Below are 70,752 nucleotides of genomic sequence, written 5' to 3'. Positions count from 1 at the left end.
GGGGCAAGATTGAAAATTGGAGAGTATAAAGGGTATTTTAAAAAAATTAAGACGCGCAAAAATAGTAGTATAAGGATATTTTAAGAAAACTAAGGGGGCAGTTAACACACACATATACATCCGCCGATGCTTTGACCTTGGGCCTGATCGAAGAAGATGAGTTGTTGGGCAGCTTAGTGTTGGGCCAGGCGATTTTTGGTCACTACAGAATGAATCTAGAGAGAAAAAAATTACTAAAGATCTCAATCAATTGTTATATACCAACCCTAGATTGGATTTTTACCAAAATGAAATCTCTCCTCCCCATTTGAATCTACTCACCACCTCTTATAAATGAAAAGGTGAGTATCCAAGTACACAATCAGGCTACATGAAATCTTATTTACATTAATATAGAATCTTATTGAACATTCTGCTGGATAATTAGGCTAATCTTCAATCTAATTCATCCTATATGAATAAGTGTATTATATCTACATTAGCTTAGTTATATATCTTCAAATCTTCAATCTAAGCTCCATTAATGTAATTTCTGTTGGTTTATTTTGATGCCAATATCACTTACTCCAAGGTTGGATTTTTGATAAGGATTCACCTAACAAAAACGTCCAACGTTTAATTGAGTCCCCCCTTAGGTGATGTAGTGGTCTTAACTCTTAAGAGCAGTACCTTACAACAAGGACTTCCAAAAGAATGAATGAAGGTGGTGATTGGTAGACAGCATTGATAAAAATTTTAATGAGCAGCTAAAGGTAGATGTGCCATTACAACTCTTTTTTCATATCCCTAAAAAATATTACCATCCATCTACTTCAACAACCAAACTTGTCATTAGTAGTAGTATTTAAACCAAAGGAAATGAGGTACGAGTCATCGAGGAGTGTCTGAGTCGGTTGGGATGAATCCCTTCAATTGAGGACCCATCTTTACATTAACACCTTGAATCCGTTTGATAGAGCAGTTGGATTGATTTTCAATGTTAGTGGAAAAGTGGTGGAAAAAAAAAACTAAGCTTAAAGCTGGGAAATATGTTGTGAGATGTTTGGCGAATTAAAAGCTAGTGGATAAACTGTTGAATAAATGTATTATTTTAAAGTTTGTAATATTATATTTTATTATTTTTATAATAAAGTTTGTTATTAAATTTAATCTTAAATTTAATTTATATATAAAATTAATTATAAGTATAATTTATAAATTATAAATATTTTATTGATAAAATATCAATGATTTATTAATACTCCTACAATATTAATAATTTTGTATAAAATTATTTATTAATAAGACATTAATAATTTTTTATAAAATGAATTATTAATAAAATAATACAATATTAATAAAATGTGACCCACATGTTTAGTTTTTTTTGGTTAAATGTTCAAACTAATCTTTTTACAGTGGGCCCCACAATTGAAAAACCAAAACCGGTTCCGTTCTGAAATGCCTACGGAATCGTTGGCATCCACCATTTGTTTGGCGGGGCGGTGCCGCTTCCCGCCAAACAGGCGGCTTACAATTTGTCAAAATAATTGAATAGAATGAGACGATTCAATTACTCATATTTACATGGCCAAAGATCCATAGTGCTCTCATGATTAAAAAAATAAAAGAAGGGAAAGTGGTGTGGCCCGGGACCGCTAAACCCTATTCATAAAACCCTAACCAACCATGCATATGAATAGCTGACCCCAAGTCACCAAACCAAGTGAGGCCATCCAAGACTCCCATTGAATGCACTTGAGCTTCCCACGCCCATCTATTTAAACCTACACTATGCAGCTGAAGACCATATGATCCACTCAGTGATGGACTTCTTCTGCCGTTACATTCTCTTTGTTTTCTTCATCAAAGTAACATTAGCTTCACGTTATCTATTTGAGCCTCCCAAGAGTACTAGATCAGTGATGCCCAATTTCCTGGCTTTGCCTCCGTTGCCTAAGCCTAAATTGCCGCCTCTAACACCGTTCTTCTCTTCCCCATCGTCATCCGTCCCGGTGCCAACCACTCCAGTATCGTCAGAACCACCACCACTAGAGCCAATTATAGCGCCTTCTTCACCGCCCTTTGGGAGCCCCAAGTCGCCACATTTGCCTAAGTACACATCTCCCACATCGCCAAAACATGCGATGCCACCAATTTCTACCCCAACAGCATTACCAAAGTACAATCCAGCTCCGCCGCCGCGGTCTAGTGGAGGAGATTCGCCGCCATCGGCAAGGCATACTACATTGCCACCGTTAGGTAGCCCTCAGTCACCATCAGGCTGTGCCTAAGCTCAGCCTCCGCGTCTTGGCTCCCAAGGCACACAATAAGGCCATAAAATTATGATGGACTAGTCTCCGATTTCAGTCCTTTCTGCACTCCCATTGATGTAATTACAATGGTGTGGCATGCCATTTATTTATAATCTAATTGATGAACTTCTATTGGTCTCTTTGAATACTGTCATGGATGATTGATCTCCACTACTTGTATCTAATATCGTAATATGTTCTCATTTGTACCTTTGAGAATAATATGATGATGTTTTACTATATTTTTCATCACCAAAAATAATATTCTACAACACAAAGTGTTAATGCGGGGGATGATTGCTTGGCAGTAGGTCCTATGAGAAGGGAACTTAGTACGTAGCTTATACCCTCGCCCGTTTATCATGAAACTTACGTAGTTTTAAGAGTTTGGTTATATAACTATCCGGTGGAGATTCACTCTCTAATAGAGAGGGAATTCATCCGGGAATTGTAGCCTTTTTTAATGAATGAAAAATAACTTTTACTAAAAGAAAATTATATATGATGATTGCAATTTTGCTATGAGGATCACGAGATCGACCCCCAATTTACCAATTCCTACACGTTGTTGTTGGGGATAAGAAGTCTTGATTGGGTGACAATAATATGGCTTTCAAGGCTTGTTTGGGTTGATATTTTAGAGAGTTAAGTGAGCAAAGTTAAAGAAATGGAATAACTTCATCTTACTTGAATTGTAGAAGGGGGAATTAAGTGGAGTGAAAGAGGGGGAAGTTCCCCTCATTTAACTCTCCAACTCAACATTTTGTGACCCCCCAATAATTTGAGAAATTGTGAGGTGAGCAAAAATTTTGTTTATTATTTCTTAAATCATCCATGAAAGTTTTCCATTCATTTCAACTTTGATAAGGGTATTTTTGTCGTTCACATCCCTTAACTCTCGTTAACTTTACTTTCTATCCAATTAGGGGCGAGTAAATATAGTCCCCTCCTATAACTCCCCCTCCTTTAACTCTCTCTTCATTTTTCAATCCAAGTAAGAGTTTGAGTGGACGATTGAAAGGCAAAGGTAAGATTGTAGCAAAGGGGGCTGAGAAGGAGATTTATTGGGTAACAAAATTGAGTCTAATTAGGATGGAAGATGTGTTTGGTGAAAAGATTTGAGTAAGATTGAGAGCAGTATTCTTGAAATCGGATTGCGTCGGCTGGTCGGACTATAAAATCGATGAACCGGTCAACAAGTCAGCACAGTTCTGTCAAAAATATAAATTATGCAAATGACTCAAAAAAAAGTCGGTTAAACTGGATGGTTTTTCATTTAAATCATTGAACTGTGCTAGTAAAACTTAACGGTTTTTCAAAATATTTTTTGGATTATTTGTTATATATTGTTAATTTATGATGTGAAACTTCGAGTGTATTATTCTATATTATTTGCACTTGATTTTCTAATTCTTAGAATCCTTTTTAGATGACCATAAAAAATTATTTATGGTATTTATTTTTAGTATTTTTTAATATTAATATAATTTTTTATTAAACTTGTGGTTTGATTGATAACTCACTGGTTGAATCAGTGAACTAGTAATTGGTCCCTTGCTCAAGTCGATGTCCGACACAATTTTTATAACATTGATTGAGAGTGAATGCTGAGGAATTGAAGGAGAAATGGAAGCAATTGAGGGTAGAGGAAGTGGAACTGTTTATCCTACCAAATGAATTGCTCGAGAAAAATGTTGTTGCTGTGATTGATGCCATAAAGGTGGCCTTCCACTTTTTAGAAGTCTCTTTTTGTTGGTTGTTTTGTGGGGATTGTAGAGGGTAAAATCTACAATCAAAGATTTGTATCATTGGACCACCAACAACCTGTGATCTGGATAGAAGAATGAAGGTGAGATTTGAGCACCGGTGTGGTATCTGTCAAAGGCACTCCGATGCTCAAGTTAGTATGATAATCAAAGGCTTTTAATGACAAGTAATCGAACTTTAAAATAATATATGATAATTGATCCATAATTCAAGTGAATAAACAGGTTTGTTAGAGATGTGTATTTTGTATATTTTAGTATAGAAGGGTAGTATGGTTTTCTCTTCATTCTCTTGTCTATATACTCGTGTATTACTCTTTTTTTTTTTTGACAAGAAAAACTTCATTAACGAAGAAAAGGAGAACAATCCGAAGAAACAATACTCGAAATGAAACTTGGACAGTTCCCAAGCCATTCCATATCAGAATCGCAAACCATAGCATGCTTAGCTAAACTATCCGCTGCAGTATTAGCCCCTCTCTTTACATGGCAACAGGCCACCCTTTGGAAACTAGATAACAAGACCTTAGTACTGCTAATACACAGCCCCGCCTCAGAACAGTCAATGCCTTCACTAATCAAAGCAGCAGTCACAAGCATAGCATCACCCTCCAAAATAATATCTACCATTTGAAGTTTCATAGCAAAAGCAGCAGCCTCCCGAGCAGCTAAACATTCAGCAAAATAAGGGAGCTTCGGCCCCTTTTTGCAGACTACCTTTGAGGCAAGATGAGCACCACTTGCATCCCGAGCAATAATACCAATCCCAATCTTCCCATCTTTCAACGCTGCATCATAATTGATCTTGATAACTCGCGGTGGGGGAACTTGCCATTTTATTGGAGACAAGCTTCCTAAAGGTGCCCCATGAAAATTAGACTCCTGTGCAGCCTTAAATTCATGCAATAACTGGTCAACTTGCACTCCAACTGCTTCATGGGTACACATTATACCTCTGTGTAGGACATTGTTTCGCACATTCCACAGCTGCCAAAGGAAAACGAGCAAACGAGAGAAAGTAGCTGTGTTCATATTATGGACTAGGCCATCTACCCACAACATCACAGAAGATCCAGGATGGACGTTATGAGAATGAGGTAGGCCAGCTTTGAAATATGCTTGACGAACCCAAGGACACAAAATGAACAAATGAAAAGCTGACTCCCGATCCCTACCACACAATAAGCACCCATGTTGAACTGGAATTCCCCGTCTCTTTAAATTCTCAAAAGTTGGCACATAGTCATTACATAACCTCCACACAAAGGTTTTAATCTTTGGAGGAATCCTTGCCCCCCAAATAGCATTCCAGATTCCCATGGACGTACGAGAGCTTGATCTTGCATCATTTTTATTAAATTGGTTCCACTCCTCACGGACCCTGTAACCACTTTTAACTGTGTAGATCCCTTTAGGCTCAAAATACCAACGTCTGGAGTCCCTAGCTCTCACGTCACCAAGGGGGATTTCTAGGATCGCTTCGACATCAACAGGGAGGAGAATCTGACGCATAAAATGCTCATCCCAGCAGCCCTTCCTAAAGTTAATAAGGTGATGGACCCCCAAGTGACCTAGATGCGGATTGATCTGAGTAATAGGCCCAAAATTCCAAGGACGTGGAATCCATTTATCAAACCATATAGAGATATCTTGCCCATTTCCCACCCTCCAGGTTAACCCTTTCTCCAGAACCTCTCTCCCTTCACAAAGACTTCTCCACGACCATGAAGGGTTGCTCCCCACCGACGCCCTCATGAAGTCACAATTAGGAAAGTATTTGGCCTTAAGCAATTTGAAACACAGTGAATTCTCATTAGCCAAGAGTCTCCATCCCTGCTTAGCAAGAAGCGCTAAATTAAATGAAGCCATAGATCTAAATCCCAAACCTCCCTTGCTGTTCGGATGACACAGATGTTGCCATTTGGCCCAGCAAATGCCTTTTCCACCATTGCTTCTCCACCAAAATTTATTCAAAGCTACCATTAGTTCCTCAAAGAAAGAGTTGGGAAGCCGAAACACGCTCATAGCATAAGTGGGAATTGATTGGGCCACCGCTTTGATAAGAGTTTCCTTACCAGCCTGTGAGAGAAATTTTTCCTTCCATCCCCGAATGCGCGCCAACACTCTTTCCTTAAGATGATAGAAAGATCGTCGCTTCTCTCTCCCAACCATCACCGGGAGACCAAGATAACGATCAGGATTTGTCATTTGTCTAATACCCAGTCTTGCTGAAATGCTTCTTCTAATGGATTCACAGGTGTTGGCACTAAAAAAGGCCCCTGATTTGTCAAAATTAATTTTTTGTCCTGAGGCTCGCTCATAACCTTGTAACAGGGAATGGAGGACATCGCACTCTTGCATATTAGCCTTGCAAAACAGCAGGCTGTCATCTGCAAAAAACAAGTGAGTCACCCGAGGCCCATTCCGGCTAGCAAACACCCCATTCAACAACTTCCTCCTTTCTGCATCCACAAGGAGGGCCGACAGCCCTTCAGCAAAAAAGAGAAATAAAAAATGGGAGAGGGGATCCCCCTGTTTGAGACCTCTGCCAGGAGAAAAACTCCCATAGGAATTACCATTAATAAGAACGGAGAAGCTAACCGAAGAAACACATCTCATTATAAGGGAGACCCAATTAGGATGAAACCCAAGTTTGACCATCATCGCTTCAATAAACACCCATTCAACTCTGTCATAAGCCTTACTCATATATAGTTTTAAAGCACAAAACCCTTGGCTACCATGCCTTCTATTCTTTAAGGAATGTAGAAGCTCATAAGCCACCAAAATATTATCAGAGATGAGCTGACCAGGAACAAATGCACTCTGTGATTCAGAAATGATCAACGGAAGAATATTACGCAACCGGTTGGCAATAGTTTTGGCCACTATTTTATATATAACATTGCACAGGCTTATAGGCCGAAAGGCTGTCATAACAATGGGATTCGACACCTTCGGAATAAGAGCAATATTAGTAAAGTTAACCTCTTCCAGCGATCGACCTCCATTAAGAACATCTAAACAGAACTCTGTGACTTCACCTTTAACAATATCCCAATGACGATGATAAAACAAAGCGTTAAGACCGTCAAGGCCAGGAGCCTTAAGAGGATGCATTTGGAACAAGCTTTTTGCCACCTCTGCCTCTGAGAAAGGCCGCAACAAAGATTCATTCATTTCATCAGTCACACGTGACGTAACTGTTTCAATAATACTCCCCTGATCTGCACTGGCACTGGCTACAGAAGAGAATAATTCCTGAAAAATACCCAATCGCTACTTTACCAATCTCAGCCTCCTCCTTAACCAAGTCACCTTGACCATTTTTGATTTGCTTAATAAGATTCCGACGGTGACGCTCACTGGCTGTTTAATGAAAGTAAGAAGTGTTCCTATCCCCTAGATGGAGCCAGTCTAGCCGGGATCTTTGCCTCCACTTCATCTCCTCTTGCATCATGAGATTATTAATTTCTTGCTTAAGCTCCCACTCCTTTGAAACTAGATCTCCATTATTCACATCAACTTGAGTTCTAAGAAGCTCTTTATGAAGATGTGCTAGTTTATGGTCCCCAAGTTTAAAAGTAGTCCTACTCCAGTCATGCAGCTGAGAACACAAATCTTGGAGCTTCCTTGGTAAGTGTGGGTTACCCTGACTCCAGGCCTCCTTAATGAGTTCTTTACAATCTGGGTGGGTAGTCCAGTATTCTTCAAATTTAAACTTCCCCTTCCTCCTTCCAACCGGTACACTAGTTCTCTGAACCAGACTAATTACCAGCGGATTATGATCAGATTTGGCAAAGGTGGAAACTTGAACATTGCACTGTGGGAAAAGGAGCCTCCATTCTGGGTTAGCTACAGCCCTATCAAGCCTGACTCTGACATTGTTTGGATCACTTCTACCATTAGACCAAGTGAAAGGAGGACCCGAAGAGTCCATAGAAACCATATTACAAATTTCAAGTGCATCATGAAACTGTTGCATCAACGAAGTTTGCCTTGGAGGGCCCCCTTTTTTCTCAAAATCAAAGAGAATTTCATTGAAGTCACCCGCACACAACCAGGGTAAATTAATCACCGAGGACAGAGTTTGCATAATCTTCCAAAAGTTGAACCTAAGATCAGCCACTGATTCACCATACACCCCCGTAAACCTCCAGGGACAACCACCACCAAAATTCTCCACCACAGCATCAATATGGTACCTAGAAAAATTCTTTATAGTGACAGAAATATCCTGCTGCCATAGAAGAGCCAAACCACCCTTCCTACCTGCACTACTAACAGGAAAGGCAGAAGAAAAATTGCAACCAACTCGAACTCTATCAAACTCCGAACACAACATTTTTGTCTCACACAAGAACACTAAACTAGGCTTAACACGCACCAAGAGGTTTTTCAATGAGTGAATTGCCGAGGAACCTCCCAAACCTCGACAATTCAAACAGAGTATACTCATTGATTCCGGCGGGTCTGGTTACGACCAGCACCCGCCGATAAGATAGGTCCATCCCTCACCTCCTCAGTCTCCCCCCCTGCCTTGTGACTTTTAACTCTCCTCTCAGACTCAGACGAGATTAAACTATCCTGGATCCTCCTCTTCCCTTGGGTCGAGCCAGACCCCTCCATATCTACCTCAGTACCTTGAGAATGTTTCAGGAGAGAGCGCTTCCAGGTCCCTTTCTTCTTCCCCTTATCTTCCCCAGAAGAGTAGACGGATATATTAATATCACGGCCTACCACTTGGGAAGTAGTTTCCATCGGCTCTTGGAGCTGGTCTTCCAGAGTTTTCACCATCATAGCATCTACCATCTTCCCATCTTCTTTCCAGCCACTGGTTATCTCAGGAATAGGCCCCATCGACAGATTCCTACCTCCTCCCTCCTTTTCTAAAGCTACTTTTGCAGGCTTAGTTAAGGTGCTATCAATTTGATCATCACTGGCCTTTGAACAAGTAATTATTGGGCTCCCACAATGAGACAATGCCTTTTCCACACCAAGAACATGACCATCATCCACCTTGTCGCCAGGAGATGACGATGATTTACATTGATCCTCACCTCTCTGATTTTCCGATCCCTTAGCATCCCCAAAGTCAGCAGTCTTAGAATCGGACGACTCAGTTTCCCGTTGGGAAGATCGGGAAATGGACTGAGGGTCTGAGGATGGTGTTGGCCTACGGCCCCGAGGTGGAGAGGATCGTAGCCAATCACCATATGGTTTGGGTTCAGGAAACTCTGTCTCCCCCACCTCACAATCACGATCAACATGCCCCAATCTCCCACACATGTAACAGAAGTTTGGTAATCTCTCATACTGAACTCCTACCCTAATAGCAGCACCCCCTTCCTCCCCAGTAACCATGACAACCCTTTTTAACGGCTTAGTAATATCAATACGGATTCTGACCCGGAGGTACTTGCCCCATCCACAACCATTACGATCAAGATCCACCTTCTCTATTCTGCCTACTGCTGCACCCAACTGCAATCCGACCTTCTCATTCATCATTTTGAATGGTAGATTGTAAAATCTAACCCATAGCGGCATCTCTTCAAAAACCACATCACATGGGCGTAAATTCCCATTATACTCCTTTAATAGCAAAGGGTGTTTATCAAATGTCCAAGGAGAGCCATCCAGAACTTTATTATAATCCTCTTTGGAAAAGAAGCGAAGCAGATACAGGTTTTCTCCAACTGTCGAAAACTCCATCCCCCTTACTGGCTTCCAGATGTTCTTCATTGTAGCAAAGAAAGCCTCTTGGTTAAAGGATCTAGAAGACAAGAGCCTCCCAAAGAGACTAAATCTAGTATCTGATTCCTTAGTGGTTCCCGAATCCCTTGCCACCACCACTGCTTCACTTTCTTCCGTCGTTAGTGACAATCGTTGCCACCTCTGCTCCAAATCCGCATCCATACCTCCCACAGTACCCAAGATCCAGACTAGAACCACCCAGGGAAGGCACTAAGAAGTGGCTCCCTATCGAACCCTTAACGGCGCAGGGGCGATACTCTCACCAAACCCTAAGGTTGAGAGAGACACATAGGGCCATTTATATTTTTGTACGCCACTGTTAAGCTACCCGAACTCCTGCAATGTGTATTACTCATTTGTTATTCAATACAACATACAATTTTACCTTTGTTAACATGGTATCGAGCTAGGTTTACTTTCTATCAAATTTTTTTTCGTGCCGCCTCTTTCCTTCTGGCACTCTCTTTCTCCGGCGAGCTCTCTCTCTCTCCTGCTCACTGCTTCTTCGGCAAGCTCTCTCTCTCCTGCTCACTCTGCTCACTGCTTCTCCGGCGAGCTCTCTCTCTCTCCTGCTCACTCTACTCAACTGCTTCTCCGGTGATCTCTCTACTGCACACTGCCGTGTGCGTGTCTTCATTCATGCTGCTTCCCCCACTGTCACGCGCAACCCAGCCAGCAGATCTGTTTTTGATCTTCTGAAATTGTAGTTTGGCCCTCCAGGTTTCTGAAATTGCAGTTTGGTCCCTCCATATTTCTAAAATTTCCGTTTGGTCCCTCCATATTTCTAAAATTTCAGTTTGGTCCCTCCAAATTTCTGAAATTGCATTTTCGTCCCTCTAGATTTCTGAACTTACAGTTTAGTCCCTATAGATTTTTGAAATTGTAGTTTGTGTTGATGGCAACTCTTGGTGTTGATTTTCCACCTTTGATGGGGACTGGTTCCTCGGCCACTCGGTCTTTGTCGACCTCGGCTGTTACTACGGCACTCTCATCATCATCGATGACTGTTGGTTTGACCACCCTGACCTTCCTCGGGATTTTCTTCCCACTTCGACTGATTTTCGGCTCACTTCAGTCGGTGACTGGCCTACTTGGAGTGCCACGGTTCATAATGCCTTGTTTGGCCGAGGGCTCTTATCTTATCTCACAGATGGTCCACCTGCTGATGGTTCTGATGATGTTTTAGCTGCTTGGACTCTTCGAACTAACCGGGTCTCCAGTTATCTGATTGAGTCTCTCGACCCGGATTTCCGTCCTAATCTAGTTACTCGATCTGCTCATGTTGTTTGGAGATTTCTTACCGCTCGTTTTGTTGAGCGCAGTGGGGCTCGTCAGTATTCACTTCTCACTCAGGCTGCTACTGCTCGTCAGGATGATCGGTCTATTCAGCAGTTCTATCACCACATGCGTGGTTTTTAGCGTGAGTTGGAGGTTTTTCTCCCTGCTGGCAGTCATATTGCTGATGATGTGGTTTTTTGGGATATGCGTCACATGTACGAGTTTCTTATGGCTCTCCGCCCCGAGTTTGGTCCTCTGGTTGGTCAGCTTATACATCGCGATCCCCCTCCCAACCTCGAGACTGCAGTTGCTGAGTTAGTCTCCGAGGAGACTCGTCTTCGCCGACTAGGTGGGGTCCAGTCTCCTCCTGCACCCTCTAGTTTCTCCGGTGTTCTTGCTGCAGCCCCCTCTGGTGTTTCCACAGCTCCTTCACCTCCATCTGGTCGTCCTACTTGCACTCATTGCATGCGGCCAGGTCATACTATAGATGACTGTTGGAAGCTCCACCCCGAGCGTCGTGTTGGACCTCGTGGCCGTGGCCGTCGTGCCTCCACTTCCACTGTTGCGGCTGTTACTCATGCACTTCCTTCTCCTGCTCCTGCTCTTGCTTTGCCTCAGATTGATATTCAGCAATTTCAGCCGTTCCAGCAGTGTCTTGAGCAGATGACTACTTCTTCTAGCACTGGTAGCACTCCTGCACCCTCTGTTTTCTCAGCCACTGGTATGTCTAGTACTTGGATTTTTGACTCTGGGGCCTCTCATCATATGACCTCTGATGCCTCACTGTTGACTGATTGTAGTCCCGCACCTCCTATTCCCTCTATTTACACTGCTGATGGTTCTCCATTGAGAGTCTCTCAGGCTGGCTCTATTACTACTACCTCAGAGCCCTCAGGCCATCTCTCTCTACCCTCTGTTCTTCATGCTCCTCAATTGAGCATGAACCTTATTTCTGTTGGTGGTATATGTGATTTTGGTTATGATGTTTTATTCACACCCTCTTCTTGTCGTGTGCAGGATCCGTCTACCAGCCGGGTGATTGGCAGTGGTCGTAGAGTGGGTGGCCTCTATCATCTTCAATCCTTCCACATTCCCTCCTCGCGTCCCAGTTTTTGTGGTCTTGCCTCTCATACTCCTGATATCTGGCATAGACGATTAGGTCATATTTCTGAATCGCGACTGAAGAGTCTCTCCCTGTCTGGAGCTCTCGGTCGTGGTCCTTTTTCTGCTTTGAGTCCTTGTCTTGGTTGTAAGCTTGCTAAAGCTACATCACTTCCCTTTTCCCCCAGTGTATCCCAAACTTCTAGTGTTTTTGATCTATTACATTCAGATATTTGGGGCCCTGCACCTCTCCCTTCTATTTGTGGTTATCGTTATTATGTTTCCTTTATTGATGACTTTACTCGTTATACTTGGGTCTATCTTTTACAGCATCGCTCTGAGATTCTCTCTGTGTATGAGCACTTTACCACTATGATTTTCACTCAGTTCGGTCATCGCATCAAGACGATTCGCTCTGATTGTGCTCCTGAGTACTTATCTTCTAGTATGCGCTCATTGCTCTCCTCTCACGGTAACATTTTTCAGCACTCATGTCCTCACACACATGAGCAGAATGGTGTTGCTGAGAGGAAGCATCGACACATTCTAGAGACTACTCGGGCACTTCTACTTTCGGCTTCTGTGCCTCGTTCTTACTGGGTTGAGGCTGTTCTCACTTCAGTCAATCTCATCAACATTACTCCCTCTTCAGTTCTCCCTGGTCGTATCTCTCCTCATGAGCGGCTCTTCAGCTCCCCACCTGACTACTCTCGTTTTCGCACATTTGGTTGTACTTGTTTTGTCCTATTACCTCCTCCTGAGCGTTCCAAATGTCTCCTGTTTCTGTCAAATGTGTTCTCCTCGGTATCAGTGCTGAACACAAGGGTTATCGTTGCTACGATCCCTTGACTCGGCGCGTCCGTATCTCTCGTCATGTCTCCTTTCTTGAGGATGTTCCTTATTTCTCCTCGACATCTCAGGATCTTACCTTTCTTACGCTTGCGCCCTTACCCACTCTCGAAATTTCTACTCTCTCTCCTCCTGTTTCCTCTACCTCCATTCTAGATATTTCAATTTCTTCCACTCTCTCGGATTCTACTCCTACTGAGCCTGATCCTCCATCTTCCTCGTCCTCTGTTGCCCCTGATCACGTTCCCACTGTACCTGATCCTCCATCTCCATCTTCATCGTCCTCCTCGACTGATACTGTTCCTCCTCCCCTTCATCTGGTATTACTCCTTATCCTCTTCACTACACCTGTGATCTTGACTATGTCCCATCTTCTAGTTTTGATACTACCTCATCCTCCTCGACCACTTGTCCATCCTCTGCTAGTATGGATCCTCCTGCACCTCGCTATCCTCAGCGCGAGCGACGTCCTGTGGAGAGGTATGGTTATAGTTCTGTTTCCACTTATGCTCCACAGTTTACTGCTTTTCTTACTGCTCTTCATTCGGAGTCTGAGTCTAGTACATACAGTGAGGCATCTCAGTTCGTTCAGTGGTAGCAGGCTATGGCAGAGGAGTTTGAGGCTTTTAGGGAGACTCGGACTTGGGATGTGGTTCCTCTTCCTGCTGGTGTTAGGCCTATTGGCTGCAAATGGATTTACCGGGTCAAACGTCGACCTGATGGGTCCATTGAGCGCTATAAGGCGCGTCTTGTAGCTAGAGGTTTATCTCAGGTGCATGGCATTGATTATGATGAGACCTTTGCTCCAGTTGCTCAGATGACTACCATTCGCACTTTATTGGCAGTTGCGGCAGTTAGTCAGTGGCCTCTTCTTCAGATGGATGTGAGGAATGCATTTCTCAATGGTGATCTTTCAGCGATTGTTTACATGCAAACCCCTCCCGGACTACGAACTCCTCCTCAGCATGTTTGTCGCCTTCGTCGGGCTATCTATGGTCTCAAACAAGCCCCTCGGGCTTGGTTTGAGCGTTTTCGTCAGGTGGTGACTTAGGCTGGATTTACTGAGAGTTCTCAGGATCACTCTCTATTTGTTCGGTCATCCCCTCAGGGGCGGGCGATTCTGCTGTTGTATGTGGATGATGTGATCATTACAGGTGATGATACCGCTGCCATTCAGTATCTTCAGCGACACCTTCAGTCTCAGTTCAGGATGAAAGATCTTGGTTCTCTCAGGTATTTTCTTGGTATTGAGATTACTCGTTCTGATCATGGCATTCTGTTGTCCCAACAGAAGTATCTCTCTGACATCCTCAGTCGGGCTGCTCTCATAGATACTCGCAGTGTTGACACTCCTTTTGAGCTTAATGTGAAGCTCCGTCCGACTGATGGTCAACTTCTTCCTGATCCGACTCGCTACAGGTAGATTGTTGGCCAGCTTGTGTACCTATGCATCACTCGTCCGGATATTGCTCATGCTGTGAGTATTGTGAGTCAGTTTATGTCTGCTCCCAGCTCAGTTCACTATGGTGCTCTCCTCCGGATTCTTAGGTATCTCAGTGGGACTATGACTAGGTCCTTGTACTTATCATCATCCTCGCCTCTCACTCTTCAGGCATACTCAGATGCTGATTGGGCAGGTGATCCTACTTCTCGTCGCTCTATTACAGGCTACTGTGTGTTTCTTGGTGACTCTCTCATATCTTGGCGCAGCAAGAAACAGAATGTAGTCTCTCTTTCTAGCACGGAGGCGGAATATCGTGCTATGGCCACTACGGTTAAGGAGATTGTTCATCTCCGTCGTCTCCTTAGTCACTTGGGTGTCCATATTTCTGGACCCACACCGATGCATTGTGACAACAGGAGTGCTATCCATATTGCCAGCAATCCTTTTTTTCACGAGAGGACGAAACATATTGAGATTGATTGTCACTTTGTTCGTGAGCAGTTTCTATCGGATGTTCTCTCCTTGCCTTTCACTTATTCTACTGCACAGTTGGCGGATTTCTTCACGAAGTCTCATACTGTTTCTCGTCATCAGCTTCTCATTGGCAAACTCTCGGTGTTTGACCCACCTTGAGTTTGAGGGGGGGTGTTAGAGATGTGTATTTTGTATATTCTAGTATAGAAGGGTAGTATGGTCTTCTCTTCATTCTCTTGTCTATATATTCGTGTATTACTCATTTGTTATTCAATACAACATACAATTTTACCTTTGTTAACAAGGTTAAAGATTGTGTTGAAGAGAGCTTGTCGAAGAGAACTAGCCGAGAACTGTTTCAAAGAGACATATTCCAGCCAAAGGGGAGAAAAAAGATTCTTACCTTTGGAAAGATTCCACTATTTATCCTGTGATCTCCGGGACATGTGTCACTGTGGGGATAGTTCGATCTCGAGCCAAGTTACCGTTATATACAGATCACTTTTTCCTTCAAACCCGCTCTGCGACTCTGACACCTACTCTGTGACTAGATGTGAGAGTGCTGTGTGTGTCAAGAACTTGCCCCGATAGTAGCACTGTGTCAGGAGGTTAGACCAAAAATATCTTCCCATGTCAGAGATGTGTTGATTTGATCAACGATCCTCTTGTTTAGAGAACCTTAAAAAGTTAGAGACTCAAGGATAGAAATAACGAAAATTGGGGATCTGGGAATTAGTAGAGGCGTGGTCACGTTGTTCGACTTCATCTTCGACAAGTGTGCATCGATTAGATCAACAGTCGAAGACACAGGTCTTCGACTCAGATGGTGTGGCCAGATAGACCTTTGGGAGCGTTGGTGGGTTTTCGACAACTATTAAGCCCAAGCTGAAGATCTTGATGCATTCCAGTAATGCATTGTTTTTCATTTCATTCTAATAGAAGTTCTTTTCATCCCAATGATAGTCTTATGTTTTCCTGCTTCTTTTTTTAGATTGACACTCTAGGCATTTTAAATCATTTTCCCAAAAGGCAAACCTCGAGCCAGCAGCTTGTGTTATCTAACTACGCATAGTCTGTTTGGTGTAGAGGTCAAATTCGGTGTAGAATCCTACAACCATCCTATCAAATCCTTTGGATTAACAACAAGCCTTGACACACCTACAAATCCAACATCCATATCCACAAAACTCTTGTTCCCAACAACCACAATTGTGAAATCTCCTGTCAGAGCAGAAGATAACCAACATAATTGTACTATTTTCTGCTACGACTTATAATATCTCACATTGCAGCAACGTGGTTTATCTGCATTATATATTGTGGTTTTGTTATGGTTTGTATATATTGAAATTTATCTGCACTAAATATATATGCATTATCTATTGTAGTTTCGTTATTGTTTTAAAACAATGTAATTGCATGGATCGTTGATTTCCGGTAGCTATCTGGCCAGAAAATAGGTGGGTAAGATGGTCCTCGAAGTGCGGAGTCCAAATATGGGATGGTCGATTACCAGAGACGTCGCTGCTGGTGACCAGATCGACACGATTTGTGTTGCGATGACCTCGTCCTTTTGGATGCTTTTTTTTTCCCGATTATACGAGTGGCAATCGGTGGTATAGAGAGTTGGGAAAGGATTGCGGTGGTCGGGCACTTCCATTCGGAGGGTCAACGACTTCGATTGATGGTTGGACGGGAGAGCTCCAGTGGCTGCTGGTATTGCTCGCATGAGAGTGGGAGGGAGAAAAAGAGAGAGGAGAGAGAAAGTGGAAAATATAAGAAAGAGAAAGTGAGAGGGTGTATTTAAATAGGAATGAGATGGACTTTAATTCTCCCAAAAAAAAATCATGCTAATTCATGAATGACATATTAGAAGTTAGAAATTAGTGTTTAGGGTTTAGGGTTCAGGGTTTATTATTTAAAATTTTTTTTTCTCAAAATCTATTATATTCTAGCATTATGAACATCAAAATAAGTAATCACACATTTTAACTTATAATTTAATATAGTTTTGGGATAGAATTGGAACCCAAAATTGGAGCCCCCAATCTCGTTTAAATAGAGGTGAATATGGAATGCTACATGAGATTAGGAAGAATTAGGACAATTTTTGTTGGGCTATTCAGCAGAACTTTTATGATAATTGGCCAACACATTCACACACAATTACCAGCAAACACACCACATGCACGGGTGGCAGGGGTCTGCTGTAGTAAAAACTACAACAGATCCCGTTGTAGGTAAAAATTTTTTATTTTATTTTGAAAAAATTATAAATGTGTAGTTTATGATCTAACGAATCCAACGATATATTTTTTGTTAGAAACAAAAATCAAATTCTTTCGTGATCCAGACACCGAAAATTTTGAGTTTATATCCGACGGTCTAAAATTGTTAAGTATTTTTCATATAGCATATGATTTTTGTTTTGAACAAAAAATATATCATCGGATTCGTTAGACCATAAACTACACATCTATAATTTTTTCAAAATGAAATAAAAAATTTTTTCATCTCAAATTGTTATTACAATGGGACCTGCTGTAATTTTTTTACAGCAGAGCCCCGGCACCCCACATGCACCTAAGATGTAATTGACTATTGTATCCTCCACCGGACACGTTTCAGACCCATGAAGGGTTGTACATGGTCCATTCTTCAGCGCGGGTGGGATTGAAGAAATTCCCACATCTGGTCGGTCGGTTCCTTCTACTATAAATACGAACTAGCCGAGTCTGAAAGTTTGATTGATCAGGGGATCAGATCATCCTCTCGCGCCAATCTAGTTCAAGCAATAACCCTCTCTTTCTTTTTTTTTCCCACTCTCTCACTCTCTCTCTCTTTATTTCGCCTCTGCGAACCAGCCACACACAAGCAGCTCGATTTCAGCAATTCGTAATTCGAAATGAATAAACCCAGAATCGTTTGAACAACCCAGGTTCGTTCTCTTCAATCTTGAGCGAGAAAGCTATAATTGGGGTTTCAAAATTTTGGAAATTTAGAATAAACCATGTGGGAAAAAAAAGCATCTGAGTACCAGTTCCTTAGGAGATTTTTACTTGGTTTTTCGTTTTGGGGTGAAATTTGCTTCTTTTTTTTTGTCTAATGTATCCTGGTTTTCGAATTTTATGGTATTGGAAAGATTCTGTATAGGGTTGTGTCTATTTCCACTTAAGTGAAAATTTGACATGTATTTCGATTTTTTTTTTTTACTTCTTTGTTCGGTGGGGATGAATCACTCCAGTAGTTATTGGTGGTTTAGTGTGCCGTATTTGCTTAGGCTTGATTGTATTTTTTTTGTTTCAAATGATATTTCTATTCTACTTATTAGTATTATCTTCTTTGCTTCTTTTTTAGTTTTTTTATTTTTTATTGATTGGCTATTTTTTTAGGTTTGATATTCATTTTAATTGTAGTGCAGAGCTGCCAGTCAACATGGGCTATGAATTTGGTAGCAGTTCCCAGGATGGCCGTGATGAAGGTAAGTTGACTATAGCATTGGATTACATGCCTTATGCTAGTCTGGTGGTTTAGTTAACCAACATTAGGGCAACAACAAACACACAAAGACCCACGTCTGGGGCAACAATAAATGGGGTTTTAAATTGCAGAAGCTAGGGTTTGAACCCAAGACTCGATATCATGTTAAGATTAATTACTTTGCCATTCAAGTATTCAACCCAATAAGTTAACTTGTTGGGTTGGGGATTTTCACATCATTTATATATATTCTAACATTTTTGTTGTCCAATCCGTTTATGAGAATTTAATGAGAAGGGATGTGGAGCGTAAGTAGTTACCTTCTTTTGTATTTTCTGGTTGCCATAGAGATTTGATGTTTGTTCTTTTTACTATTCTGCATTCAATTGGTACCACTGTGTTTTATTTTATTTTTTTTTTGGAGCTGCGAGGAAGGAGTCTAAGGGGTATCACTAGCTATTTCTAGTTCTGGCTACTGTGATCTGCTTTTGGTGCTGAGGCGTTGGTGTTTCATTTGATATTTCAGATGATGAAGAGGAATATGAGGAGGCTGGTGGCGGTAACACATTCCTGGGATTTATGTTTGGAAATGTGGATAACTCTGGCGATCTTGATGCTGACTATCTTGATGAGGTGATTTTGCTTCTTATGCTTGTTCTTTGTTTGAAAAATAAATAGTGATATACACAGTTTGAATACCTATGGGCTCTCTTTTGTTCACACTCTCTTATGTACTTCTCTGTGAGTGATAAAATTCTTGGTAAATCTTGCATTTGTGTTGCTTTCGTACGGTTTGGATATGGAGAAATTTGTTTTTGTAAGCTACAGTGCAATTTTTTTTACCAAGGCTTATTAGGACCCTGAAGCATTCTCAGTTTGGGTATATCGAGAGAGCTGAAAAGTAATCTTTAGGTTCATGCTTGTAACTGCCATTTGGTTCACACCTCTTGGACTGTAGCGCTAGATTTGCGAAATGCTATGCCAAACCATGCTACATTCCTAAGACATTGTTCTTCTGCGCTATAGAATGAATTGATTGGTTTTTTTGTTCCTTTTTGTAATGTCTCCTGGCTTGTGATGCTCTTGACTTTTTACTCAACGGTTTTTTGTGATATTTTCATTTGTATGCTATCGACTCGATTCGAAAAATTCCTTTGGTCAATCCTAATTTTTTTTGTTGTTTCAGGATGCAAAGGAGCATCTTGCTGCACTGGCTGATAAATTGGGTCATTCTCTGACAGAAATAGATGTACGATAACATGTGTTTCAGTTCTTTTTATCATCGATTCTTTCAGACTTTCTATTGATCTTGTATTTGAGGGGATTACTGATATTTTCTTTTATTTTTAAATGTAATGGATTTTGTTTCCAACTTTCAGCTGTCGGTGAGATCGCAACAAACATCAACAGATGCTGCTGAACAAGGTGATGTTGTCTACCAGGGAAAACTATGCTATGCAGTTTTTGATGTTTCTGTCAGTACTTTTGTTTCTTCAACTGATTAATATATTATATATTGCATATCATCTTCTGTAAATCCATTTTGTGTGGTATGTGGTAGTTTTACTTTAGCAGCTCATTTTCAATGTTCTCAAGACATATCTTTGTTTTCTTCAAATTCTTAATTCTCGATGACAATTATGTCGTGGAATGTTAGGGGTCTTAATGATCCTGATGAATGGGCAATAATTAAATCTTGTTTGAGGAAGCTACTAAGATGGTAGCTTTGACGGAGAAAGTGGTTGAGAGTTTATGGGTAACAGAATTGGGTTGCTGTGAATGTTACAAGACACCTCTGGAGGTGTACTGGTTTATATAGGACAGCAGTGTTAGACAAGATTTATTGCAGTTATGGGAGATAATCTATTCTTGCAATTGAAGTTTTTGGAAGACAGCTTTGTTGGGGTCTCTCAGGTGTTTATTGACCGGTAGCTCAAGTTCCATAGCTGAAGCAGGGTGATAAAAGTACAGATTTCTTCTACAAGATGCCAAAAGCACGCCGGATAATAAATCACATAAGGTGCATCACCATTTATGGGAACACTCATTAAGATGGGGATGTAAAAGAAGGGATTCAGCAATTCTCTACAAAGCTTTATGCTGAGAAGTTACATTGGAGGCTTATACCAGCTGAAACACTGTTTGACAGGTTAGGAGCAGTTGATACTGACATGCTTGAAACACACTTTAAAGAAGAAGTGCTCAAAGCCGTAAGAGGTTGTGATGGGGACAAAGCCCCAGGTCTAGATCCAGATCGTTTCACAATGGCCTGACGTAAATATTGCTGAGCAGTAGTAAAAAGGGATGTGAGAATTCTCGAAGAATTTTATGAACATGGGAAGTTTGAGAAAAGCCCTAATGTAGGCTTTTCTCGAGGGTAGGCAGTAAGGCAAATCACCGATGCAGCATCATGGCGAATGAGTGTCGTGAAGCTTGCTCGAGTGACAGCACTCATTGCCTTCTAAGCTAGCTAGATGATTGAAAAAGCTTTTCATCATGTTTCTGGGAACTAGGGAGGAACTGGTGAAGTTGTCACTCATCTTTTATTTGCACTGCAAAAAAATCACATTTTTTAGGGAGGAACTTCCACTGCACCCTTCTTCGTTTTTGAATCTGTCACAAGGGGAAACGTTAATCTTTTGATCTGGTTGCTGTTCTGGGGTGCAAATCTGGGGCTGAGTACAGGAATAATTTATTTGGGGCAAAGCAATTGAAGGTTTGATTAAGACAGATTAGGTGAGTCAAGAAAGAAAAGCTGTCTAAGTGGGAAGCTAACTCTCATGAAGCACTTTCTCAGTACAATACTTACATACCTTGTAGTTATTCAAAATGCTGTGCCTATCAGTTCAGAGTGTAGATAGACAAATGAGGGAGTTATTATGGCACAATGGAGGGGTCAGAAAAGATCATTTTGTAACCTTGTCCAGAAAATATGCTGCAAACAGATAAGTGGTGGCCAAGTGAGACTGGGAATTCTCTAACTGAAATAATGCTCTGGGAGAATGTGACTGTGACTAGGTATGAATATTGCTCTGGTATTTGGCAGTTGGATAATGTTAATGTTCCCCGTGGGTAGGTGTTTGGAAGGAAATTTTTAAAGGAACGGTAATTGTAGTAGAGATAAAACTTTAATGGAAAGATGTACAAGTCTAGATGCTATTGCTTTTCTTAAAGAAGCATCAGCGGAGCAGTGTATGATAAAATTACAACTTGGTAGTGTGGTACCTTAAGTTTGGACTCCTCTTTGGTCTGCATCTTTTAGAAAAATACAAAAGGCAGTCCTTTCACAGTTAAAGAAATTTATTCAGCTCTCTTCAGTGTAAAGAAGTAGATTTTCCTTGAGAGGTTGTTTCAAAAGTTAGTATCCCTATTAGAGTAGCTTATTTTTTCTTTCTTCCCAAGCCGGTTATCGCCTGGGAAGCTATTTTTCAGACAATTTTGTAAATAAAAAGGGGTCTGATTTATATAAGTGGTGATTTATGTGTAAGAAGGGGGGAGAGGATGCCCACCGTCTCTTGATCCGTTGCTCTTTTGCAACAACTCTATGGCAGACTGATTTCTTCTTTCATGGGTTTTGTTAGGTGATGCCACAGAATGTGAGAAACTTGCTTCTATGTTGGAAAGCTGGTTTCCCAGCCAGCAAACATAGAAGAAAAACTTGGATGGCTGCGATGCACTGTCTTCTGGATCATTTAAAGGAAAGGAATAAAACATTTTTTGGAAATATAAAATCGAATATGACTAGACATACAAGTCATGATAGTGTAACTTTAACTTTCTGGCTCAAGGAAGAAAACTATTTGGCTTGGAAGAATCTTACTCTGATAATTTTGATGGCTTTTTTGCTGTCTAATATTTGTCATGCTTCCATGTCCCTCTTTGTTGCTTGTATACTCTGAAAAAAAAATTGAGTAAAGAATCACATCACTTTCTCCATTGATGATTTTGTAATTTCACAGCTTTTTTGTTTTTGGATGACTTAAAAGAACCCGACATGGGAAATTTGGTGGACACAACAATGTTTTGTTGTACATGGAAATGTTTAGTCATTTACTTGGGATTCCTATTTTTTATGATTAGTAATCTCGGAAGGGTTTTGACTACCATTGTAGTCTTTCATATTGGTCCTTGGGTTAGAAATAACATGTGGCCTAGTGGTAGAGTTGCAGGGTGCAATCTAGAGATCACAAGTTCAATTCCTCGAAACAGCCTCTCCACATATTATCTGGGGGTAAGGTCTGTATACATCTTATATGTCCCCGCCCCGTCCACGGAAGCATTGTGCGCGGTGTTGTTTACCTTTTTTATATTGGATGCCAACAGAATTTCCTTTTTTTGTGAAATCTTCTGATTATGTTTTTAATGTTGTATTCTTCTAGATTATGACGAGAAAGCCGAGGATGCAGTTGATTACGAAGATATTGAGGAGGAATACGATGGACCAGAGATTCATGCTGCAAGTGAGGAAGATTTTTTGTTGCCAAAGAAGGAGTATTTTTCTTCTGAAGTTTCTCGAGCTACTTTGAAGCCTACAATTTCTGTATTTGATGATGAAAATTATGACGAAGATGAGGAATTTGAAAAGGATGCTGAAGTTATTGATGAAAAGGTTCAAGTCCAAACCACCTCTTCATCAGGTTTGCTATTTGAATCCGCACATCCTTGATTTTATGTTCATTTGTTACTGAATTTCCATACTGGTATTTTCATCATCCCCGCACTTCTCTCTCTGTTTCTCTCAAAATTCTAATTATGTACTTATCATAACTCCATTCTATTTGCTGCCAAAACGATATGGTTTTGTTGTATCCAAAACCCTTGCAACATTATTTCATAGAAATTATATTTGAATTTTTCTGCCTTAATTGATAATCCTGTATAGGGTATAATAATTGTAGTTTAAAGAGTATTAATTGGTGCTATTGTTCCCATGTTTATAACCAATAGAATCTAATTTCAGTATATTTCTTTGTGGGCTTTAAGTATTATAAATTTTGAGAATTTTCTGTACCTGCTTACTTGCTGAATGACAAATCACATAATGCATTCTCCCTACCTCCCTCCCTCCCTCTAGCCTCCCAACTGGAAAAGAAAAAAAGAAAAGAAAAGAAAAGAAAAGAAAAGGTAAAGAATAGACGAAGAAAAGAGATGAACCTTATGCATTATGTGTTTTACCGGTTATTTGTTGCTTTGTATGCACTATGGGAAGAGAATTGAATTACTCTTTCAATGAATCTTTACCCTTATTTAATCACTTCTTATATTTATACCAGAAGGACTTTGAATTTGTTTATTTAGGATTCGGTGGAGGCAAAAGGGAATAAGGACTTTGAATTTGCATTTGCATTTGCTTACTTGAAACTACAGTGGCAAAAGGAAGAAGTTGGGGTTTAGGAAAAAAGAAATGTTTCAATTTATATTAGGCATTTAAGCTCTAGAAATGTATTCTTTTTTTGGAGGTTTTATGTGAGTAGTAAAACATCTTTTGAAGCAATCCTTTTTTTAAATGAAAGCCAACATGTTTTTTTTTTTTGTTTTTTCCATGAGAAAAAAATAACTGCAAATCTGCAATGGTATTAGACAGACTCTTTGTTTCCCTCTTTCGATAACAAAGTTTACCAGACCCCTTAAACTTTAAAATCTTGCATGTGATTTTTTTCCCAAAAAATTATCTAAGAGCACCCTGGAAACATATAATTTTTCTGCCACAGTAAATTCTTGTAAGTTATCAACCTTTTTTTTTCTGTTGTTCTACGACCGTAAACCTTTTTAAGTCTAATTTATATCTGGCATTAAATCCTTTCCTTATAACATTTGGGAAAGTGAAAATCCCATTTTGAAGACCAAGATATACTTTGTAGCTAGATTGCTTGAAAATTTTCCTACACTACATTAATCTATGATGAAGGAAAGGGGAATCTGATGGGAACTGTCAATTAGATTAGGATTGATGGTGAAAGATCAAAGATATCATGAAATCCCTAAGTTTCTAACTATTATCAGAGTCTCAAAGTCTAATGCAATACGAGAAAAATATAAGTTTGTACAGACACTTCAAGTCTTTTGATTTGACAAGAATTATGATTATGATGAAATGCAGAACAAAGAATTTATTAACTTGACTTTCTGACCACTAAGAATCAAATGAAGGGTACAAATCAAGGCTTCCAGTAATCCATTAAATTATAAGGAGATACATGACCTATTTAACGTAAAATACTTAAATAAAGCTAAAATAGTGGCATGTTAATGACATTAATGATTATTCTAGAATAATGAATTAGAATGCCATTTTGCAGTTTGATTTAACATTTTGAGAGGAATATTGCATAGACATAACATAAGCTGGTTGACTGCCTCTTTCTTGATTGCTCGACTCCATCACCCTTCATTAGCACCCCCCTGGGGGAAAAGGAGAAAATATTATTTTAGAAAAAAATTGTAAGATCATAGTTTGATTGGTCGAATTATTGGCTGAGTGGCAGGTACACCCGCTGGGCAGTTATCGAGTATGCTTTCTGTTTCAAGTCTCTTTCTTACTTTCTAAGACAAGTCAAACTAGTATAAGATATGTCTGTATTATATGAACCAGAGGCTCAAGGCACAAAAACAAAGTAATTTTGATTTTTGTTTCGAAAAAGGTCAGCTTGAAGTTGGTGCTTGGAGGGAGGCTGAGTAATCTGACTATTGTGAAATTTTATCTAGCTTTCCAGTAGTTGTCTGATTCAATTTGGCAATGTCTATCAGATGAGCAGGGTGAGCATCTTGAAGTTCTTTCAAAAGGAGACGTCTTTCCCAATGATGATGTAAATCTTGGCTTGCTGGATGATGAGGTTATGGCATTCGTTTTGGAGGATTTTGAAGATGTTCATAAGGTCCTTCTCAATCTTTCTTCATTGTTCTAGTTCTATATTTCTTTCTTTTCCTTAAGCTGTCACATTTTTAAAAATTTTTATTTCCTTTTTATTTTTTTTAAAAAAATTCGAAGTGGTTTATTCAATGATTTAAAAATGCTAGTATTCATATTGGTGGAATTGCTACTAAAGTAGTTTGTAGACGACAGTTTCTGCCAACAAAATGACGTGATGAATTACAGTCACTTGCATGACATCTTGGAAACTCACAAATTAATATTATGATGTTTGGGTGAAAAAGTTATGTTTACTTTCTGTTTGAGCAAACAAATTATTTTTGTTTTATTGTGTTGTATTGCTATGGTTTGTGTTCCTTTGTCTGGTGAACGAATAATCAGAGAACTAGTTTTTTGCTACAGTTACTTTTTTGAAATAAACAAAGCAGCACTCCAGAGAAGAAAGAAAACTAAATTGATTTAAGATATGAAATAATGATAGAGAAGAATAATCTTCCCCGAGACGATTTACTCGGACAAAAATATTATTGGGCAATATTTACTATGCAACAATATTGTTGTATTACAATGTGCTGTGTTCCTAATTCTTATGTCTAATTAAAAAATAATCTGAAAAGTAGTTTGTAGATTTTCATTTACTTTGGGATAATTGCTTTATGGAAATAAACAAGAGAAGCACTTGAGAGAAGAAGAAAACTAAGACTCAAGAAAAGAAATAAAGTTGGGGATGAATAATTTTTCCCGGGAAGAATTACTTAGAAAAATGCTTTTGGAGAGGAAGATTTACCTCTTTTATGATAATACTGTTTTGAAATTAGATCTCATGTCCTTTCATGAAGGCTGTTTGCATTTCCTGTGCACTTATGCCATCATAAACAACCAAGCACCTTGGATCGAGAGGAATCAAAGTCATGATTTCCACCTCTGTGACCTTTTTTGTGCAGTATATTGATTTTCATGATTTCTTCCCTATGGGCTCTTTGGCAATTTGATACCATCTGTTTTTATTTTCCCCAGTTTAAGACCCCTTCCTTTCCTGTTGATATATGTTGCATTAGGACTAAAATTTCCAGAAGGAATTACAATATTAATCTGTGTGATATGTCATCTTAAAACCGTGCAGATGATCCAATGGCATGCATGTATTGCTTTTTGTAGATTAGCGTTTCCCATTCCTGCCTATATTCCCTCATGAAAACTGCATTTTCTCCTATTCAATAATGAGCAGTGGAGATCTTCATCTGCCCCCCAAACCAAAAGATCAAATAATGCTTCAGTCCTCAATCAGTACTGTCATTTGGTGTTAAGATCTGAAATACACTTTAACCAAAACCCTGAGCTTTTGGATTGCGTTATTTGTCCTAAGAGTTTAGGTTTGTTTGCATGATATTAATTCTTAGGATTGTGTTATTTGTTTTAGTTGAATCTCATTTGCCGTAGAGGTATCATGCATTTAGAGTATCCTTGGGTTTTACCAAGATTTAAAAGATGATTTTCCTTTGGATTCGTAAGAAGCCATGTTCACAGTCTTTGGGAATTGTCTATATATGCAGCTTCAAAATTCAATTGGGCTTAAACTTGGCTGCTAGTTCTAAACTTCATTGTGCTTGGAGGTATTCTTTGTTTGGCTTATTATTGATGTATTGTTATGTAAAATAAGCAGGAGGTAGCTGATGCTCCAGAAGGACCATTACATGGGGAATGTTCTATGCCATTACCTATTTTGTGTGTAGAAGATGGATTGGTGATTTTACGGTTCTCTGAAATATTTGGTATTCATCAGCCTTTGAAGAAAGGGGAGAAAAGAGACCATAAGAATTTCTTCTATAGAGGTATGTGGGTAGGAAGTTGATGGTACCTTCTTTGCCCCTTCCTTTGGTCCTTTGTGTGTGTCGTAGAATTGGTTTCAATAGTCTTCATTTATGTGGATCATGTGTCAACTGTCTGCTTTTCCTCCCCTTGTCCGCCCAGAGAAGTATCAGTCTATGAATATCTCGGACATTGCTGAAGAGGATGAAGAGGCCTGTCTGAAAACCTTTGGTCAAGGAGTTTCGTCAATAAAAGAGGCACATCTAATTCAGCATGATACGACAAAAAATGATTATGTCTCAGAAGCAGCTAAATTTGGTGCTCTAGAAGGAGCTGCCTCAAAATCTGTTCAAGATGATGGGCGACGGAAGAACTCTTATATCTGTGCAGAGCCAATGAAAGAGGATTTGACATTTACATTTTCTGGTGGATGGCAGTTGCCATCATCCCCAAGATTCTACCCTCTAGATCAGGAGGACTGGGAAGATAGGATTGTGTGGGATGATTCCTCTTCGCCAACTGAAAATTCTGTAGGCAGTTGTGCTATTGCTGGAGCTGAATCAAAAGGTTCATTTTCTGGAGGAACAGATGGACATACCAGGGCACAAAATTTTGTTGCTAAGCTCTCTATGGATGTTGATCAGGAAGATCATAACCTTTGTCTATCTACCGCTCCTCTGTTATTGGAGTCCTTTGGCCCCAGCAATTCTTATGTAATAACAAACCTTCCATTCTCTGAAAGTGGATGCCATCCGCAGCTTTTGAGATTAGAATCTCGGTTGGATTCAAGTATTTTTGATGATGTGAATGACCAAAGGGATGCTGCTGCTGAAGATCTTCACAATGATGCTTTAAGGCTTTCCAAAAAACTCACATTGCAAAATACAGATATGATGGACGGATCTTGGGTGAACAATATAATATGGGAACCCCATGAAGTTAAAGTCAAGCCTAAGCTAATTCTTGATCTTCAGGATGAGCAGATGCTTTTTGAAATTTTGGATAACAACGATAGTAAACATCTCCAGCTCCATGCGGGCGCAATGATCCTAGCTCAATCCATGAGACCCAGCCATTCGAAATCTCCTGGGCTACAGGGTGTTGGATACTCATCTAGCTGGCAGTTCAATATTGCTAATGACAGGTTTTATAAAAACAGGAAGATTCCACAGCAGCTACAATCAAATGCCAACAAGCGTACTGTTCATGGTATCAAAGTCCATCATTCAGCTCCTGCAATTAAGCTGCAGACAATGAAACTGAAGTTGAGCAAGTAAGTAGAAGTAGTTATAGTGTTGTTGATCATCCTTGATCCTTATCGACGCTGGTTGCGGAATTTGATAGGTTTATGGTTGTCTTTTTTCCCTCTTAACATGCTGTTTCTTTGAGTTGTTAGCAGGTAACCTGATGCAAAATAATTTGGTTAAGTTTCCTTCATTAGTTTGAACTTTAGAGGATTTGGGTTTCTTTCATTCCGTTAAACATAGTTATGGATGATGTCTGGGTTGCTCAGAAAAAGAGAGAAGAAAGAAGCAGAAGATGACCACCATATAATGTTTATTGAAACTAGAAGTCCAAAAGAGGTTTTGGGAAATTGGAGTGTGACCGTTGTAAAAATATTATGCTCAGGAGTAGGAGTTGAGAAATTCAAGTACGAATGTTGTTGCAAATTAAGCCTTTAAAAATTGTGTCTTCAGCCTGAATTTCTCTCCCATTCGATTCCCTTCAATCTCATGTACTGAAAAAAATTTCTGTCTAATCTCGTCCTTTGATTTTGAGCTGAATAGTTAGTGTTAAGAGCCACTCTAGGCATAGAATATCTTGAGCACAGTTTAAAATTGTGTATTCCATTTTGATGCAAGCGTTTCTAGAACCCTCCTTGTTCTGTAGTCTCTGTTTTGAGTTCTGGGTGGGCCCAGATTTACTCAGTTTCAGTAGCTCAGTTGTTACTGTTGGCAAATTAATCTCTTTTGCAAATGAATTCAATACTTTTTCTTGGAGAATGCTATTACTTAGGTTAGGTTGGTCATAACTTTTCTTTTGCTATTAACTATTTAATTGTAAAAACTGCTGTTCAGAGTCACCACTGTGTACAGTGTTTAAAGGCACTGGATTTTGCTTACCAACGAACAGAAGTAATAAAGTCTGCAAGTTTTTAGTTCTCATCTACCAACATTTCAGTAACCAAACATCTTTTCATCCATTCTGGCTTTTGTTTCATCGGTATTACCTGTTGAGTTTGTGCTCTACTGTTTTCAAACCATTTGACGAGTATGTCCGATATTTTTTACAGTAAAGATTTGGCATACTTTCACCAGCCAAAATCCTTATGGTATCCTCATGACAATGAGATGGCTGTCAAAGAACAACGCAAGTTGCCGACACAAGGACCTATGAAAATCATACTAAAGAGCTTGGGAGGCAAAGGAAGCAAACTTCATGTGGATGCTGAGGAAACACTGTCTTCTGTTAAAGCTAAGGCTTCAAAAAAGCTAGGCATGTAATTTCCATGTTATTCTATTTTATCCGATATACTTTATGTGATCTAGCATTGCTTTAACATCTGAACTATTTGTGAAGAGCGATGACTTTGAACTCTTGTTTTGTAGACTTCAAGCCATGGGAATCAGTGAAAATATTTTATTTAGGAAAAGAGCTTGAAGACAATAAATCTCTTGTTGATCAACAAGTTGAATCAAACTCTTTGCTTCATCTTGTACGTACAAGAATACATTTGCTGCCCAGGGCACAGAAGACTCCAGCTTCAAATAAGGCTTTGCGCCCTCCGGGGGCATTTAAGAAGAAGTCTGACCTTTCTGTAAAAGATGGTCATGTGTTCCTAATGGAGTAAGTTATTTCTTTCTCTCATTTTTTAATGCTAATAGTTGTTATTTGTGTTCTTTTCCCTCTTGGTTTGGATTTTTTTTTGTTTCACTTTTAAAGCATTTCAACCGTAAAGTAATATTCTTGATTTACAACTTGATGCAATCATTGCTTGACTTTCATTGTATTTTGTGTAAGATGGAAATTAATTCCAACTAAATGTTTCTATTTGTTTAGTGCATCGACCCTATATTTCCATAAGTGTTCGTGGATCTTAAGTACTAATTTGTTTCTTGCTTTCTCCAATAATTGTTGGCTAATTTACATCTTTTGTGGTCTATTAAATGTTCCTTGTGCTGTTGGCTGAACTTTTTGCATTTTCGCACATTTTTCTAATCAAGTTATGTGATCTTGCAGTTGCATCTTCAAACCATAATGATGGGAATTCCCTGCCTTTATCCTATATTCCTATCCAACAATTTAACATTTGTTTAATAAAAGGGAATCGCTCTTAATTACATTTAAAACTGGCCACACTTCTAACCAAATAGATTTCGTTCTTACACCAAGCATGGATTAAAACTTATGCAAGGAATATAAAGCAATCTCAACTTGGAGTCTAACCAGATAACACTTGTTGGTGTTTGTAGATGTTAACATTTAGAAATGACATAATAGTCGAGGACATGGGGAGTGTACTGTTAGGTGCCGAACTTGAAAGGAGATAAATATCTAGCATTCAGAGTAAAAAATATTTTAGGAATTGTCACTCTTTGAGCTGCTTTTGAAGAACTCCATAAGGAATCCTTGTTTTTCGAGGCCTTAATCTCCATTACACTTATTTAAAGGAAGCCAAACCTCCTCTTCCACCCTCTTCCCAACTAAATAGCCTCATCTTCCTCGATCTTGTAAAATTTAATGTCATTATTGCTGGGTCTCGAAGATTGTGTCCTTTTGAGGAGTTTCTTCTAGTGGTCACAAATTCTATTCTTCATACTTCTTGGTGTCCTCAATCACATTTCCATAGATGGCAATATTCCATGTAATTGCAATTGCATGTTAGCCACTTTATGAATAAAGCTGAGGTTTCACTCCTCTGAGTTAAACAAAGAGCTCTCTCAATCTTTGCCTCCAAGTGCTCTCCTTTTCAATTCAAGTGGCTAGCCTTCTAATGAATTTCTCTCTGTCACCGTCCACCAAAGCCCTAAAGTCTCCTTTTATCAATTAACTAAATCATCTCAAACTTTAGCAATGATTTTTCATTTCAACACTCTTAGCATCTTTTTCCGCTTGTCTTCCGTTTCTTTCTTTTCATCATTTATTATTTTTAACTATTCCGTCACCAAAAGAGCTAGTACCTGCACAACCCATCTTCTATCTATGTCCTACAAAAACTTATCTAGCTCCATTAACCCGTTTTCCGTTTCCCTTAGCCATATGTTCTGAGACCTTAGTCGTGTTGGCCCATTTTATTCACCCCACTTAAATCATGATTGAGTTTATTCTTGGAATAGTCTTTGAGGTTCTCTTCTTCTCTAAGATGCTCCCACTGACTTACATTTGATCTCTTTTCAAAAATTCATGCAAAAATCTATTTTGTTTAACCCGCTGTCTTGCTCCTTGTCATAACCCCCTTTTGTTTTTTATTTTTGTCATTCAAACATCTATTCTCCTGATCATCTGGGAGGCTAAATAACCTGTCCCGCATCCCATAGCTCAATACACCTATTACGTCATCTGTTTGGACATTTGGGCTTATTCACCCTTTTGGCCTTTCATGTTGCTACTGCCACTAATTCACCCTATATATGTAGCAAGAGGTTGAGGTGTGGCTTCAATGCCATGGAGCCCTTTTCCACGATTTTGCTTGTCTCCTGCTTCTAAACTGAATTTCCTCTGTTGTCTATTTTTGCAGGTATTGTGAGGAAAGACCTTTACTGTTGAGCAATGCTGGAATGGGTGCAAATTTGTGTACTTATTATCAAAAATCTGGCCCAAGTGATCAAAGTGGCACCCTCTTACACAATGGAAATAGCAGCCTGGGAAATATTTTGTCGTTAGAGCCTGCAGACAAGTCCCCATTTCTTGGAGATATAAAAGCTGGTTGCAGCCGGTCATCTATTGAAACAAACATGTATAAAGCACCTATTTTGCCCCATAAGGTGCCTGCGAGCGATTTTTTGTTGGTTCGATCAGCAAAGGGAAAGCTTTCAATAAGACGGATCGATAGGATTGCTGTAGTTGGACAACAGGTTTGTTATAATTGTAATCTTCTAGATGCCACTCTCCTGAAGGTTGCCTTTTTTCTTAAGAGATGTCTCTTATTGATATACTAGCTAGTTTATTCTTTTTCCTTTCATTTATTCTATTGTTCCCTTCTGGTGCTTCTTTGTATGCTTCCTATGTGCTTCAGTGCTCCCATTTGACTTCAATGGATATATTGTATTATATACCTGTAGTTTGGCACATACGTTAGCATGTCCATGCTGCCTGTTGAAAACCTTATTTAGACTCCTCCAGCTCCTTAAAAAGAACTAGACATACACTAAATTCAACTTTCCCTTTAAGCGTGCTCTCCCTAGGATTTAGGACGACATTTCTTTGCAGCATTTTGATGTTACTTCCTGGAAGGTTTCTGAATGAGTGATTACATTGGATAGTGATAGGCATTATGTACTATTATGGTAAGAAGCATTTCTTTGTTGAAGGCGAAGTATTATGGTAAGGATTCCAATAAAATCTCTGTAAGCTCCCAAATACCATGTCTTTCCGCTTTTTGATAATAGCTCTCTCTTCCTGTAGACCTCACTAAAACATTAGGAACATGTTATGTTGCGTACTAGTTACCATTAATTACCGATTTTTGAAATCGGTAGGCTTTTGCAATTTTGTTATTAAATTCTTGAATTTCGACGCTCTTTTGTGAATCCAAGTAATTGATAAAAGCACATGTTCACAATACATATTAATGTTTATGAATTTCTCTCACATTTGATGATTTATGATTTCATAGTTGCTCTTGTTGTCATCATATAATTTTATTATTTACTCGCACTTTGTTATTGGCGTAACAAATTTAAATATTTCAGCTAACAGCTCCTTCTTCTTTTTCGCAATTTTGTGATGTAAGAACTTCTTTTATTTTACTGGTTGAAGGGATTAATAGCATTTAATTTGTGTTGACATTTTTCGCATCACATAAATCTTGCAATGAGAATAAGCTTATCTTCATCTATTTGCTTTATTTTTTTATATAAGCAAGTTAGATGAGGGAGGGGAGGATTTGAAATAGGCATGTTCTTGCGCTTTTCGCCCAGGCTGTAGGACACCTGTGCTTTCATCTGCATATTGAGCTTTAAGCTTTTAAATTGCTGGCTATCCAGCTCCCACTATTATGTATTTACTTTTAGTTTTTATGCTATGCCATGTTTTTATTTCACATCATAGTTTGTCTATCACCTGTGTATTCTTGACCAACGTCATGAATCAGTTTTTCTATGATCAGCATATTCTCGACACTAGTAGAACTTTGTTGCTTAATAGTAATTTGGGATAATTGATCGTTCTTCGCAGGAGCCACTCATGGAGGTTATGTCTCCTGGAACGAAGGGTGTTCAAACATACATGACGAACAGGTTGTTGGTTTATGTTTATCGTGAATTTCGTGCTGCTGAAAAGCGTGGCTTGCTTCCTTGCATTCGCACCGATGAGTTGTCCGTACATTTTCCTAATTTGTCAGATGCCACTTTGCGGAAGAGGCTGAAGGAATGTGCCATTTTGCGGGTATACTTTCATTTGGATTCACGAGTGGCTATTGTAGTAATTATTAGGCAAATCTCAACTATTAGCATAGTGCTTTGAGAATGCACTCTGTATTCTTCCTCTATCTTATGTATAAGCTGCACTGCTCAGACTTGTTAACCTGATCACGTTACTTGCTTGTGCAACATGCAAGAGGGATCCAAATGGGAAGTTGTTTTGGTCGAAGAAGCGAGATTTTCACATCCCGTCAGAGGAGGAGCTGAAGAAGTTGGTGTCACCAGAAAATGTAAGTTACTCATAGATCACTTGAATCATGCTTCATCTATCACCAAATATATCTAATAATATCATCATCCGTAAAAGAAACTATTGACTAAAACATCTGAAAAGGATATCTTCATCACAAGCATAGCAGTCTTAAACTATATATGAATCCATAACTCGGTGGGTTTCTCCTTCAATATTTGATCTTAACTCCTAACTAATGTTGCTCTCCCCCCTTATCATATAGCTATCCATGTCTCTATTTCTTCTTCAATGAGTTGTATTTATTTGCTTCAAATGATTGCGATACCTATAATTTGCTACCAAGTTCATCTTTACATTATATATGTTTTTAAGTTTTGGAATACTGATTAATTGCTGCCTGTGATTGCTCTATGACATTCAATATAAGTTATGTTGTATCTTGAGTCAAACGCATTACAGTGGAAGACGAGGCAGGAGACAACTGATAATTCAACGAAAGTGGTATAGCCTGGTTGGTCGATCACTCGGTCTCCACACTCAACTGTGCGTGCTCGCGCGTGCATGTGGAGGGAAGGGGTTCGATTCCAACGGGGAACGAAGCGCTAGCATGCTAGTCCACTGGAGTTATATCCCACCTGGGCCTCGGCCTTGACTTAAAGCCCAGACCGTCTAGTGGGGTGGCGGGCTGGGTTAGGGTTTACTCTTGTGGGCCGTCGCGTAGAGCAAAGCTCGCAAGACGTGTCTGGAGGGGGTTCCCTAAAAAAAAAAAAAAAACTGATAATTCGTTTTCGCTACTCAGCTTTATTATGCTTGGTTGACCATTTCTGAGAAAGATGTTTTGCAAGGTTACTAAAAATCAAAGTTTAGATTGACGTACTTTTATCGTACATCCTATAACATCCATCTCCTTTGTGTTGTTTACATAAAAACACACTGATGTAGAACTGAAAGGTTACAATTGCCAAGGAGGTCATAATGCTATAATTTAGTGCACCTGCAAATTTCAATGCATTTAATTTTATTTTACAGAATTTTAAAATAATTTTCCTCTTTGTATTCTTTTCTACCCTGTATGGGTTTAGGTGTGTGCCTACGAGAGTATGCAAGCCGGTTTGTATCGGCTAAAACATTTGGGAATTACCAGGCTAACAAATCCTGCTGGTATTTCATCTGCGATGAGTCAACTTCCTGATGAAGCAATAGCTCTGGCTGCTGCATCACACATTGAGAGGGAACTACAGATTACTCCATGGAGTCTAAGCAGCAATTTCGTCGCCTGTACAAACCAGGTGACCTTTTTTTTACGGGTTTTTTAATACACCTTGTGTTCTTATGTGTTGGAATGGCCATTGTTGCTCAATCTTTGTGCGGTTGATATTTGTGTCAATGTTCTTGTCGCAAAAACTACACTTTGTTATCAAGAAACAATGAAGATATTTAGAACTTAGAGCAGAACTGACAAACAGGCTAGTGAAGAATTTTTTAACTTTTTAGTCTTTAAAAAAAAAAAAAAATTACAATTTTCATTTGTGATTCTTTTAGCTACTTGAGATCACTTCTTTTTTTCAGCAAATTAGTGCCCATTACCCGTAAAATAGGTACGAGATACAAAACTACAACCCTCGCAAAGATAGCCCACGACAATCGGGATGCACACCTCAACCCAGAGAACAAAACACATACACACACGGGAATACAGCTCACAAGGAGTGCAGCCCTTTGAAATAAAAACATCCGTGAAATTTTTAGATTGTTTCCACATGAATGAACCAACATTGGAGATTTAAGTGTTGTGCTATCAATTTCTGCCAGTTCTGGTGGTGGAGGAAAATTATAGATGAACAGTGTTGATGAACAGTGTTGATGAACAGTGTTGGCAGCGGCACGCGAGGAATAAAACCCTAATGCTCCGATACCATGTTTTTTGTGAAGAAAAGAGAGTTGAGAGGAGGAAAGGGAGTTTAAGGAGAAGAAGCTCTTGCGCTCTCAATTGAGAGAGCCTCTTGTTTATATCTTTTTACTCTAGGTCAACTGAACACAATATAATATGCTAACATGGGCCGTAGCCCGACAACTCACACACTAAAAGGAATGATGGGCGTGGGACCTTGTTTTATTTTTTCACAACTACTTAAATGATGCATCCATTTTGTTGACCAGGTCCTTGGTAACATTGTTACTGGGGTCACGTCCGCTATCTCACTTTAGACCTTAGGTAAATCCCTGAAAAGTGTGTATAGCTGGGAGGAAGGTCAAAAGAGTTTGTCAACTGGCAAAAATTTGTGTTGCTTTTGCTTTAGTAACTTATATGGTATTGTTGGACTTATCCTTGAACATTTCTTTGTTTGCTCTAATCTGACATAGAAATGCATTGAGCGATTTTGTAAATTCTCAAAAAAAATTGTGATCCCAATGTTGATTTTGCTCTTGCTGTATTTTCTTAAAATAACCTTTTTTTTTTGTTCTTTTCAGGACAGAGAAAATCTCGAGCGTCTTGAAATTAGTGGTGTTGGTGACCCCTCTGGTCGGGGCCTAGGGTTCAGCTATGTTCGTACTGCTCCAAAGGCACCGATGTCAAATGCAATGACGAAAAAAAAGGCAGCTGCTGGACGAGGAGGTTCCACTGTTACCGGAACAGATGCTGATCTCCGTAGATTGAGCATGGAGGCTGCACGAGAGGTATGGTAGATTCATTTTCACTTAAATTACTATTTCTTCCCCAGAGAACGAGATTAAACCGGGTGGCAGCCCCTGGGCGCCCTTTTATTAAACTTATATTTCACAGTTCGAAAATAAATACACTTCTTAGTGTTTAATTTCATGAAGCTTGATTGCAAATGTCATCTTATTGATTTAAAACTTATATAACTACCTGGCACATGTATACGCTGTTTAGGGTAAATGTGCCTCTAGTGTGTCGCCTGTCATATTCCTTAAGAGGATGCTTTTTCTAAGACGATTATAATTTTCGACGCCCATGAAATTTTTAATAAAATTATAAAAGCCAAGAAGTATTTTATCAAGGATCTTCGGTGGGGAAACTTATGGGTCTTACTTTCTAGAAACTTCATAACAGATATCATATTTCTCTCTGGAAACAAATTTCAGCTAATGTTGTCTGATAAAGATGAAAATATGTACTGCATTGAAGAAATTTGGATGCCAACCATATTTTGTAGTCTAGCTAGTTGTTTGCTTTGTTAGTGGTTCTAGAGTGATATCTTCAAAGCACTTATTGGGTTAAGAAAGTTGGTTGCTACTCGATGTTAAAACTACTTTTTCTATAATCCAGTTGCATGATTTTTCATGTTCAAGTATGCAAATTCTAGCTTGTGAAACTTCTATTGAGCAAATAATAAGAGAAACAAAGAATTGATTTGCAATGTATCAACTAGGGTTTATCTTTCTCATTGAGTATGGATACTAGTAGGGTAAGATTATGTTAGCGTATCTGTCTTGACAATTTTAGGGATTAGTCAATGATGGTGTGGTGAAATAAAATAAGATTTGACATTGCCTTTGTTCTGCTTAAACATTATCTATCCTGTAATTTGTTTAGGGGCAATTATCAATAAGGACACAATTGGAAAGACTTGTTCCAAATTCCAACGAGTACAACCAAAAAAACATTTATTAACAAGGACAAAGCTCATTTAATTACCTATATGCCCCTCTGCATTTTAAAAAATTACAAAGTATTCATTTGGCGCTTTACGAACCACATTTCTCCATGCATGACATCATCAGTTTTGACTTTTTTTCTTTTCTTTTCTTAAATGAAACTTAAAAACGATCTCTCTCAAAATACATGACGGATTTTAAAAAAAAATATATATCTAAATCAGTGTGTGAAATTCTTTCAAACAAGATCACTCATCGATATATTCTAAGATGAAAAATATCCTATATAAATTTATTGCAGTTATCTACATTGCATATCATGTGTCTGCAGTGTATGTAACTGCAGTGTATGTAATATCTGCAGTGCATGAAAACTATTTATCTACTGAGCATATAATTTATCTACATGGTATATAATTCATCTGCAGTGCATAAAAACTATTTATTTACGGAACATATACTTTATCTGCAGTGTATATAATTTATCTACAATGCAAATTTAGTGCAATTTCAATATATACTAATTATAACAAAAACACAACAAATAATGCAAATAAATTTCTATATATATACTAATTAACAAAAGCACAATAGATAATGCAGATAAATTTATATTTATATGATTCACGGTCCGATGTTCAAAATTTGAGCCTTGATTTGACATGTAAAACGTTAGAATCTTCGAAAATGTATAGGACACAATTCTTTGGGTCTTAGAGTCTTCTTTCAAACACCTTAAAAATCGTCTCAATTGGAGCTCAAACGAGTGAATTATGGTTATCCGAACTTATTGACGTTCGAAATACCGTTTCGATGCACAAATTTTAAGCCTCGATTTGACCTCTAAAATGATGCTCCAAATATGTGTTAGACATAATTTTGTGACTGTGGGTCTTAGAGTCTTCTTTCGAACGCCACAAAAATCGTCTCAATAATGGCTCAAACAAGTGAGTTATATCTGTCCAAACACACTTATGTCAAAAACACAGCTCTGACCCTCAAACGTTGATACTTGATTTCACTTTTAAAATGTTCGAATCTCCAAAAAAGTACTAGATACAATTCTATGGTTATTTGAGTCTTCTTTCAAACGCCATAAAAATCGTCTCAATTGGAGCTCAAACGAGTGAGTTACGGCTGTCCGAACACACTGATGTCAAAAACACAGCTCCAATGTGCAAACTTTGAGTTTCGATTTGACCTTTAAAATGTTCGAATCTCCAAAAATTGTATTAGACAATTTTCTGTGAGTTTTTGATTCTTTTTGGGACTGCCATAAAAATTGTGAGCTCAAACAAGTGAGTTATGGTTGAGTTATGGTAGTCTAATCACATTGACATCAGAAAAGATATTTAATTGTTGAAATTTAGAAGGGAAACAAGGATTGAGGGTGGAAGTATGGTCAATAAAAATATATTTTAAATAATATGTTCTTAACGGAATAAATCTTATTCACTTATGAATCTTATGGGTTGAAAAAACGTAGGGTGGTCCTATTGGAATAAAAGTTTGATTTGAGGGACCTATTGCTAATTTACCCATTTGTTTATTTAAATAAAAAGCTTTCCTATATTTATAATATTTCGTCTCTCTTAAATTGTCCTATCCTTTTCAGGTTCTTCTGAAATTCAATGTCCCTGATAAACATATCGAGAAACTGACTAGGTGGCATCGCATTGCTATGATACGTAGACTTTCAAGTGAACAAGCTGCAGCAGGGATTAGGGTTGATCCAACAACTATTAGCAAGTTCGCACGTGGGCAAAGGATGTCCTTTCTTCAGCTGCAGCAACAGACTCGAGAAAAGTGTCAGGAGGTTTGGGACCGACAAATTCAGTCCCTTTCAGCCATCGATGGTGATGATAGTGGGAGTGATTCTGAAGCCAATAGTGATCTAGATTCCTTTGCTGGGGACCTCGAAAACTTGCTTGATGCAGAAGAATATGAAGAAGGAGAAGTGGGTAACAACGAATCAAAGCATGAAAAGATAGATGGTGTTAAGGGACTGAAAATGAGAAGGCGTCCGTTTCAAGCTCAGGTGGAAGAGGAAATTGAAGATGAAGCAGCTGAAGCAGCTGAGTTGTTCCGGTTGCTCATGGATGGTACTGATTTATGATTTTAAATTTTTTTACACTGTAGTAAATGAAGAGCTGCTTGCTGAACAATGTAGTTGTTCCCAATGAGATGTTATTATTTCATTTTCTTGATTCATTGAACCTTGGAAATTCTAAGGAATAATCTGTCACTGTGACTGCTTTACAATTAGTGGGTATCTTACGTGTTTAATTTGAAATTGGCTGGGACTCTTCCTCTGAATGATTTCTAACAATGAAGTATTCGAATTGGTGGGCCTGTGCTCACAGATCTTCTATCGTATCTTTGTTGGCTTGCTGAATTTCTTTTGTTGGTCAAGATACACATTTAAGAGCTTTGTTGCATTTCTGGTGACCATGGTGCTTAGTTGAAGCATTTTGTGATAAAATCTGATCATGACTATTTTCTGATAAACATTTGATGAGCTTCTGTTACTAAACAGCATGTCTGGCCATGATGGTATTGCCTGACAGTATTTTGTGATAAATATTTGATCATGATTATCTTGCAGACGACGAGGTTGATCAGAAGAAGAAAAAAACAGGAGTTGTGGGAGACAAAGCAGGCCCTGCACCTGGTAAAAAATTCGGTGGCGGTTTTAACATTACACAGCGGAGCAAGAAAAACAATTCAATGGAGAAGCAAACCAGTAGCACTGCACAACCTAATAGATCCTTTACTGGAAAACTGAATATCGGTAGCGATTCAAAGGAGGTAATTGTTATGAACTTCATAATCTTCTCCAGATGTCCTACTGAGTTTTTGACTAACCATAATTACTACCATCTAATACTGTAGCATCACTCGCAATTATTTCCTGCTTGTGAAACTTGATCTAGGTCATACTAACGCTCTTAATTTTATTGCAGGCAGAACGTTTATTGGTCAAAAGAAACCTTTATGAAAAGGTGAAAGCAATTAAGAAGAATGATGCTTCAATACCAGGTCAAATTAGAACAAAAGTCAAAATTGTGGGGGATGGGAGTAAGGCAAGTGACCTCTTTCATCTTTAATTCATTTCTTCTATTATTTTATTTCATCATCTTCTATTGGTCGAGGGATATTTGGAACTCCTAAATCTTCACAGACATAACGTCCGCGGGAAATATCATTAGCATTTTGTTTCTTTTCTCAATTTCATGCATCTGTTAGTATGGCCTCTTTAGTTGTATTGGCATAAATCTTCTTGAAACTGCCTGTTCATAGAAGTTCTGTGCATTACTGTACAACTCCTTTTGTCCTTGGCCAGACATACCATAAAGTGTCTTATTTCAAGAATTATTATATATTTGAAAGTAGTTGTCATGACTTACAATAAGAAACTTTGAAAACTTCGATGTAGTGATACTTAGAACATTTGACATGTTGTTGCACATAAGTTTGCATTTTGTTGTCTTGTTGATTTGATGTTGCTGTCCAGTGTGGAGAGTCGCACTGTTTCTCTCAGCCTAATGAGTGTGTTTGCTGTAGTAATGTAAACATTTGGATTTGTCAGTTTGTAAATTGTAATAGTCGATGAGTAGGCTAGGTGTTGATAATGAAAAAGTTGTTGCCACATTTCTTATACGATGCATGGATGGCTTTTAAATTGAGTTCCATCCTCTAACTATCAAGCAAAAATAAATTGGAAATATTGAGTTCATTGACATGATTTTACTTTATACTTGCCTATAGTTTGCATATGCTTTGTGTGCCTTGTTGGACTCTTTATCTTTTGTATTCTGTTATAAGGTTTTAGGAGGTTGAAGCTTTTTAATTTCTCTTTCCTTTTCTAACATCTTCCAGTTTAATTTATTGCCCTCACAAAATAGATGTTTAAGGAGAAGAAATCATCGAGAGAGAGTTTTGGTTGTGGAGCTTGTGGTCAGGTATGTAACTTGCAAGCTAGTGTGTAGTTTTGTGATCTTCCATGAACTTCTCTATTAGTGGTGATTGTTCAACTTTTGATGAACCAGCTTGGACATATGAGGACCAACAAAAACTGCCCCAAGTATGGAAAAGATCCTGAAACACAACTAGATGCTACAGTGTTTGAAAAGAGTTCCGCAAAACCCAATTCTCTGGATCGTTTGAGTATGTCCCAGCAGAAAGCTCTGAAGAAAAAGATTACACCGAAAAGTGTAATGAAAGTTGCTCTGCCCGAAGTTCCTGACGGTGAAAATAAGAGTTTGAAGACAAAAGTTGTCCCTTTGAAGTTCAAATGTGGATCCATGGACAAGCTTTCTGATACACTTTCCCCTGCAGGAGTAGAAGGTTATGGTCGACCACTCAGTTCAGATGTTGAAACAGGGATCAAGTCAGGTGCTAAGGTTAACAAATTGATCCTTTCCAACAAATTAAAACCAGACGTGGAGAAAGTTGAACCATACAAGCACTCTATCGTGATACGACCTCCAGTGGATACAGAGAAAGGCCAAGTTGAATATCATAAGCCGTCCATTGTTATAAAGCCACCAACAAATACTGATAGAGATCAGGCTGAATTGCATAAGCATACTATTGTAATACGTCCACCAGCTGAAAAGGACCGAGAACAACTTCACAAGAAAATCATAATCAAACGCCCAAAAGAGATTGTTGATCTGGACCAGGTTAGTCAGGATGGGAGCTCTGGTCTTGAGTACAGAAAAACTAAAAGAATAGTTGAACTGTCAAGTTTTGAGAATCGTGGAAAGAATGAGAGCGTTCATTTAACTGACGAGTCAGCAAAGAGAAAAGCTAGAGAGGAGAAAAGATGGTGGGAAGAAGAAGAAAAGAGAAGAAATGCGGTGATAATGAATGAAGAGAGAACAAGGCGGCTCTCTAAGAAAGAAATGGGGATGCTAGATGAACGAGAAGGGTTAATTGCGTTGAAAAGATACGGAGAAGCCATCAGAAGAGAGAGGGAGGAAGAAGAACGTCAGAAAGCTAAGAAAAAGAACAAGAAAAAGAGAAGGCCTGAAATCAGTGATGAGTATTTGGAGGACTATGGGGCACGAAGAAATGATAGCAGGGTGTCAGAAAGAGACCGAAGCACAAAAAGGAGGCCTACTGGTGAATTGGGAAGGTATGGCCCAGAATATGCGCCACCAACAAAGCGACGTAGAGGGGGAGAGGTATGCACTCTGCTCGTTTGTTCTGACCATTCTTTGATATGGGATTAAACATGCATATGACATGTTTCCTTTTAGCTGTTAGCCATTTCAATGCCTGGGGACAATCCCAGTCAAGCATTGCATGGAATTTCGGTCCTCCTTTCAGTTTTTACTGCATTGGAAAGCCAAGCTGGTTATAGCTTTGGATTAGATTAGCCCATGATTTAGATATAATACTTAAGTTATGATACATGTCTCCAGTATTCCTCTTAGTGTTATGATTGCTTTAGAAGAGATAAAAGGTGTCATACAAAATACTGTGATAAAAAGGTGTCATTCAAAATACTGTGATTTGGGCCTTTCTAATTTCACCTCTCCATTATTTTTGTGTATATATATAGGTAAACTTATCTTGGCACTAAGCAGACCATTGTATAGCACCATATTTACTGCACATAAATTTATTTGATTTTTCAGAATATTAGAGGAAGATGACATAGACAGAAACTCTGTATAAAAACTACCAGGCTTCCAGCTATACTGAATTTGTTTGTTTAACTTTCAATAGGTTGGTTTGGCAAACATCTTGGAGCACATTGTAGAAGCTCTCAAGGGTAGGCTGGATTTATCGTATTTATTCTTAAAACCTGTATCAAAGAAGGAGGCTCCCGACTACCTGGACATTATAGATCGCCCCATGGATTTGTCAACGATAAAGGAAAAGGTCAGAAGGTTGGAGTACAAAAGTGTGGACGATTTTAGACGTGACGTGTGGCAAATAACCTACAATGCCCATGAATACAATGATGGGCGGAACCCTGGTATTCCTCCCCTTGCAGATCAGCTTTTGGAACTCTGTGACGGCTTGTTGGAAGAGCATCATGAGGGGTTGTTTGAAGCTGAAGTCAGTATTAGGGATTCATAAGAGGAATAAATTTTCTTGAGCAATTCTTTATAATTCCCTTGCTTCAAGGTTGTAATAATATATTGATGGCTTTATTTAGCTATGCTTATAGCAACCTTGTTGAAAGAAAATTGATTTGTGCTCCTCTACCCTCACCTCTCTCTGTCTGTACGCATGTTTTTTCGATGACAAATTGGAGCCTCAGCGCATGGGAGAGTTGTTTGAAATTCCATACCTCCAGATCGGAGGTCGGACATAATTTATTCGGCTGGAACATGTTCCTAAGAGTGTGTTCTATTTTTTGTGTTTAACCGCGGTTTCAGCTGTAAGTTAATAGTGGAGTATTCTCATCATACATGTGGTCTTAGCTTTCCATTTGTGAAGGATTCTTAAATACATACTGAAGTTTCCTTCTTTTTATGGTTTATCATTCTATATTCTCCTCCACTGTTCGTTCACGGTTCATGAGTTAGGGTGTTTATGTTACTAACTTATTCTTTATAGGGTGTTTATGTTACTAACTTATTCTTTACAGTAACATTGTAGTCCTGAAGATTATCTCTCAAACCATACTCAAATTCTCTGCATTTCTCGCAATATTGTGACAATTCTTGGAACTTAATGTTCATATTCATGCACAGTATGCTTCAGCTCTACTGGTTAAGTTGACTCAACTAGCACTACCATTTTTGAAATTAAAGCACATGAAAATGCAGCCAAGTGATGATGCAAGTGCTTTAAACTTTAAAGTCGTCAAATACCACTAAGCCTTATCAAAGGAAAGAAAGAATGAGGCAATCAATTTTATTTGTATTTTACGACCCCAAAAGTCAGGGGAGATCCTTAAGTTGCGGCATCAAAATTCATGTGAAAAGCATTTAGCTTTTTTTCTTTTCAACCAACAATGACACCCAAGATGTTTGCCCTTTAGATATTCAATATGAGTCTAGACTCGGACCGTTAGATCTATGTGCTCAAAAATCTCACACCTGACGATAACGCATGTTGGGTCGAAGTCTAGCGTGTGGTCATAAGAGCATTGTTCTCAATGGAAGTCGAACTTAGGGCCTCTAGTGTAACAGCTCACAAATACGCATTAGTAATACTTTATACGTTTTGGGCCAACACATACTGGCCCGCACGACTTTGTCTTCCTAAACCTTTTTCTAGCCCATATAGTTTGGGTCCAAAAAAATGTTTGTTACTAGTTAGAAAGCTTGATCTATTATATTATGTATTTCACATCTTCTCTTTGACGATGTGGGACGAGTGTCTTAGCCCATCATCACTTAATAGCTCACTCAACACCAACAAGCTTGCCCCTCCACACTAGCAACACTTTGTCCGTTTTGAGCCAGCCTAGCACCCGCCTTTTTAGTTGAGCCCAGGAAAAATGTTTGTTACTAGTTAGGAAGTTTGTTCTTTATATTATGTACTTTACATCTTCCCTTGGGTGATATTGGACGAGCGTTTTAGCCCCATCACCATTCGGTAGCTCGCTCAATACTACCAAGCTGTCCCCTCCAAACTAGTCATATTTTGTCCGCTTTGCGCCAACCCAGTCTCATTTTGTCCGCTTTGCGCTAGCCCAACATCAGCCCTTAACTGTTTGTACTCAGGAAAAATGTTTGTTACTAGTTAGGAAGTTTGTACTATTATATTATGTACTTCACATATTTTCCTGGGCGATGTGGGACAAGTGTCTTAGCCCCATCACAACTCGGTAACTCGTCCAATACCACCAAGCTTGCCCCTCCAAACTAGTAACACTTTTTTAGCTTTGGGCCACCCCATACTACTTTGAGCCCAGGAAAAATGTTTGTTACTAGTTAGGAAGTTTGTTCTTTATATTATGTACATCACATCTTCCCCCAAGCGATGTGGGACGAGTGTTTTAGTCCCATCACCACTTAATAGCTCACCAAATACCATCAAGCTTGCCTCTCCAAACTATTAACATTTTGTCTGCTTTGGGTCAAACACTTTGTCTACTTTTGGCCAACCTAGCACTAGTCCATACTAGTTCGAGCCGAGCAAAAATTCTTGTTACTAGTTAGAAAGTTTGTAATATTATATCATGTACTTTACATCTTCTCCTGGGCGATGTGGGATGAGTGTCTTAGCCCCTCATCACTCGAAAGCTCATCCAACACCACAAAGCTTGCCCCTCCACACTGGTAATATTTTGTTCGTCGTGGACCAACCTATACTAGTTTGAGCCCAAAAAAAATGTTTGTTACTAGTTATGTTAGGTACTTCACATCTTTCCTTGGGCGATTTGGGATGAGTGTCTTAGCCCCATCATCACTTGGTAGCTCGTCCAACACCACCAAGCTTGCCCATCCACACTAGAAATATTTTGTCCACCGTGGGCCAGCACCAGTCCATACTAGTTTGAGCCCGAAAAAAATGTTTGTTACTAGTTAGGAAGTTTGGCCTTTTATATTAGGTACTTCACATCTTCCCTAGGGAGATTTGGGACGAGTGTTTTAGACCCATTATCACTCAAAAGATCGCCCAACACCACCAAGTTTGCCCCTTTGAACTAGTAACACATTGTCCGTTTTGGGGCTAACCCATATTGGCCTGAAGAGCTTTGTCTTCCTAGATCTAGCATTAGCGCTTGTTATTAGTTAGGAAGTTTGGTCTAGTATATTTGTATTTCACATCATCCCCTGAGCGATGTGGGACAAGATATTTAATCCCACCAATCCATCACCACTCGATAATTCACCAGCATCACCAAGCTTGACCCTCCGCACTAGTAATACTTTATTCGTTTTAGGTTAGCCCGCAAGACTTTGTCTTCGTATGTCGAACACCAGCCTATACTAGTTTGAAGCCAAGAAAAGCGTTTGTTACTAGTTAAAATGTTTGACTTATTATATTCTATACTTCACATCTTCTCATGTGCGATGTGTGACAAAAGACTTGTCCCAACACCACTCGATAACTCGCTCAGCACCACTAAATAGCTCACTCAGCACCACTAAACTTAACACTACAAAGACTTGTGTCCCGCCCACTCAAACCGGGTGCTACATCCTGTGTCCATACTGCTTGACCCTAAAAAAATTAAAACCATTTTGCTTTCCCTACCTTATAATGCCATTTTTTTGTTTGGTGCAAATGATTTTTGCTCTCTCCACAATAATAATCAACACACCAGGCTTTAAATAATTTTATGAAATAATATTTAAATGATGACTATATATGGTTATTGAGTAAAATACTTGAATGGGTATTGTTGCACGGGGGATTTGAGGATATTATTAAGATCATGATTAATTATAATTAAGAGCTAGAAAAACTTGTGATCTCATTCTATTTGTTTTTGAGTAAATCTCACATGCTATGTCTGATATGGGATTATTTATTGACAATATTGTAATTTACAATTTTAACATTATTGATCTTATAATTTATTGACACTTACTTTAAGCCTTTGTTTCACATTTATTTTCATTGTAGTTTCACATTACCCCATTCAGGGGCGGAGCTAGAATTCTAAACAAAGGGGGACTAAAAATTTGTCAAGGTTCGGAGGCAGTACTATTTACAAGAAAAAAAATGTTGAGAAGTATTGTTTTGATTGAATACAAATGCACCATGCTATCGTCACAGCATCACTTCATCACAAATTCACAGCTGCTCACCTTCGACCATCACCATCACTACTCACTTTGTAAGTTTGATGTCTTTGAGAGAGAGTTAAGAGTTGAGAGACAGAAAAACTCTGTTTGGTAGAGCGGAAAGATTGATTTTCAATGCTAGCGGAAAAACTGTGGAAAAAAAGCTGAGTTTAAAGCTGTGAAAAATGTTGTGAGGTGTTTGGTGAACCAAAACCTTACGCTAACGAAAATATCGTTGAATTAAAATATTATAATATTAGATTTTATTATTTTTATATTAAATTTTGTTATTAAATTTAATCTAATAAATATTATTTTTATTAAAATTAATCTTAAGTATAAAAATATCTTTAAATTTAATAATAATATATTTAATTATTAAATTATTAATTAATAAAATATATTTTAATTATTAAATATAAACATATGGGGTCAGTGTGGGCCCCACGTTAAATTTTTTAAAAAAATATGATGGCGTTAGCATCAAATAAGCTCCAAATTGATGCTTATTTGATGCTAACGGATCCGCTACCACCGCTCTGCCGTTTGGCAGAGCATCCAACGTCAACGTTCCGCTAAGCGAAAATGTTGTGTCCAATGCTCTGCCAAACGGACAGAAAGAGATAGAAAGCAATTGAGTAAAATTAAGTGAGTTGGGGCTTTGTGGACTAGCAGAGAGAGCAAAGTGGCCTTTGCCCCTTTGGACTTTTGTGGACTTTGTATATAGAAATTTAATGGATTTGGAATAAAAGAAGTTTAATGGCGATGGATTTGAAAAAAATCTGATGTAAAAGGGGGCAAAATTGAAAGAATGGCCAATATATGGAGTATTATTTAAAAATAAGGGGGACAAAATTCAACATAGTAATAATATCTAAGGTATTTTTGTCAAAAAGTAAAGGCCCCTGCCCCTATTTGTTCTATAGGGGTCCATAGTACTAGTGGTGAAAAAGAATAACAGCATGCGTTAAAAGTCTGTTTTTACTTTTTACTTCTTTTTTTAACTGTTGATCTCCCCTCTATCAACAGTTTGACAAATGATTGAGCGGATTATTTATGGTTCAATCAACAAAAACTATTTGACTAATTGGTAAAAAGGATAGTCAATTATTTGTGGTTTAACCTACAGTTAAAAATTATTTAACTAATTGGCGTAAGGGATATTGTATTTACTATTTACGAGATGTCTGTTTTTTTTACTTCTTACTTCTTTTTAAAGGGATAAGCCCCAAAATAGACCCCCTATTTTTCAAAACATATCGATTGAGCCCCTATATTTTTTTTTGGGTCATTCATGTCCTTGTACTTTGAGTAATGGACTCCATTAGCCCTTCAATCATTTAGGGGTTTAAAATCATATGATGTGTCAAATTGTTTTCCTAAGTGGCTTTTGTTGAAGAAATTAAATAATGAGGTGTTAAGTGACATGGTCAACAAATATCAATGATATAGAAACCCTTAAAATCTAAAGAAAACCACAAGAGGTTAACCACATACCTTCGTCATTTGAGAGACATTTGTCACGACCAGAGAGTTGCTCCATTTGATCCTCGCTCGTTGCTACCTAGGATTGCTCTATTTGGGTTCAATTTCATTCATCTGTCTGGTTTAAAGATCAAGGTATAGATTTTGTTGTTTTTTCTAGGTTATAAATTTGGGGGCTATTCGGTCAAGGCTAATAAAGGAGATGAGTTTTTATAGTTTTCGCACTTGATCATTTTGTGGGTTGTCCTTATCTTTTTTTCTCATATTTACCTGATTTTATTGTTTCGCAATTCTTACAATGGCTCACAGTGGATGCAACACTAAAAGAAAATTACTCACAACAATAGGCTGTGATGGGATGTTATGGATACAATCGATTGTGGATGAATTGATTGTTGATGTTCTTGGAATCGTTGTTATGTACTATTGTCGACCATGTTATGTATTTGTTGATTTTGGACCTTTTTGATGTTGCAAATTGATTTTCCATGAGTTCAATGTGCAATGTCATTTGAGGGGTTAGGCTAATTTGACCAATTTATTAAAAGTATAAGTGTTTATAATAACTCATTACTTAAAGTACAAGCCTACAAGGGCTTCATTGACTCTTTTTTTTTTTTAGAGAAATACGAACTTTTATTAAAACAACGCAGCACCATACATAGAGGAGTAGACTCCTCGATTACAAGATAAAAATAAAAACACTCCTACTACATCAAGGATAAAGGATTGACTCAGGACAACAACAAATGCCACAAACAGGCTAAAATAGAGTTTAAACTCGTTTGAAGAGGCAGGCAGGGGCCTGAAAGCAGCAAAAGCACGATTAAGGATTGCCTTGAAACCTCGCCAGAGAATGGAGCATGTACTGTAGTCTTGAGACATATTCTTTACAACCTGATGCAGAGTAGTCAAAAGACGGACGTCGTCGTCGTCGTCGCCGTCGCCGCCGCCAGATAAAGCCTCATCATTGTCCAAGAAAATCAGATCTGGACGAGAGAAGAGCCAAACCACCATATCGGTGGACGAAACCCTTAGATCTGAAGGAAAATCCATCAGATCTAGAGGGACAAACACAGAACAAAGGAAAACAGACTAAAATTTAAAAAGTAGAGTTGGAGGTGGAGAAAAGTGATTGTGGAGGTGAAGGTGGGTATCGAGGTGGTTAGAGAAAGGGAGTGGGGGTGGTTGGGGGTGGGTGTGGAGGTGAGTGGGGGAGGAGGAGGAGAGACCTCTCCTCCTCCACGGCTGCACTTTTGCTGGAGTAGTTGAGAGAGTTTAGAGAGAGAGAGTTTAGAGAGAGAGTTTAAGTTTGAGTAGGGCTTCATTGACTCTAAAATAAGGAGTTTTAAACAATTTCAAAACATGTAATAAGGGTATTTTCAATGGCATGAAAAAGTTTGGATGCTTGTCACCATTTCATTAGCCAAAGACATGTGCCCGCTTAGTCAATAAATATGAATTTATCAAAAAATCCATCTCAAATTTTTAATTGCCACCTCTGCTCCGTTATAACGGAAGTTATAATGAGAGGCCACTTTGGTTCATTATTCATAATACAAGGGCTAGAACTACACTAAAAAAATGTACAATGAGTCGATCGACTTGATTTGGAAATTAGAGAGTTTTTTTTGAGATTTATCCCCTTTTTTTAACTGTTGAATTACCGGATTATTTACGGTTCAACCCACAGTTAAAACTATTTGACTAACTGGTAACAGACATTTTATTTACGAGACGGTAAATTTGGTCATAAAAAGGAGGCTCTATTTAATCTCCCAATCCCTAAACGGAATCTCTCCTTCACTTGCAGCACTCAGCACAATCAACCTGTCTCCCCCAACACATTCTCTCTGTGTTTCAAAAATTCCTTTTGGACGAACGAGTTTGATCAGTCACTGTAAGTATCCTTTAATTTCTACATGGATTTTTATTAGCTGGGGGTGGTATTTTCTTTCCTTCTCTCTGTTGCTGTGAGATTTTAGGCAAGAAGAGACCGTATCAGTGGAAATTGGTTTTGTCAGACATATTTTGATTTGCGCTGTTTATTCTAGGTGGGTTTCCTTGACTCTCTACTTACTGTTGAAACTTGGATATAGAAAGCAAAAAGGTATGTTTAATCATCTGGTCCTTGTAGGTTTTTGGGTTGTTTCATGGGTTTTCTTTTGTTCTTAGTAGCTTTCTGTGGAAATTTTGAAGGAAAATAGAAACTTCATTTCATTTGTCTTTCTGTTGCTCCTTTCAGCTTTTATGTTCTCTCCTTTCAGCCCAAAAGATCGTTCTTTTTCACATTATGTGTTTAGAAGCTGAGGAAGCGCAGAAATTATCATTCTCCTTTGGTTTTTGTTTAATTTCAAACAGTTTAATTGGCATTGTAGTTAGTTATGTTTTAGGGGAAAATTAGGATTATGTTGTAAGTTTGGTTTTTACCTTTCCATCTCTTTTGGTCAAGTGGATGCTATATGTTCTTTTGAGATCTTATTTTTAGCTTCTAAGTTGTTTTAGTTTCAGACTGCCTATTCCCTAATTGCTTTTATTCTGGTCACATATCTTTCAATTTTGCTCAATACATGTTATTATGTTTCCATTTTGCAGGACATTCATACTTGCTGGTAACACCAGGGAAAGTAGCTGTTGATTATAAAATAATTTGGGATAGGAAACAACATGCCCTGGTTTAGTAGATTGGTTGACGTATTTCGCCAAATTGTGCAGCTGAACCTCTATTGCAGGGTTATCCTGTAACTTTCTTCTTTCTCCAAGTCTTAATCTTCATTTGTTTTTTTCTTTTTTTTTTTTGCCCTTTTCTTGGCTATCCATGGGATCCACTCACTCTCGCATCCTTTGTTGTGAGATATGTAGGATTAGCTAGAGCTGGAAAAACTAATTTGACTCTCCATTTGCTAGAAGTTAGTACCCATCTTTCTTCATCCTATTCTTCTCAGGGAAAAATATTAATCTTTCTGCAAACCTCTTACTATCCAATACTAATCACTTCGTCATCCTATCTCAAGCTTGGTTCCTTTCCTTGGCTTCTTCACTTGGTAGTTTCTTTGTGTCTCTGACCTGGATTTAGATTCAATATTGAAGGGACAAAAGTAGTTATGGTGTGCCAAGCAGCGAGCCAAACAAGATTCCGGGCATTAAAACATGAGAATAGAATTGCTGGTAAACCGACAATTATAGTTAGAATTATCGCATGCTATCAACCTTTGCAGGATTGCCAGGTTAGTGGAAATGCCATTTCACATATTCTTTTTTATGTTGTTCAATCGTTGATTTCTGCACATGCATTAAGAGTATTTTTTTTAAAAAAAATTATGCGCTTGGATCATAATTTCCTCTGGATTTGTAACAATGGTGGATGTAATTCATAAATATTGATATTTGTGTGACTTGTTTGCAGGCTGAATACTTCCGCCATCTGCTTAAACCTGTCACGTAGTTTAGTTCTGCATCTGTGTTATAGTTTTGAAGTGGAATTCCTAGTTTTTCCATTTTTTCTTATTCCTGAAACAAGCAGCAAGTTGTTTAGCCCAGCAGATCAAAGCACAATCGAATTTGGTACGGTGACATGTAATGATCTTTTTAGCTTACATGATGTTAGTGCATTTCCATTTTTTGTGGAGTATTTATTTATTTATTTTTACATTTACAGGTGATTTTGTGGTTGAATGGTTAAGGTTAACAAAATTTGGCATTACCCACAAAATTCTGCTTTGCAGTTGCCTGATTTAAACTGCATGACCTCCCCTTTTGAGCCCAGGCAACGAGAATGCATTCTTGCACATACAAACCTTGGTGCTTGTATGTTTTCTACAAACAAGGAATTGCCAGGGGCTGCAGTCCCAGTTTTTTCTTCTCTGATGACAGAACAAGCAAATGAAGCACATGGTTTGCTTCATTGTTTTCCTCCTAGCTTCCAGACTCTGCCCTCTGCAAATGTCTATCTCAAAGAAAACCAATCAATGTTTTCTTCTGATCTGGGCAAAAAGGCTCCACTAAATGGCATCTCTGGATCCCCCCAGAAGAAATTTCTTGTTTTTGATCAGTCTGCAAGTGGTACAAGGTTGATTTATAGCTCTGTTTACCCACCTGCCCATGATCTAACGTCAGTAGTTGCAAAACTTGCTTCAGGGTATAAATCACAGTATGAAGCAGAGGCAGTTAAGTTGAATGAAAACCATCCAGTGAATACAGTTTTACATGGAACTTCTTGTGAGAATCATGAAAGTGAAGGAAATGAGATGCATGAAGACACAGAAGAAATTAATGCATTGCTTTATTCAGATGATACTGATAATTATGATGATATTGATTACGATGATGATGAAGTAACAAGTACTGGTCACTCTCCAACTGCAATTGAGGATAAACATGAGAAGCGAAGTAGAGCTGAGGAGATAGTGGAGGAAGTTGGTAGCACTGATGGTTCAAACAAAAGGCAGAAACTGGTTGATGGTTGGTACAAGAGATCATCACTAATGGATACCGCTAGTTCAGTAAAAGATGAAGGGTCTTACGTGTATGACAATGATACGGTATCTTGCCATGCTATAGGCCAAAATCAAGGTGCAGAAATGGTTTCCATTTTGGGAAACAAACCATCTAGAAAGGATAAGATTCTCTCAACCATGAAAATTCTTGAGATCATAATTCCTGGTGCGAAGGGCAATGACCCATCTTTGGTACTTGACAAAGCAATAGAGTATTTGAAGTCCTTGAAGCTTAAAGCCAAAACCCTAGGAATGAACGATTGAGTTTCACTCCCGCTTTGCATGGCAGTATGTCAGTTAAAGGGTGGGAATGGAGAATGAAAAGGTGGCAGCCAAAGCAAGAATTCTTTGCTTGAATAATTGATGAGTTTGAAAGCACTAAGCTGGCTTTTGTCATTTAGGCTTGCTTATCAATTTTCTTTTCTTTTTGCCGTTAAGAGCTGCACATAAAGTGCCAGGAAGTGAAAGGAAAATATGGGTTTTGTTTGTTGACCAGAAATGATCATCTTTTTTACTTTTCGTGGAATTAAAGATGATAAAGATTTGAGGAAGACACAAAGTAATTGAAGGCATGAGGAGGGTATGTTAGTGGTAAGCTGTGCTGGAAATGAGGGGCCTCTTTCCCCTGGAAGTGTTGAGAACCTCCATGGATTTAGTGCATGCGCGTTAGGTAACCAGGTCCCACCTTCCACTCTCTCTCTCTCTCTCTTCTTCTACTTGTTGATATTATTTTTTGTCCTTTCTTTATCCTCACTCAAATCATGCTGGTATCAATATCTCTAAAGTGTGGAGAAAGTTTATGGGGTTGTACAGTGTTTACATGATTGAGTGTCTGGGTCCACCCTTTGATCCAATCAAGCGCAAGAGAAGCTGGCTTGCCTTCACACCCATGCTTCCATTGGATTTGTGGTACTTGTCCTGTATGCTGTGGCATGTGAATCTAGTCCTCCTTCAGTTACAAGTTACTTGCAAGTGTTTATGTGGATTATGAAGTGCTGGTACTACTGCTATGCTTGTTTTTCTGTAGCAATAAAAAAGAGAGTGATTATGGTGGTGGTGCAGTAATAAATAGTGTTTGGCCTCTCCTTTTTGTTGTTTGTTGTGTTGTACTCTCCTGAAGCCTTGTATGAGTCTCTTAATAATATAAAAAGTTTGCCATATCCTTTCTTTTTCCTGTTCATTTTGTTTTGTCATTTGTGCGATTCTGAGGACATTGTGGGGCTGACTATACATATATGTTGTCTGATTATAGTACCTTTTTTTTTTGATAAGCAAGCTGATTATAGTACCTTACCTTACCTTAAATAAGATGCAGGGATTGAATGGCTTATATGATACATGATGGAATGGTTAAAACGTTTGGTTGTCATTTTCCTTCACCGCTGTATTGTGGGTCTTCTTGTTCTGTTTCACAGAACCATGACTGTAAGGTGTCATTCATGAATGTAGTAATAGTAGTACTGTAGGGCGCACAAGCTGACGGAGGGAGACATGTTATGTGACTTGGTTCATTGTTCCAGCTGTTGCATGTGAATGTTGTTTGGTCCCTGTGGCTCCTACCATTTGACTTCCTCCAGTAGCAAGGTGATACTTATATCGCGTTATTAAGGTTCTCTCTTTTTTAAGCAACTTGATAAGTACGTAAAACACCATTCACGTTTATTGGGCTGGATCAGGGGAGAGTATGGTCCTATATGAAGTTGGGATTTGTTTTCTTCCATGGATGATAATTAGTAGAATGAATTGGGTCCGTTTGTGAGTGTGTTTTGTTTTGACCACCTTTGGTTTGGTGAGGTGAGACGAGTTTCAAAATTGTGGTGAGATGAGTTGCAAATTTGTAATGACAGAAAATATTTGTTGCGTTAATAAAATTATTGTGATGAAGTGGGGTAAAATTTGATATTTTCATTGATGCCAATTATTTTTTGATGAATTAATTTTTGTAAAATATAAATGAAATAATAAAATTGATCAAGGGAAAATATGAAAAAAAAAGGAAGAAAGAAAGTGTTTTGACGACTGAAGACATGGTCAATCGCATTGTGTCATTAGTGGAAGTAGAGCTTCCTGCAGCTTAAGCCTCGAACTCATTGTGGTGTGGTGTTATTGTTATGCACCAATGGACCAAACACTTTTTGTCCGAATGCGATGTGTTCAAGCCAAAATCGAGAGCACGTGCAATCCATTGTCAAACCCACCCAATAACTGGTATCAGATATGCCTAATTGATACAAGATCACCAACACAAAACACATATAAGATCAGTGGAACATGAAACCCTATTGAACAGGGTGACTAAGACTTTACCATGCATAGCATGAGCTTTATTAGGTAGCTGCCTTGCCCACCCTAACTTGATCCATAAATTGCTGGGGTGCCTAATTATTCACCTCTGGATGTGGCAATTCATAGGCTGAGTTCGGCTTGCTTTGTTCTTTTCACTGTGAAAACTAAACTAAAGTACTCATAAGCAGCAATGACATTTAGGGAAGGAAACTGTTGCAGATAAATATTCTGTGCTTGGTCTGACTTCTCAAGTCCTTGTCTGTTTCAGCTTATCAAACAATATGAATGGCACCCCACCTTGATCTTTTTCTCCACACACAGTATAAGAGTTGATTCTGGTGAACTGCTAAAAGCATTTGCTCTATAATTTTGGCAATGGTTCTCTTGTGCATAAAGTTCAGCTTGTCAGAAGACACTTCTTCTGGTAGTTGTATTTAAGGTAGAAACCTTGAACCAAAGAAGCTTTCTTTGTCCAAAACACACTGTCGATTCGTGTACATAGAGCTAGCTGATTCATGTTTCCATCTATAAATTCTATCATCACAGTCTGCAGAATTTTGCAATTAGTCCTAGTTTCATCATGGAAAAACAAAGTAGACATGCAATACACTAAAAAAATTCTCAAATGACATAAATACATATTTAAGTGAAATTTTTCTTTAAGTTTAGTTTTTTCTAAGGAGCTTTATGGAAAGAAAAAGAAAGGAGACAGAGAATCTGCGCCTCCAAAAAGACAAGGTGCCAAGAAAACACAACTTTGAAAACACAGAATTCAAATGTGAAGGTAGTAATCTCGCAGCAAACACTAATTCTTTGACTCCTACAGACTATTAGGATATTGAATTCCTCCATCTTCTTGGTGTCTTTCTAGTCTGCTCTGCTGCAGTAGGAAGCTGATTTCCACTGTCATTGTTATCCAATGCTGTCATTTTAGTAAGCTTGCTTAATTTCTTCCACCCAGTTGTCCATGCTGATGTGTGTTTCGGCTTTGCCATCTTATCAAACTGTCTCTGCAAATTATCCATGTCATTTTGAAGCTCGAGGTACTTAGTCTTAACAGTCTCAAGTTCAAACTTCAGTGTGTTGATGTCCTTCTTTGCAGATGCCCACCCTTCCTGGAATGATTGTGGTGTCCCTTCAAGTAAGGTTTTCCGGTTCAATACCAGAGGCTGATACTGGGAGTCGCCAGTGTCTTTGAGGGTATTGTTTGCTAATGCATTGCTTATCTTTACCTGCTCGGAAAATAGTACTTGAACCACTACTCTTAGTGGAAGCCTTTCATTTTGTGCAGCATGCATACAAGCATCAATAGAGAGTTTCTGGCAGTCCATCACTCGACAAAGGCGCTTCCTTTCGTGCTCAGAGAGTGTCGGATGTGCCTGTTCATTCATTGTTTAGGTAAGACTTTGAAGTATTAATCATAAGATGCATATATCAATTTAACATACAGTTGTACTGGTAACATGCACTTATATATGCAGAGTTTCTCAGGTGAATCCGGAAATAAAAGAAATACCTTGAGATATGAATCAATTGCTCGATAAAGTCCATCGTCGCAGGTCCTTGCAGATTCAGGCAAAGCTTCTGCCAGCACCTGAAACTTTGTCAAGGATAGGTTTCTATCTCTGGCCACCTCTGTAAGGTAGCTGTCAACAAGCCTTGCAACTCTCATTTTGGCATTTGGACCACTGCCCCTCTGAGTCCCTTCATACATATGTTTATCAGAAAACGATTGTCTGCTCGGACTTGAACTCTCGGTCTGTTCTTGAATCAGAAAATGCTCTAGAAGTCTCTGAACAAGATCCACATCATACATAGTCTCAGTTTTATTATAAGAAGGAATGAGAAGGTCTGCCAATGTGGCCTGTTCAAATTGCATCCCCACTCTTTTCTCCAATTCAGTGACCAAGGCAGGTGCTACTTTCAACATGTTTGCCATTCTCAAAAGCCGAAGCAAGAAGCTGCACGAGACACTATCCTTCTGTGGTGGGATAATGCTGATAAGGCTTTCGATGATCATTCGTTGATCCTTGGCCTGAACAGATGAGATATCTTCTTTTGTTCCGGAAACAATCATATGGAGTCCCCCTTTCCAACCACTATTACTACTGATGTTACTGTTGCTGCTGATGCTTCCTTCCTCAAAAGATACTGGACTATCTTTGATCAAACCCGGAAGCCATTTCGTGGCGTAATGTGTTATTGAAGCACCAATCAATTCAAATCTCATACCCTTTACTTTGATTGCAGTGATGACCCTAACAAAGTGATCAATCCTAAGTATTGAAACATCTTCAAACCACCAATCAGGAGGAACTGGTTGACTTCTACTCGGGCTCGAGTCCTTCATGTCATTCCATTTAGGGCTAGAAGTTCTTGAACTTCTTCCAGTGTATGCCCACCTTATTCCTTTTGGATTAGCACAAGCTTTCCAAGCAATGGACTCACTACATCTACGGACAATTTGAAGGTTTTCCGCCCATGGAGAGAGCTTCTCGCAGCTTTTCAACACGAGTATGGAGTCTCTCCATGATGACAAAACAACATAACTGAGGAATGCTTCAGTTTTAAATATCAGATTGCCTTCTTCAAGGTCCTCAGTCATTTCTAAGTACTCTGCAGCACATCTAAGGCCAGATATATTGGTTGCTGTTAGATCAACAGCAATTCCATAGCAGAACTTAGCTGCTAACTCAAATGCCTCTGGCCCTCCCGGGAGATCATCTAAGACTAATTTGTTCAAGTTGAATTCTCGCGTTTCATATATCAGTCTATTCATCTTCCCGCTCCGCGAAAGCAGGGGATGCTTCAACAAATACATACATACATATAACACATGAATTAAGGGATAATTGATTCAATTCATGCCCTATTTGTCTCTTATTGAATCATAAATGGAGAAAAATTAAGGACGTAAGTATAGGTACCTTGTGCAAGTGAAAATTGACTTCTCCAATATGTACTAGAAAGTCACTTGGAATATCAGTTGCAACATGCCTGTATTAGGAGCAAATATGGTCTAAATACTATGATCAACAACAACTAGGATTTCATTTACAAGTATGAATTGGTAGTTAAGACATACCAGTCATGGCCTCTCAGCTCAAACCCATCAGTCTTGACACCAGATTTTGTAGAGCTAAGTACTCCATTGTCGTAATCTCGCCCTCCGACAGATTCAGTCTCGGAATCCCACATGACTGCAACAAGAAATCCCAGAAAAGTTGGGGGAGAATTTTCTCGGGAAAAGTGGCAGAGAAAATGAATGAATGAGCAGCAGCAGCTGCTGCAGCAGAACAAAGAAAGCAGGAGAAGCAGTGAATGAGTGAGAGGAAGAGTTTAATGAGCAAGAAAAGGAAGAATCTCACATGGGGTGCTTGGAATTATCTTCAAATTGTCGGGTTTTTTTTTGTGGATTTTCAAGGGACTCGTACAGGCTGTGAAGTAATGGGGCTATACGTCTTGGATTTAGCACTGTTTTTGGACATTTTTGAGCTTGCAAAAGCCTCTCTTTTTTTGATTATATTGCATATTTTTGTTTTCTTGCAGATTCAGTTCTTGTCTATTCAATATGGAATGGAAACTTTACTTGTACTTTTTATTTTGCTTTCATTTTATCTTTTCCATGCCTAGAGTTTTAAATAAGCCATTTAAATAATTATGGTAAAAGGTTTCACTTTTATCCAAAATATTTTAAAAATTTTCACATTTAGGGCAAAAGTGAAACCTCTCCCATAATTGTAAGATATAAATGAAACTTTTTAGATATTTCCCATAATTGGGGGATATATACTAAAACTCTTCATAATTGTGAGAAAAAAAAAATGAAACTTTTGAAACATTTGGAACATGAATGAAACTTCACCCATAACTGTGGAACATCAGGTGCACTTTAGCCCAAAAACATTCCTCTGGTGGGTGTTGACAGAAGAGAGAGAGAATTTAAAGTGATTTGCACAAGTATCTACTTGAGGGTTACAATTAGGCATGGACCATATGGCTTTTAATGAATGTCTCCTTCACATTTCCATCATTTTTTATAGTACGTTGAAAAAAATTGAATATCATTTATCTCTTTATATATATTATGTAAGAGTCTGTGATTCCGCACTAGTAACACTTTGTTTGCTTCGAATCAACCTTTGGACCACACGATTTTTGTTTTCCTACTGCCAGCACCAACCTAGACTAGTTTTAGCCTGGAAAATTCGCTTTTTAATGGTTGAGAAGTTTGGCTTATTATATTCTACACTTCACTTTTTCCCCTGGGTGATGTGGGATTTAGAGCACTAAGCCCCTCATCACTTGATAGTTTGCCTAGGACCGCAAAACTCGATACTATAGAGGTTTTTGGTCCCACCCACTTGAGTCAGATACTACAGTCTCCCCCTTAAGGGTTCACGTCTGCATGAGTTCCACGCCTTGATTCCTAGATACCATCTATAATAGTTCGTCCCTCTACACTAATAACACTTTATTCACTTTGGATCAACCCATTCTAACCCGCACGTCTTTTGTCTTCCTAGGCCTAACAACAGCCCATGCTAGTTTGAGCTCAGGAAAAGCGCTTGCTACTAATTAGGAAGTTCGGCATATTATACTATACAATTTACTTCTTCCCTTAGGTGATATGACATTTAGTAAGTCCTCCCGCCACTCGATAGCTCACCCAACACCACTAAGCTTGACAATGTAAAGGCTTGTAGCCTTGCCCACTCGAATCGAGTACTACAATATCAGTAACAACCCATCCCTTAGCACTCGTAACACTTTGTCTTCTTTGGATCAGTCTATGCTATCTAGCACAACTTTGTTTTCCTAGGCACAACACTAACCCATACTACTTTGAGTTCAGGAAAAGCGCTTGTTACTAGTTAGGAAGTTTGACCCATTATATTCTGCACTTCACTTCTTTCCCCAGGCGATGTATGATTTAGATTACTAAGCCCCCTTGCTACTCGATAACTTAACTCATCCGGCACCACCAAACTTGACACTACAGAAGTTTGGCCCCACCCACTCGAGGAGGGTACTATAGTCTCCTCCTTTAAGGGCTCACGTCTTCGTGAGTCCCACACCTTGATCCCTGGGGCCTCGTCTCCAATACCATTTATAATAGTGATAAGTAAAGATACACTATTAATTTGAGGCTGGAATGTAAAGAGAGTTAATGCAATGATGTACTTCAAATGGTTTTGATAACAGATTCATTCAGTCAATCCCAAAATAAGGGATTAAGAAATAAACTGATGGATTGATTGATTAATTTGTAGCCATGCCTGCTAAACTTTGGTAGGTTTAACAGATTAGTGGTAATTAATCATGTCAGCAATGAACTAAAAGCGTGTCTTTGTACCAATAATTAACATCTACTACATGTGTATAACTTTCCACACATTACTTTTTCCTTGATAAATGGCATATATGAGTTACATGTGAGTATCCCATGTAAGCATGGGCGGAAACCAACATTGGATATTGGGAACGAAATTTTGTGCGGGATCCCGGGAAAGAGCCCCATAATTTTTTTTGGTTATATATATATATTACTTGTTAACATTGAGATAAGATTACAAATCATACGTATAAATTTGATAAAATAATTACAATTGTTTTTTTCGAGTTCTCATGTTTTAAAAATATTGCATAATAACTTTATTGAGAATTGATCAAACACTTCTTTCTAAATGTATATAACTAAACAATCATTGAGTCATTCATTTCCCTTTTGATTTCGTAATCACTGTTTCACAATCTTCTTCGTGATTGAATTTTTTTTCTACCTTATCAAATGATCAACAGTGATGCTCTTATATAAAGTTATAGGAATGCGTTTTGTGTCCTAGTGTGGGGCCCAAACCTGCAGGCCCCATAGCTAGACACAAATTTCAATGTCCTGATTTAGTTAAAAAAATCAATACGGGCGTCGTAGGTGAGAATTATACATCAAATGACTATCATGTTGTGATTAATCTTTTATTGAGTTAAGGGAGAAATGTATCATCATTAGTTTGGTTATTCATCTTTTGTGCTTATTTATTCAGTTGGACTAGTAGCTTATTAATATATTGACCTAGACCTAGATTATGTAACTAATCTTTTATTGGGTTAACGGTAGATATGTATTGAGTGACCTACTATAATTTTTAATCTTTATCAAAAAAAAATTACTATTAACATTTTTATGGGGGGCAACTTCCCCTTTGATAGGCATGGCTCCGCCCATGCATGTAAGCCATGACAATCTTTGTTTGGATTGAAAACTGAAGAGTATAGTAGAGGTAATGGAGGGAGAGTTAAGTGAGAGATGTTATGAGATGGAGACTACCTTGACTCACCCTCACTTGTATAGGAGGGAGAGTTAAATGTGAGTCACAAAAATACCCTTACTAAATTGGAATGAGTGAAAAAAATTTATGAATGATTTTAAAAATAATAAACAAATGGTAAAAATGTATTTTTCGTCCTTCAACTATAGGCATGGTTTCATTTTCGTCATTTTCCTTTTTTTTTGTCCCATTTTCGTGTCCCAACTTTTCTCTCACCTCATAAATCCCCAAGTAGAGAAAATCTAGAGTTGGAGAGTAAGTGAGGGGGAACTCCACCCGCCTTTCCCCACTTAACTATCTCTCCTGTTATCCAATCAAGGTGGAGTTACTCCTCTTTCCTTAACCCTACTCACATAACTCTCTAAAACATCAATTCAAGCAAGACGTTAACTCTCTAAAACATCAATCCAAACAAGGTGATGGAGTGAGTAAGGATGAATTTTTCAGATTAGGGAATTAGTCATATATATCCCACGCGTGTATACATACATATATATATATATATATATATATATATCAAAACTTACCTCCTCGTCGAATATTTACACTACATAAAAGTTAGAGAGCTATGTGGTTTTATTTTTCTGTCCGGGATTATAACTATGCTTAATTAGCAACAAAGTGTTTAGGATTTTTGAGAAGCTTTTAGGGTTGGGATAAGTTAGGAAACTTGAAAGAAAGTGAATCACTCGTTTGGGAAGGAGATAAGTTGAGAGGTGGTTAGATGGTCTTTCCAAGCATACATGGGTAAAAAAAAATTGGCATGTCAATATTGGAATTTCAGATGAGATTTCACTGTTGATCATCTTATATCATGGGGTAGATCTTGTAGGTGAAGGGTCACAATATCTAATGATTCTTAGAAAATGATTAGATTATTGTCCTGTGCACAGTGTATCACCATTTATTTGGAATGGCTAGAATGCTAGCAGGAAAGGTGTCCTTTTGTAGGTCTAGTTTTGCCTATTCTCTTTGGCACTCCAAAGAAAAGAAAAAAGTACGCAACTTTTTACTGTTCAAGTATTGCAACTTACAAGATGTGATCTTCTAATTTGACTACATGTCTTTCTTTTTCCGGATACTAGACCCCCCACCTTAATTTCTCCACTTGGCCATCCTAGATCCCACCTTGTGTTTTTTTTACTATACGTAAATCTCCAAGTATTTGCTTTGGAGTTTTTTTTTTTTACCCATTTAACATTCTTGATATAATTAAATACCCATATAACACTCGTTCCAAATTTATTATCAGAATAACACTTCATGAAAGACAAACAAACCCAATCGGCTCTGAGGAAAAAACAACATAAGCACTAAAGACAAACAAACCCACAACATGAAAAGCTCCAAACATCAAAACCACAACATGAAAGACCTCAAACAACGAGCGGAGTAGCTGAAGCCGCCCTTGCAAATAAGAACTGGGACCAACCAGTCAAGAAAGAACAGCAGAGGTACACCAACCCAAACAAACCAAGCTGTGAAGATATGACTGTCTCATTTTACACAAGTCATAATTACATTATTTCGATTGATAATTACATAGTATATGCCATTGATTACATTGTTTAGGATGGTAATTACATAGTATCTGGCCCCCAATCTACAAACCGATTCTCAAATTTTCAAAATCAAATTAGGACAGAGCAAAATATGCAACTAATTAATAAAATTAGAAAAAGTGATTTGTTGCATGTTTCTCCCTCTTCAAAAACAAGGTCTTCACCATTCTCAGTGATAATACTAAACAAATTAAAATTTTTTGAAATTTGATGGGAAGTAGACTCTTCACTCTCTTCCCTTACTTTAAAATGTCTCACCTTTATAAAATCTTTGAGACCACCATCAACCTCCACTAGTGCTTCTCGATAGCTTCCTCATCACCATCTAACAGTAGTGTCGTCGTCTTCCTCATCACCGAATCTACGACGTCGTCTATAGAAGACGAAGAGAGAGAAGGGTTGCAGATGGAGAGTGGTTGGAGAAAGAGAGAGGTTGTAGATAAAAAGTGATTGGAGAGAGAGAGGGGTTGCAAATGGAGAGCGATTGGAGAGAAAGAGGGGGTTATAGATAAATAGTAGATTTATGAAAGAAAAAATTTTGGATTTCAAAATATTATTTAGTTTTGAAACTATTATGTCATTGTTCTATGTGTCATGCCACCTGTATTTATGGACCCTCCTCACTTAATTAACTCTCTACAACATCAATGTAAACAAGGTGATCGAGTGAGTTAGGATGAATTTTTCAGATTAGGGAATTCATCATATCCCGAGCTTATATATATATATATTTCAAAACTTACCTCCTCGGCTAATATTTACACAAAATAAAAGATAGAGCTATGTGGTTTTATTTTTTTGTCCGGGATTATAACTTTGCTTAATTAGCAACAAAGTGTTTAGGATTTTTGAGAAGTGTTTGGTTAAGTAGGGTTGGGATGAATTATTAGGAAACTTGAAAGAAAGAGAATCACTCGTTTTGGAAAAGGAGATAAGTTGAGAGGTGGTTGGATGGTCTTGCCAAGCATACATGGCTAAAAAAAATTGGCATGTCAATATTGAAATTTCATATCAGATTTCAGTGTTGATCATCTTATATCATGGGGTTGGTCTTGTAGGTGAAGGGTCATAATATCTAATGATTCTTAGAAAATGATTAGATTATTGATTTTTTTTCCATTGTATCATCCGTACAACACTTATTTCCCACTTTAGCATCCGGTTGAGAATAATTCTCAATCTACCATCCCGAGCCTATGTGGCACTGACACAATTATTTTGTAAATTTTTTTAAATCTGCAAATAAATGTTAGAGACAGACTTGACATATATGTCAGCTTTTAAATGAACTTGGACAAAAGCTTCTAACGAGTGGATGCACGTGAATGAAAAGGCTAATTAAAAAAAATACTTGGGCTCCGATGTTTTTTCCAGTACCAGACCGGTCGACCTGATCAACTTATTATGACCCAGTTATTGTTCCAGATCCTAATTTGCGAAGAAGTAAGAAATGTCGGCCTCAATCCACTCGCATTCACAATGAGATGGATGCTAGGGATGGTGCTCGCAGACCCCATCGTTATGGTCTTTGTCACACTATATGACACACTAGGAGGTCTTGCCCTAATAGGAATTAGTGAATGTTTGTTCTGTCCTAATTATTAATATAATAAATTATCTCAATTGTTGTATTTCGTTATGGTTTGTAATATAGTTAATGGGTTTTGTTGCTTTGATTTTTTTTTAATTAAAATGTTCATGCTCATTTTACAATCCATGTAGACGCGTAGGTTCATCACGTTGAGATTTCACATTGTTTGTGCATGCTCATTTCCCTTTATTTAATTTCCCTTTATTTAATTAGTTTTTTCATTCACGTGCATGGTCAGATATTTTCATTTTTTTAATTAGCCTTTTCATTCACGTGCATCCACTCATCAGAATCTTTTGTCCAAGTTCATTTAAAAGTTGATATATATGTCAAGTTTGTCTATAACATTTATTTGTAGATTTAAAAAATTTTACAAAATAATTGTGTCAGTGCCACATAGGCTCATGATGGTAAATTGAGAATTATTCTCAACCGGATGCCAGAGTGAGAAAAAAGTATTGCACGGATGATACATTGGAAAAAAAATCTAGATTATTGTCCTGTGCACAGTGTTTCACCATTTATTTGGAATGGCTAGAATGCTAGCAGGAAAGGTGTCCTTTTGTAAGTCTAGTTTTGCCTATTCTCTTTGGCACTCCAAAGAAAGGGGAAAGAAAAAAAAGTACACAACTTTTTACTGTTCAAGTATTACAAGATGTCAAGATGTGATCTTCAAATTGACTATACATGTCTTTCTTCTGCCGGATACTAGACCCCCCACCTTAATTTCTCTACTTGCCATCCTTGATCCCTCCTTGTTTGTAATCTCAACCATTTATTACATCTCATGGTCCTCCGAGTGACACCTTGCACCATTTATTACTCTTTACACTCGCGCCATCATCTCCAGCAAAAAGCTAAGAGCATCCACAATGGGCTAGTAACAATCTAACACTTCAAATACTTCGTATTTTATGCACACTCCATTATCTCAAGTGTTGTGCTACAATGGATAGTATTGCAATAGTTCATTCTCTCTCTTTTCCGGGTGACACAAGTTAATTGGATGAGTAGGTCCCGTAACCTGCATTATTCATCAACTAGAGAGTACTCCATAAATCAAGTGTGGGTTAAATTTTTACATGTTTTGGAGTGTCAAATATTACCCATTGTGAGTATCTAGCATTCCATTTATGGAGAAAATATCATTTCAAGCTCTACAAAACCATTCCATTGTGGATGCTCTAACACCATCTCCATTTCTCTTTTTCCTCACGGAAAAAAAAGGATTTTTCTAGATGAACATCCATAAAGTAGGAAGAAATAGAAGTAGGAGGTGAGATAAAAATTTGGCCCAAACCATTTGATGTAGGGGCTCTTAAGTGTTGAGGTGTCAGACATTATCTTATAAACCCCGTGGCAATACGAGACTTTTAATCTTAACAACATTATAAGTAGAAATAGAATTTATGAACATTAGCTATAAGCACAAGAAAAATCTAGATAGTAATGAGTATGGTTCACTGTGTGACTTTAAGGGGAGGGGGACAATGGGACCCTTGATAATTCTGTTGAGTCTTCTGGTACGGCAAGTAGTTAGATTGTAGAGAATAGGAGGTAGTTTGATTGGTCAGGTTGACTGTCCAGGACCTTGAGGTCCAGGGTTCTATTCTCATCAGGGAGGGTTGGGATATGGGTAGTTTCCATCCGCTGTGATGACCTTCATGCCCCTCGGGAATAGGCCTTTCAAAAAAAAAAAAAAGTAGTTAGATTGTAATTAAATTGGAGAAGTATTATTGGTATAAATCAAATTAATTAATGAGGTTTTATAATTTCCAATTATCTTAATACTTTTGATTTATTGCATGTTGGTGACTCCAAAGGTCAGGGTAATTGGAAAAAGGGAGTTGAGAATCATAGGTGATATTATCCCACACAACAACAATAATAATAACCAACGAGAGGGGGCTCGGTTGGTAATCGATTGGATTACGCATATGTGTGTCCAATATTCGATTCCAATTGCAAACATATTTTTTACGGTATTTAAAAAAAATAACAATAATAATAATAATAATAACAACAATAATAATAAAAGAGGATTGGAGTATTGTTGTGATTCAAGTGGTATGTAGTAGGCTACCACTAGATCAATCTCAATTGGACTTGGTCAAGAACTTCTAGTTAAAGACAATGAAACTTGACCATTAAGAATTTTTTTTGATCATCTAGAACAACACGTCTCCATACATATTGGTATTTTCGAGAAAAGTCTTACCCTACTAAATTAAAGATTTGATGGACTATTTATAAATAACGTCATATGTGTTCCTTAACTTGTTAAGACAATGCGTTTTAAAGTCGTGAGTCCTCGAAAGTCCTCGAAAGCCTTTGAAATTGTCAAGTTTGAACAAGAAGCCCATCAATATCACCCAACATATATGTGATAAGGTGTCAACATGATTGGAGTCAAATCTTTAATTTAGTAGGGTAGGACTTTTTCATACATATTGGTATTTTCGAGAAAAGTCCTATCCTACTAAATTAAAGATTTGATGGACGATATATATATAACGTCATATGTGTTTCTTGACTTGTTAAGACAACAAGTTTTAAAGTCGTGAATCCTCGAAAGCCTTTAAAACATCAAGTTTGGACAAGAAGCCCATCGATATCACCCAACATATATGTGGTTGGGTGTCAACATGATTGGAGTCAAATCTTTAATTTAGTAGGGTAGGACTTTTCTATACATATTGGTATTTTCGAGAAAAGTCCTACCCTACTAAATTAAAGATTTGATGGAAGATTTATAAATAACATCATATGTGTTCTTTGACTTGTTAAGACAACGCATTTTAAAGTCGTGAGTCCTCGAAAGCCTTTGAAACCGTCAAGTTTGGACTGGAAGCCCATCGATATCACCCAACATAAATGTGGTAGGGTGTCAAACATGATTGGATTCAAATTTGTGGATTCGTTATTTGCTTAATAGATCCTTTCTCTCTCTATATCTATAAATAATTGAGATGCGATGGGATTAGTGCCACGTGCATGTGTTTCATTCCCTTTCTCTCTCTTTGATGTATTATCATGCAATTATTGTTAGGCTTTGGGCGGACAGGATATGTGTTTTAAACAAATCCCCTAAACCCCCCATTATCATCAGCCACCGTCCACCACCCCCTCCGGCCCTCCCTCCATGATATGTTTTATGCACAACAATCTTTGCAAATGTTTGGGTGGGCCCAATCATTATGTTTCTTTGCTGGACTTAATAAAAAAAAAAGTTGTCCACCTGGGTCAAGGCCCATCCAGATTCCACTACTTTTAGTTTGGACCCATTATGTAATAATAATAATAAAAGGGTTTGATTGGCAGTCATGTTTAGTATAACCAAATTAAGTAACATGACTTGCTTGGTTGTATTGTTTGTATTTGAATTCTCTCGTGTGTTTTGTTTTCATGTCCATAAGGGAAAGGAAGGAAAAAAGTGTACAAAGTTCTCTCTCTCAATCATGAATGAAATAATTTCAAGTTTTAAACTTTTTTTTTTCCTTCGCAATCACTAAATTTCGTGTCTGCACTGAGTAAATCCATGAACCTCTGTAATAATTCTCAAATCACGCATGTTATCAGAAATGCGCACCCCTATCCATATCAATGATATTGTTCGCTTTGGATTTATTGATTCCCGTGGATACATCAGGTTCGTATGGTTTTGTTCCTCTTGGGTCCAACAGCTGAGTCGAAGCCCAATTGAACCAAGCCCAAGAAAAGGCATGGTTGATAGTTGAGGGAGGACTTTACCCATATAAACCACACCATAGACCAATTGAACCGTAGGTTTTTTTTTTTTCATGTCCATAGGGAAAAAAAGTGTACAAAGTTCTCTCGATCATGGTTGAAATAATTTCAAGCATTGTTTTAATTTTTTTTTCTTGATGTGACAATTTGCAACCACTAAATTTTGTGTGTGCACTGGTTAAATTCATGAGTCAGTGTAATAGTCTCCAAACCACGCATGTCAAGGTAAGAATGTGATACATTGTGCGTGTTTGGTAGTGCGTTTGCACTGCGTTCAGTTGCAACACACCTCACAGCACCACAGTTTTTTGTGACACGCCAAACAGCTTTTGCGTTTCAACTCACCTCACAGCACCACAGCTTTTTACCTCACAGCACCTCACCACACAGCACCTCACCACACCTCACAGCACTCCCAAACGCTTACAATGTATGTTGAATTGTCCTACGTAATCAAATTAGGTCAATTATTTTATTTTAGATTAATGTACAATATAAACATTAAATGATTTTATATTAATATTATTAGTCATCTAATATAACCGTAATTTAGATACGCCAAACGCACCTCACAGCACCACACCGCACCGCACCACAGTTTTAAAAGTGATGCGCCAAACAGCTTTTTGCGTTCCAACTCACCTCACAGCACCACACCATACCTCACAGCACTCCCAAACAAGCCCATTATACTCTGTTGAAAGGTAGGACCCACGTTCAAAAGATATAAAACAAAAAGAGCTTCTGTAGCTTTTGGCATGGGTCCCATGCCAAAAGCTACAGTTGCTCAAACAAAAGCTCTTGCCTAGAGCTTCTTCGATGCCAGCAAAAGCGTTGACGTGTGAATAGTGTTTTTGCTGGTGACGCTGTGCCGTTTGGTGAGGCGTCCGATGCCTTACCAAATAGGCGGGTAATTAATGCTTAACGGTCAAGTTTCATTAACTTTGGCTTATACATTTCATACGACACTACACGCCTTGTGCACTTGGGGTAATTAATGCTTAACGGTCAGGTTTCATGAACTTTGGCTTATACATTTCCTGCGACACTACACGCCTTGTGCACTTAGCTAACTTTGGATTCAAGGTTGCTTGAGCATCACGATAGTCCAAGAATGACTTTGAAAAAGTCTAGGGCTGACCAAAATTGCATGGGCCGCTGAAAGAAAAATTTTGATTTGAAGCTGAAATTGCCTGCATGGCAGCTGACTTGGCAACTCTATGACATGTGGAATTGATGTAGCACAGTCTAATCACTTGGAACAAAATGGAGTCATTTGAAGAAAATTTGACTTTTTGGACAAAGTCAACGTGCTGACATAGCATCTAAGCTGGATTATAGAATGGCCTCTGAGATCAGTCAGGTTATCCTTGTCATTGGTGTGACATGAGTAGTAAGCACTACTTATCAGAATTCAGAACAAGCCTTTATCCTTTGTTTCCTTGGTCAAATAATCCATGCATAAGAAAAAAGTTGTTTGAGAAACAGAGGAATTGGGGAGTTTATTTAAAGAAATGGCAGTTAAAACAAGAGGAGGTGCCCTTCCAAAAAAAAGATTTAAGTTCAAAGGAGGTTTCACTTGAGGCACCACTACTCCTCTGTAGCCAGATCATGAAGTCTTTCTTTTTCATCAGTACACCAGATTTCCTTGTGTTGGCTTTTCAATGTCCAACTCAAGCTGCTCTAGTACTGCAGAGGAAAGTGAGACACCAACCTCAACTACATATCCATTTTCGACTTCCATAGAACTGGATAAGTGTATGTAGATATATCTACACATCTTACATCGTGATCAAAATTAGATTACAAAGCAATGGAGAGGTTTCAACAGAAACCGCGTAAAAACAAAAAAATAACGGAACAGGAGACTTGGTAGGTTAAGGAAAAATGAACATCACTTTATGGAACATAAGCTAAGCTGTCAAAATGAACAAAGAATGGAACAAATTCTATCTACTAACTGATATTCCTTTA

General features: G+C 38.4%; 5 protein-coding genes across 9 annotated transcripts; 2 read left to right on the top strand and 3 right to left on the bottom strand.

Moving 5' to 3' along the window:
- Positions 1–812: 812 nt before the first annotated feature.
- LOC120003549 lies at positions 813–8,405 on the bottom strand. The gene is made up of 10 exons (XM_038852567.1): positions 7,495–8,405; positions 7,349–7,425; positions 4,444–7,302; positions 3,965–4,080; positions 3,818–3,901; positions 3,484–3,505; positions 1,895–2,223; positions 1,664–1,779; positions 1,426–1,509; positions 813–906 (listed from the first exon to the last, which is right to left on the bottom strand). Exons 1-10 carry the CDS (start codon positions 8,403–8,405, stop codon positions 813–815), a joined length of 4,692 nt encoding a protein of 1,563 aa, XP_038708495.1.
- A 110-nt stretch (positions 8,406–8,515) lies between these two features.
- On the bottom strand, positions 8,516–10,454 carry LOC120003548. Its single transcript, XM_038852566.1, has 2 exons — positions 10,316–10,454; positions 8,516–10,005 (listed from the first exon to the last, which is right to left on the bottom strand). Exons 1-2 carry the CDS (start codon positions 10,452–10,454, stop codon positions 8,516–8,518), a joined length of 1,629 nt encoding a protein of 542 aa, XP_038708494.1.
- Positions 10,455–17,618: 7,164 nt separating this feature from the next.
- Positions 17,619–44,017, top strand: LOC120003504 (transcription initiation factor TFIID subunit 1-like). 2 transcript variants are annotated; one of them, XM_038852512.1, is made up of 22 exons: positions 17,619–17,901; positions 18,385–18,444; positions 18,970–19,076; positions 19,630–19,692; positions 19,823–19,868; positions 22,823–23,080; positions 25,191–25,318; positions 26,978–27,146; positions 27,286–28,396; positions 29,417–29,619; positions 29,733–29,970; positions 31,862–32,198; positions 33,520–33,729; positions 33,902–33,994; positions 35,040–35,246; positions 36,430–36,636; positions 39,194–39,680; positions 40,184–40,386; positions 40,542–40,661; positions 41,484–41,540; positions 41,628–42,767; positions 43,315–44,017. In XM_038852512.1, exons 2-22 carry the CDS (start codon positions 18,399–18,401, stop codon positions 43,669–43,671), a joined length of 5,787 nt encoding a protein of 1,928 aa, XP_038708440.1. In that variant the 5' UTR covers positions 17,619–17,901; positions 18,385–18,398; the 3' UTR covers positions 43,672–44,017. The 2 variants fall into 2 exon arrangements, with proteins under 2 accessions (XP_038708440.1, XP_038708441.1); XM_038852513.1 differs by having other exon boundaries at positions 18,380–18,444.
- A 6,500-nt stretch (positions 44,018–50,517) lies between these two features.
- On the top strand, positions 50,518–54,423 carry LOC120004042 (transcription factor SAC51-like). Of its 3 annotated transcripts, none has more exons than XM_038853262.1 (5): positions 50,518–50,667; positions 51,363–51,508; positions 51,858–51,994; positions 52,174–52,331; positions 52,426–54,423. In XM_038853262.1, the coding sequence occupies exon 5, from the start codon at positions 52,442–52,444 to the stop codon at positions 53,525–53,527; it is 1,086 nt and encodes a 361-aa protein (XP_038709190.1). In that variant the 5' UTR covers positions 50,518–50,667; positions 51,363–51,508; positions 51,858–51,994; positions 52,174–52,331; positions 52,426–52,441; the 3' UTR covers positions 53,528–54,423. The 3 variants fall into 3 exon arrangements, with proteins under 3 accessions (XP_038709190.1, XP_038709188.1, XP_038709189.1); XM_038853261.1 differs by adding an exon at positions 50,822–50,877 and having other exon boundaries at positions 50,582–50,667; positions 51,363–51,994; XM_038853260.1 differs by having other exon boundaries at positions 51,363–51,994.
- Positions 54,424–56,167: 1,744 nt separating this feature from the next.
- LOC120003290 (root phototropism protein 3-like) lies at positions 56,168–59,063 on the bottom strand. Of its 2 annotated transcripts, XM_038852215.1 has the most exons (5): positions 58,918–59,063; positions 58,635–58,749; positions 58,477–58,546; positions 57,066–58,355; positions 56,168–56,928 (listed from the first exon to the last, which is right to left on the bottom strand). In XM_038852215.1, the coding sequence occupies exons 2-5, from the start codon at positions 58,745–58,747 to the stop codon at positions 56,380–56,382; spliced, it is 2,022 nt and encodes a 673-aa protein (XP_038708143.1). In that variant the 5' UTR covers positions 58,748–58,749; positions 58,918–59,063; the 3' UTR covers positions 56,168–56,379. The 2 variants fall into 2 exon arrangements, with proteins under 2 accessions (XP_038708143.1, XP_038708142.1); XM_038852214.1 differs by having other exon boundaries at positions 58,635–59,062.
- Positions 59,064–70,752: the final 11,689 nt, after the last annotated feature.

This window comes from Tripterygium wilfordii, chromosome 8, assembly GCF_013401445.1.
Source record: "Tripterygium wilfordii isolate XIE 37 chromosome 8, ASM1340144v1, whole genome shotgun sequence".
Taxonomy (NCBI): domain Eukaryota; kingdom Viridiplantae; phylum Streptophyta; class Magnoliopsida; order Celastrales; family Celastraceae; genus Tripterygium; species Tripterygium wilfordii.
Note: the sequence above shows the minus strand (reverse complement) of the source record. Positions and strands in the feature narration are given on the sequence as shown.

What these genes read in the sequence shown, in the direction of transcription:
- LOC120003549 (XM_038852567.1), bottom strand. Translation starts at nt 8,405, where the DNA reads ATGTTGTGTTCGGAGTTTGATAGAGTTCGAGTTGGTTGCAATTTTTCT. An exon ending in CAAGAGGAGATGAAGTGGAG is followed by an intron (nt 7,426 to 7,494) that starts GCAAAGATCCCG and finishes TTAAACAGCCAG; the next exon opens with TGAGCGTCACCGTCGGAATC. An exon ending in CTAGTTCACTGATTCAACCA is followed by an intron (nt 3,506 to 3,817) that starts GTGAGTTATCAA and finishes TATTTTTGACAG; the next exon opens with AACTGTGCTGACTTGTTGAC.
- LOC120003548 (XM_038852566.1), bottom strand. Translation starts at nt 10,454, where the DNA reads ATGAAGACACGCACACGGCAGTGTGCAGTAGAGAGATCACCGGAGAAG. An exon ending in GAGAGCTTGCCGAAGAAGCA is followed by an intron (nt 10,006 to 10,315) that starts GTGAGCAGGAGA and finishes GGGTGGTTCTAG; the next exon opens with TCTGGATCTTGGGTACTGTG.
- LOC120003504 (XM_038852512.1), top strand. Translation starts at nt 18,399, where the DNA reads ATGGGCTATGAATTTGGTAGCAGTTCCCAGGATGGCCGTGATGAAG. An exon ending in ATTTTGAAGATGTTCATAAG is followed by an intron (nt 25,319 to 26,977) that starts GTCCTTCTCAAT and finishes TAAAATAAGCAG; the next exon opens with GAGGTAGCTGATGCTCCAGA. An exon ending in GTTCCGGTTGCTCATGGATG is followed by an intron (nt 39,681 to 40,183) that starts GTACTGATTTAT and finishes ATTATCTTGCAG; the next exon opens with ACGACGAGGTTGATCAGAAG.
- LOC120004042 (XM_038853262.1), top strand. Translation starts at nt 52,442, where the DNA reads ATGGTTAAGGTTAACAAAATTTGGCATTACCCACAAAATTCTGCTTTG.
- LOC120003290 (XM_038852215.1), bottom strand. Translation starts at nt 58,747, where the DNA reads ATGTGGGATTCCGAGACTGAATCTGTCGGAGGGCGAGATTACGACAAT. An exon ending in GAGCTGAGAGGCCATGACTG is followed by an intron (nt 58,547 to 58,634) that starts GTATGTCTTAAC and finishes CTCCTAATACAG; the next exon opens with GCATGTTGCAACTGATATTC. An exon ending in CAATTGATTCATATCTCAAG is followed by an intron (nt 56,929 to 57,065) that starts GTATTTCTTTTA and finishes ATGAATGAACAG; the next exon opens with GCACATCCGACACTCTCTGA.